We start from the raw sequence: 72,089 nt of genomic DNA, 5'->3' as shown, positions 1-72,089 counted from the left end.
GACCGACTAGCTAAACAGCAGTTCTGCAGAAAAGGACCTGGGGATTACAGTGGATGAGAAGCTGGATATGAGTCAACAGTGTGCCCTTGTTGCCAAGAAGGCCAACGGCATATTGGGCTGTATTAGCAGGAGCATTGTCAGCAGATTGAGGGAAGTGATTAGTCCCCTCTATTCAGCACTGGGAGGACACACCTGGTGTATTGCATCCAGTATTGGTCCCCCCACTACTGAAGGGATGTGCACAAATTGGAGAGAGTCTAGTGGAGGGCAAAGAAAATGATTAGAGGGATGGGGCACATGACTTACGAGGAGAGGCTGAGGGAACTGGGGTTATTTACTCTGCAGAGGAGAAGAGTGAGGGGGGATTTGGTAGCAGCCTTCAACTACCTGAAGGAGGGTTCCAAAGAGGATGGAGCTAGTCTGTTCTCAGTGGTGGCAGATGACACAACAAGAAGCAATGGTCTCAAGTTGCAGTGGGTGATGTCTAGGTTGGATATTAGGAAACACTATTTCACAAGGAGGGTGGTGAAGCACTGGAATGGATTAGTTATGGAGGTGGTGGAATCTACATCCTTATTGCTTTTTAAGGCCCTGCTTGACAAAGCCTTGGCTTGGATGATTTTGTGGGTGTTGGTCCTGCTTTGAGCAGGGGATTGGACTAGATGACCTCCTGAGGTCTCTTCCAACCCTAATATTCTATGATTCTATGATATGCAATGTATGAATGACCGAGTTCTTAACCAACCAACACTCTTTGCCTCAGTGGCTTCCAATGCCTAATGATTCAACAGGTTGACTATAAGGTCCACGGGAAAGTAGCCTAACAGCTCTGGTGATGGAGGTATGGCTCAAGGAAATTGACAAATATGCAGCTGACATGCCTCTTTGATCATTCAGGTTTTTACCTTGGATGCTCAAGAGTGCATATAAATCCCACGGAGACAAGGAAAAGAACGACATTACTTGACATGCTTAGTGTAGTCCACACCACTGCAATCTAGAACTGGCCTCTGCATACCACTCCTGGGATGTGGCATAGGTGTTAGAAGAAGATGTCAAGGCATTCTAAAAATTAATACTGGCCACTCCATGCTTATATTAATCTCCCAAGGTTACAACGTCTCTCTGATCTTGGATGGGTACATGCTGCCCACACCCAAATGCAAAAAAACCCACTCTTTAGAACCCAGGAAGGCACACTTGGGAATTCCTCCCTATGGGGTACCCTCAAGCCCTTTCACTCCTCCCTCCAGAGAAGAGCTGAGAAAAAAAACATAGGAAATCAACTTTGGCACCAGATACTTAAATAGCATATGCACAAACCTCTTAGGACACAAAACCCCAATCCTGTTATTTAAAAAGGAATATTCTATTAAAAAAGAAAAAATATATAATGGGCTGCCTGAGTGTCCATCAAGGGGAGCTTCCCCGCCCTTCATTTATCAGATTCCCCCCAAATCACAGATCGTGCTGGCCAGCCTGGTTCAGGTCAGGTCCACTGGCCTGGGATTTCTTCCTGGAAGTTTAGGAAACAGAGTTAATAAGATACATGAATCTCTAACTTTACTAATAATTACATGAAGAGCTAAACAGTATTTTTCACTTTTCAAGGACTATAATGACTTAGAATGCACGGACATTTTTACCTGGCTGATTCTGGGAGACCTTCCCGGGAGAGTGCATCAGCCACTTTCTTGGAGGCTCCTGAAATATGTAGTATTTTAAAATCAAAGTCTTGGAGAGCTAAACTCCACCGAAGAACTTTTTTGTCAGTGTCTTTGACTGTGTGAAGCCACTGCAGTGCAGCATGGTGAGTCTGCGGGTGGAAACGCCGTCCCCAAATGTATGAGCGTAGCTTCTTCAGAGCATACACAACGGCATAACATTCTTTTTCTGAGGCTGACCAGTGACTTTCCCTCTCAGAAAGTTTTTTGCTGAGAAACACGACAGGATGGAACTGTTGATCTGGTCCTTCCTGAATTAAAACTGCTCCTACACCACGCTTGGACGCATCTGTGGTTACGATGAACGGCTAGTGGAAGTCTGGGGCCCTTAGTACAGGGTCAGTCGTAAGGGCCGCCTTAAGCTGGTTAAAGGCTTTCTGACAGTTCTCAGTCCACTGAACTGCATTTGGCTATTTTTTCTTGGTTAGGTCTGTTAGTGGGGTGGCAATTTGGCTATTGTATGGTGCAAATCGTCGGTAATACCCGGCCAAACCCAAGAAGGATTTTCTTGGTTTCTTGGGTTTCTTCTGTTTCTTTGACTTAGGGACAGGCCAATTTTGGATAGCATTTACATTATCCTGTTAGGGGGTTGATCGTTTCTTGACCCACCTGGTGTCCAAGATACATTACCCTGTTTGAAATTACATTAGGCCTATTTGAAATTTTTTGGCCTTAACGGTTAATCCTGGCTGCCTTATGCGCTGGAAGACAGCTTGGAGGTATTCCAGGTGTTCTGCCCATGAATCTGAGAATATGGTCACATCATCAAGGTAGGCTACTGCAAATTCCCCAGATCCAGCCAGCAGGTTATCTACCATGCTCTCTGGTATGTTTATCATACCAGGCTTTTCGCTCTTTTGCTCTTTTTGAGCATCCTTTAGATTTTCTTTAGCAAGGGCTAAAGAGCTTCGGAGAGTGTTTTGTAGTTTGGTTACAAAGTCCAAAATGTTAGTTCCCGGAGAAGATGTAACCCCCTCCCATTGCTACTTCACCAACTGCAACTTCACCTTAACTTGGTGGCCATAAACGAGTTCAAAGGGTGAAAAACCCAAACTGGGATGTGGTACAGCCCTGTAGGCAAGAGCAACTGCTGCAACACTAGGTCCCAATTGTTGAAGTGCTCATTCATGAATTTACGTATCATGGCCCCCCCAAAGTCCCATTAAACTTCTCCAGTAGGCCATTCGTTTGATGGTGGTAAGGGGTGGCAACCAAGTGGTTAACCCTCTGAGCTTTCCAAAGACATTTCATGGTCCCTGCCAGGAAGTTAGTTCCCAAATCCAAAAGGATATCGGGGCGGCAATCTACCCTGGCAAAAATGTCTGCCAATTCCTAGATCACGCTTTTAGCCCTGCTGTTGCTTAGAGCTACTGCTTCCGGACATCGGGTGGCAAAATCCATGAAGGTCAGTATGTATAGCTTTCCTCTGGGTATCTTCTTAGGGAAAGGACCCGGAATATCCACGCTGAACTCTAACTGAGGATGAAAGGAATTTCTTCTTAGAGATGAAATGTTTAGAAGTGGAGACTCATCAACACCAGCCCTTGCTTGGAAACAGTTTTAGTTTCACCACCTTGCCATTTTTCAATGCCACCCATTTTGTTGGAAAATGCCCACTTGGCTTTAGTTCCAAGGCACCATTTTGCCCTCTGGCTTTTCAGAGTAGCACTGCACTTTAAGGGCACATCCCTCTCCAAATGTAATGCTCTGACCTTACATCGAGGATACCAAAGAAGCCATCTTATCTCCCAGTCTCTACGGAAAGTAAAGTCATGTCACTGGACCCCTTGGCAGGCAGTAGAGGGAGATACGCCCAGAAACCCTGCCTCTCTGAGACCTCAGCTGCAGCAACAGCCAGAGCAGCTCTCTTTGGAATGTAAGGTACCAGCAGCAATGGTGAGGTTTAGGACTAACAGGAAGCCCAGATATACTGTACACCTGGGAGGCTGCCCCTTCCCAACCTACTTGCTGCCTGTGGTGACTTGTTTCAAGAACCAACTTGTCCCTGTTATACAGGCCACAAGCAAACCATGTTCCTACAGACTCCTCAAGCATGTCTTTGCTCTGCCACCCCCCAACTGGAGACCCAAGCAACCTCCTGGAGGGGAGGAGGGAATCCTTGAGAAACAAAGCCCTCAAAGGGACCCTGGGAAAGCTGGTCAAGGCAGAGTCAGACAGGAATGACTGGTATGTGGCAGCCCTTCAACACATTCCTCCCACTCTTAACTCTTCGCTGGCAGGAGGCACAGGAGTGCAGGCCAACTGGCTGCTGCTGCACAGCAACAGACCTGCACTGCTGCTGCTGTGTCTGTGGGAGGCCTGGGAAAGTGACTGCCTTGCTTGGCACTGATAGCACTCGCTGGACAGGTGTTAATAACTGGATTGGTAGAGGGAGATGCACTGCAGCCAGGAACAGCAGCAAACGTCCTCCATGCAGCTCCAAACAGGCCCTGCTATGCCCTGCTACAGACAGTCCTGGCAATGTCCCCCTCCCCACCCCCCACTGATTCCTGATTCCCCTCCCCAACCCTGTGATGCCCCTCAGTCCCAACCAGCAGTCTGACCTCCAGTCCTGGCCAATCATATGCAGCTCTGCCAGTGCCCCTCAGCCCAGCTACCATCTCCCCTTGCTAGTCCACTTCAGGGAGCCTTGTACCCCATAGAGCCGTGCAAACTTACTTAGCTCAGTCCTAAGCAAGCCCACCCCCTGCTCTTCAGCTCCCCTGGGTTCTGTATTCTAGCCTCCCCATGTCCCGTCACTGGGATCAGCAGTCTGGCTGCATTGCTATGCATTTGTGCGGTGCCAGCTGCAATGGGACTCCCCAGAATTCCCACTTGGGGAGGGGCATATTAACCCTCTGAAGTGCTTGTGTGCTCATCTCCCAAGGGCTGCGACCAGCTCCTGGGCTACTGTGGGAGTCCACAGCCCCAGTCGAGGAGGAGAGATGACAACGAGACTGTAACTAACTCTTGTACTCCTCGCAGAGGACTGATCGATCCCTCCTGCCTTTTGCCCCACCCAATGGAGTTATTTGTGAAAACATCCTGGTTCGTCTTCACATCACATAAGCACCCGGCCTGGGAGGTGCTGGCAGGGGAGTAGAGGCATTTGGCTGGGCTCCCAGACAATGCACCTCTCCTCCCAGTCTGAGTCATGGGTTTTAAGACCAGCAAGGCCCATTGCAATCATCTCATCCACCCTCCTGCAGCGCCAGCCAGACAACCTCGCCCAGTGACTCCTGCAGCCAGCCCAGAACAGCTGTTTGACCTGCCTGCTTCCTTCCCATGCAAACCATCCATTGTAATCCATGTCCCCCGACCCCAACGATCACCCACTTAGAGTCACCCAGTTTTTCCTCCCAGCCCCTTTTTATTTCTGACCCTCTTACCCCTTTTCCACTGCCCTGTGGTGCTGTTGCCCCCCCGCCCCCTTGGTGGCTGAGACTGGAAAGAGAACACCACTGTCTGCCCAACCCTCGGGGAGGAGGTGGCTGTGTCGCCTCCAGGTTCAGGTGTAGTAGCCAGCAGGATTGGGGCTACTCTTGAAAAAGGCTTCAGCAATGGTCATTACTTCTCCTTAATGGGCCAGAAAGGTCTGTGCATAGGGACATAAAACCCCTTCTCCCCTCAACAGCGCTGAATACTCAGCGAATGCTCTGGCAGGAGGCAGTGCAGAATAGTGGCTAGGGCATCCGGCTGAGATCCAGGTACCTCTGCTGAGGGACCATGGGCAAGTCACTTCATCTCCCCTTTGTCTGTCCCGGCTATGCAGATTGTAAGCGCCGGAGGACAGGGACTGCACCTAGCCCAGTGAGATGCTAATTGTAGTTGCAGTCTCTAATATAAATTCCACAGTCCTCTTCAGAGCTAGCGCCGGGCAGGCCAGCCAATCTTAACCTCTAGCAAGGTAGTGACAGCAAAGCAATCATTATGACCCCTGTTTTTGGAACTCAGGTGGACTGCTGGGCCATGCAGCACCTGCCCATGTGAAGCAGAAAAAGCAAGGCCAGTGGGAGTTAGTCTAAGGGGAAAGCAGAACAAACAGTGATGTGTCATTTCCATAACGCAAGGCAGCCCAGAATCTCCAAGCTGGCCAGCCAGCTTTGCTCTCCTCGCGACAGTCTGAGAGAACATCTCTCTCGTGATCTCAGCCAGCAGATGCTGACACAGCCGCCAGCTCTAGCTTTCAGTTGAAAATGCCAAGTGAAGTCTTCAGGATCAAAAGAAAAGAAAGAAAGAAAGAAAGAAAGAAAGAAAGAAAGAAAGAAAGAAAGAAAGAAAGAAAGAAAGAAAGAAAGAAAGGGGAAAGGTTTGAGCGGCACACCAACCCCACAGCAAAGGAAAAGGCTGTCTTGCTAAGCTCTGGTGGGTGGAAAGCAAGCTGGATAGGGAGAGCTGCACATGCAATAGGAGTGCTCCAAGCCTGGAGGTTACTAATTTAACCCTTGAAAAGCTGGCCCTCTGCCAGCAGGCTGACACTGCAGCCGGAGAGTATTTTCTCACCACAGCCAGTCCATGAGTGCCTAGATGGCTCAGCCAAGAACGGCTAGGTCCTGCATAGCCACAGAGTGAGAAAACAGTCCTTCCACTAGCCTGGTGGCTAAAAAGCAGGCGAACCATGGAGGTGAAACTGTTGCCCAAGCAACCGCAAGAGCGAGGCAGCACAGCTGCGAATAGATGTCAGGGTTGCTGAGTCCCAGGGCAAGGCCCTAGCCACTAGACTATTCAGCCTATTCAGGTTTTGTAGTCAGGCCATACAATGATGCTAGTGAGGGCTAGCCATTCCTGTGGTTTGGGGAAAGGCCCCTTGCAGCACCTCTTCCTGCTGCCACAAACCCAGACAGCCAGTTTTTCTGGCCCCATCAAGAGGGAAGCAAGCCAGCTGCGAGCCCCCAGCTGCTGGGACAGGATGTGTGGAGGTGTGTGGGTACAGGCAGCGTCAGGGCTGGGCCTTGGTGGAGGAGGACTTGGTGGTCGGCTGGGGATTAGGGAGGGGCAAGGTCTGAGGAATTGTTGATAAAGGGTCACATTTCTGAGGATTGTTTGATTTATCCCTCCTCCCCTCCAGCAAATGGGGCAGTTGGAAAGAAAAGGCAATTGTGAGCAGAGATCCCTCATCCACGTGTCAACCCTACTGAGGAACTTTTATAGGCACGTGGTAAATCTCAGTGAGGGTAGGGCTCTGGAAGGATACTGCACCTGACCATTAACTGTGGCAGAATGAATTAATGCTGCTCCTGAAGCAAAGTTAGCGTGGAATTTGGAACCCACACAGGCAGGAACCCAGCTCACCATGCAGGGAGGAAGGCGGGGTTGGGACTAATGCTAAAAAACTGGCACCGAGCCCTGACTCTGCCTGTACCCACACACCTCCACACATCCTGTCCCAGCAGCCGGGGGCGTTCCATTGCCAGCTGTGCCCCACGCTCCCAGCCACATTCTGAGGGGCAGCACTTCACCTTGCTGGGCTGAAAGTTTTCCATGCCATTAAATGGGGATAACAAATGAGCTATGTGAGAACAATGTGTCAGAGTCCCTAGACTCATCTGATCTATAGCCAGTGCCGCGCAGCGCTCCTACTGACCTCAGCCATCCCCTCCCACTTCAGGCTGAAGAGCCCACAGCACTTGCCTGCCATTAATCCTCCTGGCCTCCCAAAAGATAGGGAAATATTAATTTATCTACTTTAGACAGAGGGAAACTGATGTAATTGAGCTGGTCCAAAGACACCCAGCAATCACCAAGAGTGAACAAAGGGAGTTCCCGTTCCCCGCTGTCTGTTCTCACTCTTCGACTGCATTCAACTCACTGTGACATTCTATACCTTGAGGGAGTGTACTGTAATCCCCATATTACTTATTTTCATATAATTTATCATTTCTTTATCCATAGATGTGTATCATTGAGGCATATGAAGTTATGAGATTTATGTAGTATGGCGGTCAGTAAAACATGCTGTAAGTTGGGGGAATCAGCCAGATATTAGCTCCCCAGAGGCAACAGCAAGCAAAGTAACCAACACCCGGGGGGGGTGTCAAACAACCCATCAACAGCCATTGTCCAGCAAGGGAGCTACAATGCAATGACTCACCTGCGTGAGGCCACACCAGGGGAATTGCTCCAACTTGCTTGGAGAGACTCAGCAATGCCTCCCAGAATGCCTGGACTTGTGCTCCCAAAGCACATGGACTGAGGGTATAAAACATACAGAGTGGACACATACTGGGCCCTTCTCCTGCCCCCACCTTCGCTGCAATCAACTAAGACCCTGAGAAGAAGACAAGACTCCAACAGAGGAGATTGGCCCAGGTTTAAGGACCAACCTGTATATTAAAAACTGCAATATCGAGTGGGGTGACAAAAACTGCTTAATCTAGATGTTGCCCAGTCTAATAGGGTTGAGTGTTTAGACTGCATGCTTATGTTTATTTTATTTTATTTTGGTAATTAACTGATTTTTTGCCTATCACTTAATACCACTTAAAATATATCTTTTATAGTTAATAAATTTGTTTGTTTATTCTACCTGAAGCAGTGTGTTTGGTTTGAAGCGTGTCAGACACTCCCCTTGGGATAACAAGCCTGGTACAGATCAATTTCTTTGTTAAATTGACAAACTCATACAAGCATGCAGCGTCCAGCAGGCATAACTGGACACTGCAGGATGGAGGTTCCTAGGGTTGTGTCTGGGACTGGAGGTATTGGCTAGTGTCATTCAGTTGCACAATCCAAGGAGCAGCTTACATGCCAGAGGCTGTGCATGAACAGCCCAGGTTTGGGGATTCTTACAGCAGAGCAGGGTAAGGTTGGCTCCCAGAGTCGAGGATTGGAGTCACGTAGCAGATCACCGTTCCAGATAACACAGACGGGAACGTCACACCCACTTCATGTTGCTTTCTCTCTTACAGCAGACAGAATTCCCTGCTGCCAGAGTGACCTTCAGCAAGTCACTGAACTGCTGTGTGCCCCACCTGTACAAAGGGGAGAGCAGCATTCCTTGCCAATTTAGTCACAATCATTTACCCCTCCCCTTTTCACATCATCAGTCCATTTGGGCAACAATATGGCAAATGAAATTTAATGTGGATAAATGTAAAGTTAACCCCAACTATACATACACAATGATGGGGGCTAATTTACCTACAACTAATCAGGAGAAACATCTTGGAGTCATCGTGGATTGTTCTCTGAAGATGTCCATGCAGTGTGCAGTGGCAGTCAAAAAAGCAAATGGGATGTTAGGACATCAAGGTGCAGAGAATCCTCCAGCAAGTGACCCATTCCCCATGCTACAGAGGAAGGCAAAAAAAACCCCTTGGCCTCTACCAATCTGCCCTGGAGGAAAATTCCTTCCCGACCCCAACTATGGCAATCAGATGAACCCTGAGAATGTGGGCAAGATTCACCAACCAGATACCCAGGAAAGAATTCTCTGTAGTAACTCAGATCCCACCCCATCCATCATCCCATCACAGGCCATTTGGCCTATTTTCCCTGAATAGTTAAAGGTCAATTAATTGCCAGAATCATGTTATCCCATCAAACCACCGCCTCCATAAACTTATTGAGTCTAATCTTAAAGCCAGATAGGTCTTTTGCCCTCACTGCTTCCCTTGGAAGGCTGTTCCAAAACTCCCTCCCTCAGTCTTCTTTTGATTAGGCTAACCATGACAAGCTCCTTGAGTCTACTCTCGTAAGACAGGTTTTCCATTCTTCGGATCATCCTAATAGCCCTTCTCTGTACCTGTTCCAGTTTGAATTCATTCTTCTTAAACATGGGAGACCAGAACTGCACACAGTATTCCAGGTGAGGTCTCACCAGTGCCTTGTATAACTGTACTAAAACCGCCTTATCTTTACTGGAAATACCTCGCCTGATGCATCCCAAGACTGCATTAGCTTTTTTCATGGCTATATCACATTGGAGGCTCATAATCATCCTGTGGCCAACCAATACTCCAAGGTCCTTCTCCTCCTCTGTTACTGCTAATTGATGCGTACCCAGCTTATAACTAAAATTCTTGTTATTAATCCCTAAATGTATGACCTTACACTTCTCACTATTAAATTTCATCCTATTACTATTACTCCAGTTTACAAGGTCATCCAGATCCTCCTGTATGATATCCCACTCTTTCTCTAAATTGGCAATACCTCCCAGCTTTGTATCATCTGCAAACTTTATTAGCACACTCCCACTTTTTGTGCCAAGATCAGTAATAAAAAGATTGGTCCCAAAACTGATCCCTGATGAACTCCACTGGTAACCTCCCTCCAGTCTGACAGTTCACCTTTCGGTGTGACCTGCTGTTGTCTCCCTTTTAACCAAGTCCTTATCCACTTTTCAGTTTTCATATTGATCCTCATCTTTTCCAATTTAACTAATAATTCTCCATGTGGCACTGTATCAAAGGCCTTACTGAAATCAAGGTAAATTAGATCCACTGCGTTTCCTTTGTCTAAAAAATCTGTTACTTTCTCAAAGAAGGAGATCAGGTTGGTTTGGCACGATCTACCTTTTATAAAACCATGTTGTATTTTGTCCCTTTTACCATTGACCTCAATGTCCTTAACTACTTTCTCCTTCAAATTTTTTTCCAAGAGTTTACATATTAGAGATGTCAAACTAACAGGCCTGTAGTTACCTGGATCACTTTTTTTCTCCTTTCTTAAAAATAGGAACCAATCTCAACAGAGATATATTGTCATTAGAAAAGGGCAACTAAAATTATTAGGGATTTGGAATGGGTCCCATATGAGGAGAGATTAAAGAGGCTAGGATTTTTCAGAAGATCCTAAGGGGAGGAATATGATAGTGGTATATAATATCATGAGTGGTGTGGAAAAAGTGAATAAGGAAAAGTTATTTACTTGTTCCCATAATATAAGAAGTAGGGGCCACCAAATGAAATGAATGGGTAGCAGGCTTAAAACAAATAAAAGGACGTTCTTCTTCACAGAGCGCATGGTCAGCCTGTGGAATTCCTTGCCTGAGGAGGTTGTGAAGGCTAGGACTATAACAGGGTTTAAAAGAGAACTGGATAAATTTATGGAGGTTAAGTCCATTAATGGCTATTAGCCAGGATGGGTAAGGAATGGTGTCCCTAGGTTCTGATTGTCAGAGGGTGGAGACGTATGGCACGAGAGAGATCACTTGATCATTACCTGTTAGGTTCACTCCCTCTGGAGCACCTGTCATTGGCCTCTGTCAGTAGACAGGATACTGGGCTTAATAGACCTTTCGTCTGACCCAGTATGGCCCTTCTCATGTTCATTTGCTGCTGGGTCAGGCTCAGAGGTACACTGGAATGCGTTACCTAGGGAAGTGATAGAATCTCCTTCCTTAGAAGTTTTTTAAGTTCAGTCTTGACATCCTGGCTGGGATGATTTAATTGGGGATTGGTCCTGCTTTGAGCAGGGAGTTGGACAAGATTACCTCCTGAGGTCCCTTCCATCCCTGATATTCTATGATTCTATGAAATGGATGATATTCCCATGGGGAAGGGCCAGATGAGAGAAGCTAACGGCTATTCAAGAAGAGGTCTTTTAAAGTTGTCTCTTTCTCTATTTTGACTTTCCAACTTCTTGCATCTCCTCAGCATTAGTGGCACTAGTGCACATGTCCTTATACAGCAGGAGAACACATCAAAGGCAGTCTGAGTGATCGCACCTCACAAGTGGACCCACAGCCTGAAAGAGATAATAAAGACCAGGCCGTGTCTCAGTATAGAGTGATGAGGGGGCAGTAGGAGAGTGAATGTAGTTTGGCCTATTATCTAATCAAGGTCATGCTAGGGTTGACTTTTTCAGCAAAGTGCTTTTGTTCCATGACCTCCAGCCTCTAACCCTCTTTCTCCACAAGGTGGCAGTGGAGGACAGGATTCCCCTGCTCACACTTACTTTCTGCAGCTTAGGGAAAACAGTTTTAGCACCTTCCAGTTTGCAACTGCCCCAGCCTTAAGCAATTCTAGTGGTTACACACTGGCACTTCAGAGAGCTTGCTGGGGTGGGAAGGAAGAAGCTGTCTGTTTCAGATCACTTCCTTCCACTACTTAGGGTGGATCACAAGTGGAGACAACAGTGTGATGCAGTTGAAAAAAAGGGGGGTTGGGGCAACCAGAGGGGTGTCATAGCTAAGATACAAGAAGTGTCTCACTCTGCTCAGCTTTGATAATGCCTCAGCTGGAGTACTGCAGCCAGCTCTGGAAAGATGTATACAAGTTAGAGAGTTCAGAGGTATGAAAGGGTTAAAAAACCTGGCCACTGAGGAAAGGTTAGAGAGTTACACATGTTCAGTCTTGAGAAAAAGAAGACCAAGTGGGCACCTGATAAGTCTTCAGATCTGTTACAGACTGTTATAAAAATGACAGGGATCAATTGTTCTTGTCCTACATTCTATGGATGTAGAGAAGTAATGGGCTTAATGTGCAACAAGGGAGATTTAGGTTATTTATTAGGAAAGACTTTGTAGCATTAAGGGGAGTTAAGCTCTGGAACAGACTTCCAAGAGGCTGTAGAATTCCCATTGCTGGAGGAACAGCTTGGACAAACTTCTGTCAGAGATGGTCTCGGTTTACTTCTGTCTCAGGATTTGGGGGGAGGAGGAGGAGAAAGGAAAAGAGACGAATGACTGTGTTTGTTGTTACATGGATGTGCAGAAGGGATGGACGTGGGGCAGTTGATGTAGTTTGTTCTCGTTAGTATGAAGATAGCCCCGGTTGGCAATGCTTGGGATAAATAACATGTATTTATGGTAGGCCAAGTTTCAGAGCCACCGCAGAGAATATGTACCCAGTTCCCATCTCATTCAGTGAAAGTTGGACAGCCAGATAGCTATCAGATAAAAAAGAAAAAAGTTATAGTGTTAGAGTCATTGGCAGCTCTCCCTATCCTGATGGCCAGGCATTATGCATCTCCATTACCTGTTAACACCACTTTTCCCTGTCTGGGGTAGCTTCATCAGAAGAGAAGCTACCAGAGTCCAATCCAGAGCAGAAGCTACCAGAGTCCCCACCAGAGCAGAAGCTACCAGAGTCCCCACCAGAGTCCAATCCACAGCAGAGCTCATTCTCCTCCCACCAACAGAGCAACCAGTAGGAATTCAGCATTAGCACAGGATCCCATTGTTATGTTTTATTAGAGAAGTCACAAGAGTAAAGCCAAGGAAGCAAACAGTCACCTTTTTTTGCCAAGGAGAACAATTAAGACAAGAGAGGCTAGAGCTAGTCACAGCCAGGGAAACCAGGCCAGAGCTATGGCTGCTGCCATGGAAACTAGGCCCAAGTTTGTGCCCTGCTCCTCTGCAGCACCTGTGGAGAGACAATAAGGCCATTAGAACTGAAACAATGGGCATTTCAGCCATGTCACAGCTTGCAGATGCCTTACCCTGTGGTGCTTCCACCTGGTGTTCTAAGGGACCTTTAGAGCTTTGATTAAGGATGAACAATGGTCCAACCACAACATCAGCCTGATATTCTCTCCCCCAGGAGCTACCTGGATGGAGAATGGAAGAGAAAATCACCAGTAACACCTTAGACACTGGATTTGGGATGGAGCCCCATTGGAAGAGCCAGAGCTGAACATCTCAGTTTGAAGTATATACACATTAGAGACCTTACCATGCCTGGGAGGCACATCTCTCTGGAAGCGCCTCCCTGACCATCTGTCCAGAGGGTTCACTCTCCTGGACTGTCCTCCAACCAGCCCACACTTCCCAGTCTCACAGCAGCTGCAGATCTGTCTGGTGCCTTCCACTGGAGACCAGCTGGAATAGAAGGAGTTCAATTACCTATAGTTAGACCTGTTTATTTTTCCGCAGAGCGACAGGCCAAGTAACTGATCTACCATGGCCTCCTGAATTAAGTTAATACAGAAAAACTGGCACTGAAGGGAGCTTAGGGTGAAGGTTTTCAATGCAAATCCTGCATAGAGGGGGCCCCTTCTGCAGCCACCCCACAAAAATAAGCATGATCCTGGGATCATACCCAGTTCCTCAGAGCATGTTGTGTGTGTCAGATGTGTAATTCCAGTGACTGATGTCACACCTGACCTACATCAGAGTCATATCCTTAGTGAACAAGCAGCATCCTTCACCCCAGGGGCCGCAACACAACAGTCCCTGGACCAAACAATATCCTATATTCAGAGAATAAGCATGAGAACTGCCTCTAGATCAAAGCCATGCAGCCGGTCAGATCTCCACTGTCTCATCACATGCTCATGTTTTGTGCTCCAGCTACTGACATGTTGTCTGCTTTCTTGAAGGAACAAGCTTTGTTCAAGGCATCTGGGGCTTGCTCAGCTGCAGTGACTTTCAGATGACAGGTGATATAGATCTGGAGGTGAAGGGGAATAGCAGGGTTAGTAGCACACAAAGGGACACCAACATCTGTTTAGTCTGAGTTTAGAGGGAGGAAGAATCTCACCAAGTTGCTGGCATCTCCTGCAAACCTGAACACATCCAGCATGAACTGTAGTGTGTCCTGCCTAGGCCTGGGGGATACAAAGGCTGAGGTGGTGTCATCTGATCTCCCATCCACCAGACAGCTAGACACAAGAGTCATAGTCAGGTACTAATAAGGTGCTAACTATGTATAGATCCTCTCCAGCTACAGCAGTAAATATCCTCTAGAAGAAGGCCCCAGCGCTTACCCATTGAAGTCAATGACAGTATAGTGGGGAGAAGAGTCCCTATCTGGGCCCAGGGTGGCCACACAGCTGTCCACAAAGAGCCTCAAAGCCACATGGTTCCCAGTGCTGACATCAGCTTGGATATGCATGACCTCCCCGAGCTGGAATCCATTGGAGGGTCTCTCAGCGCTCCAGTCATCTGCAAGGCAAGTTCACCATGAGCACCACAGGCAGATGGTATGGTTCCCTATAGACCCCTAGCTCCTGGGCTGGCATGGAGAGGAGTCACTGCCTTTGGAGGAGGAGATGAAGAGTTCCTAGATGGAAGACAGGGAGATAAGAGCTGCAGGTGGGAATGCAAGCTAGTGGGATATCCCCGCAGGGACAAGAGGAGCTGGCTGGGAAACGCTGCATGGTCTGTGGATTATTCTGGCTCTGCCATCCAAGTCTCCTTCCTGCAGTATGGGGTCAGTGGCTAGTGCCGAGAGCTGCCCAGCTTTGTACTGAGTCCTAGTGCTCCAGGAAAGCTCCCAACGCCTTTGAAGCCAGAGAGTGGGTCCAATGTAACAGATATTGGCATGTCTGACGAGAGGGTGACAGGACCTCCCACCTACCATTCATCAGGCGCAGGGAGAAATCCAACCTCTCCTCTGCAGACAGGGTAGAGCTGAAGGGGACCCACGTTGGCTTGATGGCTCTGCTGCTCACATTGTCCTTCCTGGGAGAGATAGGCCCAGTGGTTAAGACAGATCCCAGACTGGCCAAAAGTGCAAGGACAGGATTAGAGTCTTATCTCACCTGGGATAGTGACACTCAACAGGAATCACAGCCGGACTGGTTCTCTGGATCACTGGGTTGCTGGCAGGGGTGGGGTTGTAGAACAGGTTTGTGCTGTAGACTAGAGAGTTTGGGGTCATCTGGGAAGAGGCAGATGTAGAAAGACTCACAGTAAGATTGATATTTCCCCTCTGCCTTAGAGAAGTTTAATGAAGAGTGTTCACAATATCCCCATGTTTCCAACCTGCTCAGATACATGTTTAATATTTTGCACATGAGGCAGGTATTAGGAAGTGAAGGGTCAAGTCGAGAGGCAACTGAAGGGAAATTTAGAAGGCATCAAAGCTGCTAGACTTCACACTGTGGGGGCTTCTTGGACATTGATGCTAGTTAGACTCTGTCACATTGGAGAGACAGAAAGGAAGATAAGGTAAAGGGCAGGTTTGAATCCGACAGCAAGTTCTGACCCCCCCCCTTTAGAAGCCTTAGTGATTGCTGCCCCAGACATTTGAGTCTCTTTGTGCTGCTGAGACTTGAGAGGACAGTAAATTTTAAGCTTCGTTATTTGTTAGAGGTGAACTGAGCCAGTGCAAGGTCCATGCACTAGATACACCCTATTTTGAGGGCTTTAGTCATGCATGGGGATGAATTTTGCCCCAGCAGTAAGTCGTCAGTAACGATAGTATATTAAGGCTCTCAATGAGAGAGCAGAAAAAAAAATCATAGCTGATGTATCTAACCAATGGCTCAAATTGCAAATGGTCCCAAGCAGAGCTATGCGAGAACTAGAATTTGCATCCCACCAGAGATTATGCATTTCTGAAGGAGGGTTTTATTCCTAACTGGAACATTCACAACCTCTTACCTATATCTTCTCATCAGAGATCTCAAAGCAACTTACAAAGGAAGTAACTTAGCCCCAATATACAAGTAGGGAAACTGAGGCACTGAGCAGTGACTTGCCCAACATCACCCAGTAGGCCAGAATCCCACTCCAGCACCACTCTGCCTTCCAGATTGGGAATGGTTAATGAATTTTCATGTTATCTTTGTGTGAGGCCCTTGCTGGCAACAAGGAGACCAGAAAGCAGACCAATGAGCGATTTGGTACCAACCAATCGCTGCAAACCATTCCAGCCGTGGGGACGAGGGGAACTCCAGAGAGAGTCAAAGGATGGGAAGGGCGCAGTAGCTATACTCAGACTGGAATGAGTTTAGCTCTAGACTTCAGCCTTTCAAGCCAGGTAAGCTCCTGGGACACAGGGACCTCAGGTGTAACCCAGGGGGCTCTCAGCCCAGGAGTCACAATCAGCCCAGGAGTCACAACCCCCTTCTAACAGGGTCATAAACAGCTCCCAGAATGTCACATCCACTCTGCCCTTCCGTACTGCTAACAAATGGTCCATCCCCACCCCCGCCCCCAGCGTGGCAGAACCAAGAGCCACTGGTTGAACCCATAGCCTGAAGACAGGCTTGGATGTTTCTCCAGCCATTACTTACACAGTCAAAACTGAGGGCTTTTGTCATCTTCTCTCTAGAAGGATTCCCTCCCCTCAGCCTTTCCTCCCATATTTTGGAGAGCACAAAAGAACAGTTTACCATGCTTCTGTACAAACTATGTTCCCATATGTTCTCAGACAGGACTTATGTTCTTATGTTAGCTATGTTCTATAGCCAGGCCCCGAGACACTCACAGCTGCACACCACCCACAGCCATCAGGTCACAAGCACAGAGCCATCAGTTCTTTCAGGCACTGCACCAGAACACTTCACATATGTCTAGAACACTGGATGTAGAATTATACATACAAAGCAGAGGACTGGACGCTCTTGACACCTCCCCCACTACAACATGGCAAGAGCGGGTTTCCAGCTTCTGAGGGATGCTTACCTGCAAGATGCTGCCACATTCATGGAGCCCAGCTGCAAAGGTCACCGTGTTCTCTGCAGCATTAAGGGACATGTATTGACAGGCAGCCGAGCCAAGGCTCAGGTCAGCAGCTTTGATCAGTTGCCCTGTCCCAAACAGATCCCTGTGCACAGTGATCACCATCTGAGCCTCTTCACACTGCACCGTGACAGGCTGCAGTGGGGACACAGCCCTGAGCTGGGAAGCATCAACCCAAGACCAAGGGTAGACCTGGTCAAGAGAGGGCACATGGGCTTGTCTGTGAGGGGGCTCAGCCCTCAGGGTGGGTCTCCAGATGGCTGAGTCACTCCTAGAGAAATTCCAGGGATTGAAACAGATCACCCCACTGACTGCCCAGCACAGGAGGGCAAAGCCCAGGCTGTATCCCATTCTGCCTGCCTGCAGCACACCCAGCCTGGAGGGAAACTGCTACTCTGGGGCCCTTTATAACCTGAACTAAAGCCAGCTCCCAGCTGCCCAGATAATTAACACCCTCCCCTAGACTTTAGGCCACCAGGGCCCAATCACAGCCACTGCCCTGACCCTGGGGCAGGGAAACAGTGAGAATCAGACCCACCTCGCCATCAGAGGCCTGTTCTCTAAATTGTCCAAGGTAACAAAAATCCCACGCTGCCTGTTACACACAATTGTTTATAGATGGCATTGGAAGTTGGAGACAATAGGCTGGTGCACACTGAACTGTTTGGGTGAAAAGAACAGTGATAAGGAATGTTCAAGGTTCCTGGTGAAGTCATGGCCTGATATGACAAACTGAAGGGTTCCAGCAGTGGGAGCCGGGTGCACCCTGGGAGCAGGATGGAATGGAAGGAGTGAGCTTCACCACCATGGCAGCCCCCACCCCCATATCCTGGGAACCACCACCACACCCCTTGGCCTTCCTGATCCTGAGAGGCATCCTGCATAGATTTCAAGGCTGTGTTAGTCTGTATCAGCAAAAATAATAAGGAGTCCTTGTGGCACCTTAGAGACTAACAAATATATTTGGGCATAAACTTTTGTGGACTATAACCCATTTCATCAGACGCATGGAGGGGAAATTACAGTATGCAGGTATAAATACACAGCACATGAAAAGATGGGAGTTGCCTTACTGAGTGGGGGGGTCAGTGCTAAGGAGGTCAATTCAGTTAGGGTGCAGGTGGCCCATGTCCAACAGTTGACAAATTATTTTTTGTAGTGACCCAGCCTGTCACTGACGGCCCAAGAGAGGGATCTCCTGGCAATCACCACCAACACCTGAACTATGAGACTTGGGTTCCTGATGTCACCCCATCCTTCATGCCCTTTTCCTTCCCCACCTTTTTGCTTCTTTCCTCTATTTAACCAGAATCTGGTTTATGTGGCTGAGGCAACTCCACTTTTGCAACTCACTGCTAGAGCAACTGTGGAATAAATGCTAGGGAGAGTTGTAGGTGTTATTGTATTCTTTGTTGGCCTGTACTGCCTGAAGTCCAGGAGAGAGATGTCTTCAAGGGGCATTCAGCAAGCACTGCATCCAAAGAATAGTGATACAAGACCAGCTGTTATCTCTACCCTCCCAGTCTGTTGGGCTGAGACTTGGCAAGCCACTGTCCCCACTATTCAGGATCCATTTATGAAGGACCCAGAGCACCTGAGTATTACAAAATAGAGAGAGTCTTAAGAGGTAAGAGGAGCTTGACCCCTGACTGGAGTAGATGAAAGGGGCTGTAACATACATGCCTGCCCCATAAAAAGACAGCAGGGCATATGCTTATAGGGGATGGAAGTTTGCTGTACTCCCTTCCCAAGCAAATCAAGAGGGGTGGGAGCGAGAGAAGAGCATCTAGGCCTCCATTTGGGCAGAAAGAGACAGACTGAGGTGCATTGCCTGCCTCCACCCCCCCTCCCCCATGAAGGTTTCACAGACTGTTTGCCAGTAGCAACCAGGCGCTTGACCGTTGTGCTGCCCCCAGGCAGGAAAAACCCTCCCCAGCCTCAGTCATCTCATTTGCCTCTAACTTCTGTGTACCAAGTGTATGGTTAGCAGGCAGGGACTGAAGCTGGGACAGTCTGGCACGGTTTCCTGGAGACTGAGGCACAGTAGCACATGAGCTAGGCCATGAGCATTGCAAGAGTGTCAACATTAGAAGGAGGCTGTTGAAGGTCTCTCCCTCACTCCTCCTAATGACAGGCACTGGAACTGTCTCTCCCCATCCCCCCAGAGCAAGGAATGTTGCACTGAGTGATAAGTCAGCTTTCAGGACCCTTTTGATCCTTCTCCAGCTCCTATTAAGTCACAAACATTTTCCTCCTTCCAATTTTGGCCTAGAGAATCCAGCCACAGACCCCAGTTAAGCTGGCTTTACTCTTTATTGTACAGATTAGCACATCATACACAGACCAGACAGTGGAGTTCTTCTACTTCCTGCATATGGTCAAGGTTAGCAGGGAAACAAGGGACAGAACTACAGCCAGAGCCACAACAGCCCATCACAGTGTAATTGCAGACTCTTCTCATGTACCTGAGGGTGGAGACCATGGGTGGATAGTTAGAACTAGAACTATCAGCTTCCCACCCTGTAGTGTCATCTTTGGGGTCTCTGTTTGAAACCTTGAGCCTTCAGCTGCTTTAAGGATGAATAAGCATCCAACAGAAACATCAGCCTCTGCTTCTGTCAGAGAATTATCTGTATTGCAAGGGGCTGAAAACCCCCCGCCACACACGCCCCACAACCCATTAGTAACAATTTACATGCACCAGTTCCAAAGTGGGATGATGATCCAAGGATCAGAACTGACGCAACTGTGCTGGAATAGGGGTGTCCATCCCATGCACTAAAGAATACAATGCAGGCATTGCACAGAGAACCTACCATGTCTGGGGGGGGGCACATCTGTCCAGAAGGTTCACTCTACCAGACTGTCCTCCAGCCAGCCGACACGGTTCCCAGTCTCACAGCAGCTGCAGATGTCTCTGGTGCCTTCCACTGGAAGCCAGCTGTAACAAAGAAAAGATAGTTATTTACTATAGCAAGTTACTGTTCAGTTCTTCAATGCTTTATTAGCTTTTTCCTACTAGTCTTCTCCACATGAATACATGTTTTAAGTTGTCACTATCAGAATCTATATTGTCTAGAGCATTGCCCATTTGTCTGGTCAGTTTTAAACCCTCCCATATCCAATACTTCTCAGCCAATTTCTAAGATAAAGAGCGTACAAGAGAATTGAATTTTGCAACATCTGGAAGGGGAACAGATTAAGACCAGCCAAAGGTTCAACTCCAGCGACTCACATGTTGCCTGCTTTGTTGAAGGAACAAGTCTTGTTCCAGGGATCTGGGGCTTGCTCAGCTGCAGTGACTTTCAGCTGACAGGTAATATATGTTAGGGTATAGCCATTCAGGCCTGCCTGTAAAGGCCTATAATTTAGGTATATGTTTATCATTTAGCTAGTAATAGAGGTACACAAGAAAGAATCTGTGTAAGGACCTTCTCTCACTGTGATGGTATGAGGCCCTGTTCTTAGGCCAATGCCTTTGGCTAAGCAGCAGAGGCAGCCATAAACTGGGAAGCGAACGCTCAGTACCTCACATGCCAAACTAGTCAATATGGAGCTGTTAGGAAGGTGATCCAATCTATCACCTCCAGAGAAAGGGAAGAGCCTAGAAAATGTAAAAGGAAATTTAGTTGATAGTTTTCTGTCTGGTAAGAAGTCAATTATCCATAGAAACAGCTGGGAAACCCTTATGTCTTTATAGATGTAGTTGTGAAATCCTCACTTCTGTGAGGTTTTTGTCATTATAGTTCCCACTTTGCTATTGTTTATTTGCATGGTCTCTGTCTGGTTCTGTGATTGTTTCTGTCTGCTGTATAATTAATTTTGCTGGGTGTAAACTAATTAAGGTGGTGGGATAAAATTGGTTACATAATCATGTTACAATATGTTAGGATTGGTTTGGTAAATTTCAGTAGAATGATTAGTTAAGGTATAGCTAAGAATATTACTATATAAATTAGGGGCTAACAGAAAGTAAATTGGGATTTGAAAATAAGGAAAAAGGAACTCGGATTTAAGCTTGCTGGAAATTCACCCCTATAAACATTGAATGGCTTGCACCTTTGGACTTCGGATATTGTTGCTCTCTATTCATGCGAGAAGGACCAGGGAAGTGGGAGAGTGAAGGAATAAGCTCTCTAACAATATAGATCTGGAGGGGAAGTAGGAATAGAGTCATTCCAGGAGACAGTCTTAACAGCCCTATTAGGTGTTGACATAGAGTGGGAGAAGGCATCTCACCAAATGGCTTGCATCGCCTGCAAAACTCAACACATCCACCATGAACTGCAGTGTGTCCTGTCTGGACCTGGGGGATACGAAGGCTGAGGGATGTCAGCTGATCTCCTAACCACCAGGCAGCTAGACAAAAGAGTCAAGGGTCACTAACATGCCTAGCAAGACGCCCAGCAAAAGTAGTTCCTTACCAGTGACATCAGTAAATATCCTTTAGAAGAATATCCTCAGCTCTTTCCCATTGAAGTCAATGACTGCATATCTGGGAGAGAAGTCCGTGTCTGGGTTCAGGGTGGCCACACAGCTGTCCACAAAAAGCCTCAAAGCCACATGGTTCCCAGTGCTGACATTGGCTTACATATGCTTCACCTCCCCCGGCTAGAATCCTTTGGATCGTGTCTCAGTGCGCCAGTCATCGGCAAGGCAAGCTCTCCATGAGCACCACAGGCAGCATATGTAGCCCCTCTGGAGTCCTTATGCTCCCTTCTCTCATTTAGTTATCAGGATTATGTGTTGGGTAGGTGGAAGCTTAGCGCCTCTTGCAGCGTACAGCCCAGCACCCACATGGATCTGTGGAGAGGAGCTGGTTGACACAGGATGGAATTACTGCCCTGACACAAAAGGGGAACCTTGCTGAGTGCCTCAGCTGCCTGAGGCGCTACACTGCAGTCAGTCTACCCAAACGTGTACACCACTCTCCACTGACAGCCCCGAAGGGGAAGGAGAGGGCTGTGTAACAGACACTCCCCCACAGGCACAAGGCTCACTTGACAATCATTGGTGCAGCCAAAGCATGACTCCAGGAAGCGGGGGGAGGCTAGAATGGAAACAGGGAATGGGGGTGGGGAAATTGGAATCATGTTTGGCTAAGGGCAGGAATGGGAACAGGGACACAGCTGTAAGGCTCTGTGGTGTCAGAGCTGGGAAGGAGGATATTAAGGAAGGAAACTGGAATCATGCTTGCTGGAAGTTCACCCCAATAAACATTGAATTGTTTGCACTTTTCGACTTCGAGTATTGTTGCTTTCTGTTCATGCGAGAAAGACCAGGGAAGTAAGTGGGTGAAGGCATAAGCCCCCTAACAACCTGGAATAATCCCTGGGTTGCTGGCAGGGGTGGGGTTGTAGGGCAGGCTTGTGCTGTAGATCAGGGAGTCTGGGGTCTGGAGAGAGGCAGACACTGGCGTTATTACATGAAAAAAAGACTGCCAAGGTTTAATGGGCTGATTTATATTAAATTAGAAGTTCAAGGCTTTGGACAGTGCTAAGATTCCAACGATTCTTTAGTGAGAGCCAAGGGGGACATACGAGGAAGAGCTTGTATCACAGGGTGATTATTTAGGATAGACGAGTGACCAATACACAGGTAGCCTGACACTCAGTGAGACCAGCCTGCAGAAAGAGATAGAGAGTGGGGAGGAAAAGAGAACCTCTACAGACAAGCTTGTTTCCATATTGCTCCTGAGCACTGGTTCTTCTGTGCAAGCCATCAGTGCTGTTGCTGTAGGCTGGGTGGGATTGAGAGGTGACTGTAGAAGTAGCCAGGGGCCGGGGCTGGGGGGAAGGGGTGTTCACATTTCTGGTCAGAAAATTTCTAGGAAGTATCATTAACAAAACATACACAGTTTCAAAGCCTATGCATTTTGCAGAGGCACAGTGATTTTGAGAAGAAAGATATCAGAGGTCCGAGAGGGGCTTGACAAATTAATCTCTTCCACAAGAAAAGCATAGACAGCCAAGGCTGCAAAGTCAACCCCACAGATACAGGGACACCAGATTGTTAATGGAGGCACCATAAGGCCAATACAGTGTTAGTCAAACCCATTGAGGGGCCAGTATTGGTGTCAGATAGGACAAGGTCCCTCATCTGACTCACTGTGATCTCATAGCTTGTATGAAACAGCCTTACCTGCAAGGTGCTGCCACATTCATGGATCCAGCTGCAAAGGTCACCATTTTCTCTGCAGCATTAAGAGACATGTACCAGCAGGCGGCCAGTCCAAGTCTCAAGTTAGCAGCTTTGATCAGTCGCCCCATCCCAAACAGATCCCTGCATACAGTGATCACCATCTGAGCCTCCTCATACTGCACCATGACAAACTGCAGCAGGGACACAGCCCTGAGGTGGAACGCATCAACCCGAGCCCAGGTGTAGGTCTGGTCAAGAGAGGGCACATGGGCTTCTCTGCGAGGGGGCTTAGGGGTGGTTCTCCAGACGGCTGAGTCATTCTTAGAGAAATCCTAGAAATTGTAACAGGCTACCCCACCCGACTGCCAAGCACAAGAGAGGAAGCCCAGACTGTGCCCGATCGATCCATCCATCCTGCAGCAAACCCAGCCTGGAGGGAAACTCCTGCTCTGGAGCCCTTTAGCCCCTAACCTAAGGCCAGCTCCCCACTGCCCAGGTAATAAATAGCCTTCCCTAGACTGCAGTTAGCCGGGGCCCAATCACAACCACTGCCCTGAATCTGGGGCAGGAAAATAATTAATGGGATTTTTGCCACCTGGCAGTCCGTGCCTTCCAGCCTTTGGGAAGTTCCTGGAAGGTTGCAGGCATTCAGTGGTGCAAAATCTCTAATTTGGATGATATATATCAATTCCAGTTTCGCCAACTCCAGACATTCAAAATTCATGACTCATGCCTCCAAAAAGCTAGTTATTGGCTAAAATCATGAGATTTAGAAAAAGGAATAATGGCAGCATTTTTCTTCTTTGGCATCTCATTTATGTGACTTTAGGATCCACATTTCCATGTATTTCTGTGCAGCCAAGAGGGCTAAAAGCTTACTTTCTAAAAATAAAACAGATTGTTTAGCAAAAATAGGATTCCAATGTTTGGGGCATTAAGAAAATCCTTAAAATTGTTTCAGAGTAGCAGCCACGTTCGTCTGTATCCACAAAAAAGAAGGAGGACTTGTGGTACCTTAGAGACTAACAAATTTATTTGAACATAAGCTTTTATGAGCTACAGCTCACTTCATTGGATGCATTCAGTGGAAAATACAGTGGGGAGATTTATATACACAGAGAACATGAAACACTGAAACATGAAACACTGAGTGTTACCATACACACTGGAACGAAAGTGATCAGGAGAGCGGGGTCGGAGGAGACCTTTTGTAGTGATAAACAAGGTGGGCCATTTCCAGCAGTTGATAAGAATGTCTGAGGAACAGTGGGGGTCTGGGGAGGTCACGGGGAAATAGTTTTACTTTGTGGAATGACCCATCCACTCCCAGTCTTTATTCAAGCCTAAGTTAATTGTATCCAGTTTGCAAATTAATTCCAATTCAGCAGTCTCTCGTTGGAGTCTGTTTTTGAAGTTTTTTGTTGAAGAATTGTAATGTAATGGCGTGACTGTAATGTAATGGAGTGACCAAAGAGATTGTTCTCCGACTGGTTTTTGAATGTTATAATTCTTGATGATTGATTGTGTCCATTTATTCCTTTACGTGGAGAGTGTCCAGTTTGACCAATGTACATGGCAGAGGGGCATTGCTGGCACATGATGGCATATATCACATTGGACGATGTGCAGGTGAACGAGACTCTGATAGTGTGGCTTATGTGATGTGATGGTGTCTCCTGAATATCTATGTGGACACAGTTGGCAATGGGCTTTGTTGCAAGGATGTTCCTGGGTTAGCGGTTCTGTTGTGTGGTGTGTGGTTGCTGGAGAGTATTTGCTTCAGGTTGGGGGGGGCTGTCTGTAAGCAAGGACTGTCCTGTCTTCCAAGACCTCTGAGAGTGATCGGTCGTCCTTCAGGATAGGTTGTAGATCCTTGATGATGTGTTGGAGAGGTTTTAGTTGGGGGGCTGAAGGTGACGGCTTGTGGTGTTCTGTTATTTTCTTTGTTGGGCCTGTCCTGTAGTAGGTAACTTCTGGATACTCTTCTGGCTCTGTCAATCTGTTTCTTCACTTCAGCATGTGGGTATTGTAGTTGTAAGAACGCTTGATAGAGATCTTGAAGGTGTTTGTCTCTGTTTGAGGGGGTTGGAACAAATGCGGTTGTACTGTAGAGCTTGACTGTAGACAATGAATCGTGTGGTGTGGAATGGATGAAAGCAGTGGATGGCATTGTGTTCTCCACGGCTGAGGTTATGGGGCAAGTGACGCTGCTTTTCCACAATTTCAGCCAGTGCACTTCGGCGGAAGCACTCTATGTAGAAGTCCAGTCTGTTGTTTGGACCTTCAGGAGAAGGCCAACCAGAATCCTTCTTCTTGTAGTCTTGTAGGAAGCTCTCTGTGGGTTTGTTGTTGTTCAGAGGTGTGTTGGAAATATTCCTTAAGTCAGAGACGTCGAAAATAGCATTCTAGGTCACCACAGAACTGTATCATGTTCGTGGGGGTGGAGGTACAGAAGGAGAGGCCCCGAGATAGGCCAGATTCTTCTGCTGTGCTAAGAGTATAGTTGGATAGATTAACAATATTGCTGGGTGGGTTAAGGGAACTGTTAAGCTATTGTGGCCGCTTGTGGCATGTGGTAGGTTAGAAAGTTTAGTGTCCTTTTTCTTTTGTGGAGAAGCAAAGTGTGTGTTATAAATGGATTGTCTAGTTTTTGTAAAGTCCAGCCACAAGGAAATTTGTGTGGAAGGTTGGTTTTTTATGAGAGTATCCAGTTTTGAGAGCTCATTCTTAATCTTTCCTTGTTTGCTATAGAGGCTGTACATCAGGTCTTTCCGCAATTTCTTTGAGAGCAGGTGGCACAAACTGTCAGCATAGTCTATGTGGTCTGTAGAGTGTAATGGATTTTTTACGTTCAGTCCTTTTGGTATAATGTCCATCTGTTTGCATTTGGAAAGGAAGATGATGTCTGTCTATATCTGTACGAGTTTTTTCATGAAGTTGATAGATTTCCACTCCATACGGCTAAATTCAGTGCCTTGCATAATGACAGGTTTCAGAGTAGCAGCCGTGTTAGTCTGTATGCGCAAAAACAAAAGGAGGACTTGTGGCACCATAGAAAATAACAAATTTATCTGACCTTAAGCTTTCATGAGCTACAGCTCACTAAATTGGATACATTCATTGAAAATACAGTGGGGACATTTATATACATAGAGAACATGAAATAATGGATGTTACCATTCACACTGTAATGAGAGTGATCAGGTAAGGTGAACAGTGGGGGGGAATAAACATGGGGAAATAGTTTTATTTTTTGTAATGACCCATCCACTCCCAGTATTTATTCAAGCCAAAGTTAATTGTATCCAGTTTGAAAATTGTGAGATTCACAGTAAAATAATCAGAGTTGGAAACACTGCTTTTCTCTAGAATCATTATTCTCTTATGTTAGGAACTGATGAAGAGATGTGCAGAGAGGAAGACAATTGCAGTGCACAGCAGCCAGTGTTATTGGTACTATAAACCGAGGAATAAAATGGGCAGTTTTTACAGTGGAAAGCGGTAAACAACAGCTCCCCCAAGGATCTGTACTGGGACCTGTGGTATTCAAGATACTCATAAATGATCTGGAAACAGAGATAAACAGTGAGATGACAAAGATTGCAGACAGAATTAGTTAAGATCGTTAAGTCCAAAGCAGACTGTGAAGAGCTACAAAGCGATCTCACTAAACTGGGTGACTGGGCAAAAAAAGGCAAATGAAATTCAATGTTGCTAAATGTAAAGTAATATACATTGCAAAACATAACCCCAACTATACATATAAAATAGTGGGATCTAAATTATCTATTACTTCTCAAGAAAGAGATCTTGGCGACATCATGGATAGTTCTTTGAAAACAGCAACTCAATGTGTAGCAGCAATCAAAAAAGCTATTTGGAAGTGGAGCCTGCCTGGTCTTCCTGCCCTCCTGTTCTTCTGCAAAGGGACCCAGCCACACAGCCATTGAGCCTGCTGGATTAATAGTTGGGGAATGTCTGAGTGCACCAGAGGGTACTAGAGGCTGTCATCAGCCAAGGACAGCCACAGGAATCAGGAATCAGTATTTGAGGGCTGCAGCTGAAGTAGGAACTGCTAAAACCACCATGTTTTCCCTGGGAAAGGGGTTTTGATTTCCTCCCTTAATGTCACTGAGTGAAAGAAAGCAAAGGCCCAGGTTTATTTTCCTCCTCCCCCTGTGTTGCCAGGCATCTGTTTTTTGACTGGAATGCCCAGTTGAAAAGGGACCCTGGTGGCTCCAGTCAGCACTGGTGACCGGGCCACTAAAAGTCCGGTCGACAACACAATCTCCCTGACTGCCCTGGCTCCGTGCAGCTCCCAGAAGCAGCCAATATGTCCGGCTCCTAGAAACAGGAGTGGCCACTGAGATTGTACGCTATCCCTGTTCCAAGTGCCCGCTCCGCAGCTCCAATTGTCTGGGAACCATGGCCAATGGGCACTGTGGGGGGTGACACTTGCAGACAGAGGCTTACAGAGCAGTGGGGCCCCTCTGCCTGCACCCCTCCCAGATTTCCCAGTAAGGCCTAGGAGCCGGACATACTGGCAGCTTCTGGAATCTGCCTGAGGTAAGCACTGCCCTTTCAGAGCCCACACACCCTCCTACACCCCAACCCCCCCAGGCCAGAGCCCTCACGCCATCCCACCAAGCCAGCCCTGTGAAAGTGAGTGAGGGTTGGGGAGAATAAGCAGGGGGTGGGGCCTCAGAGAACCGGCGTGCAGGGGCATTTCATTTTGTGCTATTAGGAAGTTGGCAACCCTATCCCTCCCCCTTCTAGAGTCCAGCTGGGGAAGAGTTAGAGGGTCAGCATAGAATCAAATCACTAGCTCAAATTTTCCACATGTGGAAGAGTTAAAAGGAAGTGGATAGTGTCTACTGTTTGTAAAGAGCAGTTCTACCTGGATCAAAGAAGGATGAATATGCCTGTTTTCCACAGCCATACAAAGGAAAAACTGGCCAACTGTTGAAGACCCCCACAAGGGAGGGCATAATCGCTGTTTTGGGTCTTGGCGATATGCTAACTAAGCAGTGCTTCTCAGTCTAAGTCCCTCAGGGCTGCAGCTGTTCATGTTTAGCTCATGCTCCATTCTGACACCTTTATGAAGACACTGCTGGAAGAGAGGCTGGAGCCACCAGCTGGACTGCCTCACCTTAGGTGGCACGCAGAGGGTCTCTGATTCTTATGTTCAGTGGTGGATTGGTAAGAAGAGTGGGTACAATGTGAACTCTAGCTCCCAATAAGCAGTGGAAGAAACTCATTTTATCCTCAGTTACACTACTGCTTACATTGCACTCCGAATGCCACTGGTAGGTGGGTAGGGTGGAAATTGGGCCACTGGAGCAGTTTGGAATTTCCTAGACAAGTCGCTGTTGGGCACTTTGAAGATATTGTCCAAAGCCCAGCTAATGAGCCCAAAATGAGGCAGGAACCACCTCTCTTGTCCCCAGTCCCCACCCCACTGGAAAAGGGTTAAAGATCACCATCAGTGAGTTCAGACTCTTCATCCAGAGCCCAGGAAAAAGGGCTATTAAATGGCAATGGTATTTTCTCCCCTCCCCCATCTCTTTTATTCTACAAATCCAGATAGACCATTCATCTTGATTTCACTCTTTATTGTGCAATTACACAACCCAGACAGCAGAGTGTCTGTCCTTTCTGCATATGATCATGGTTACCAGGGCAGCAAGGAACAGAACTACAGCAAATAACCCCAGGATCATCACGGGCTCTTCTGGACCTGGGGAGGAGAAAGTGGATTAGAACTTGAAGCAGGAGCTGATCACGCCGTTCCCAGTCAACAGTCTCCTTACCCTCCAACGTCATCTTCACTTCCTCCATTTGAAACCTTAAGCTTTCAGCTGCATAAAGGATGAACAAAGGTCCAACAGCAACATCACTCTCTGCTTCCCCCTCCGAGTCACCTATGTTGGAAGGGGAGGAAATAAATGCCCCCAATTAAATAGTGATTGAAACTTACCAGTTATGAAACTGGGATGATGCCACAAGTAACAGAATGGACCCAACTCAGCTGGAATTGGTGTGTCCACCCCATGAACTAAAGAATTCAATGCAGGCATTATACAGAGAACCTACCATACTTGGGGGGGGCACATCTCTCTGGAAGCGCCTCCTCGGCCATCTATTCACTCTCCCACACTGTCCTCCAAGCAACCCACATTTCCCAGTCTCAGAGCAGCTGCAGAGAGATGTGCCCCCTCTGGTGCCTTCCACTGAAGAGCAGCTGGAACAGAGGAACTGTCATGTACTGCAGAGAGCAAATTGTGCAGCTCTAGTTCAACCCTTAGATTTTCCTAGAAATCTATTTCTGCGTGCCATGCTATAGGAAGTTACTGTCTGAGCACATGAGATAACAGTCAAGCAGACTGCCCATTCTGATCCAGCAATCACCACACTCCCGAGATACTGACGATGTGGAAAAGCCAAATCTTCTCTAGTGTGTCTGGAAGGGTCACAAGTTCAGATTTTGGCTAGCCAACGGCTTTACGCCAGCTACTCATATGTTGCCTGCTTTGTTGAGAGAACAAGCCTTGTTCAAGGGTTCTGAGGCTTGCTCAGCTGCAGTGACTTTCTGATGGCAAGTAATATAGATCTGGTGGGGAAGTGGGACTAGAGGAATCAACGCATGACAGAGCCAATCTTAAATGTGGATTAGGGGAGGAGGAAGGCATCTCATAAGAACATAAGAACGGCCGTACTGGGTCAGACCAATGATCCATCTTGCCCAGAATCCTGCCTTCCAATAGTGACCAATGCCACATGCTTAAGAGGAAAAAGAACATGGCAATCCTTGAGTGATCCATCCTGTCATCCAGTCCCAGCTTCTGGCAGGCAGAGATTTAGGGATACCTGGAGTAAGGGGTTGATCTTTGCTAGTAGCCATTGATGGATCCATGCTCCATGAGCTGGTCTAATTTTTTTGAAGGCAGGTGTACTTTTGGCCTTCATAACATCCCCTGACAATGGAGTTTCACAGGCTGCCTCTGTATTGTGACAAAACACTTTACATTTATGTTAAGCCTGTTGCCTATTATCTTCATAGGGTGACCCCTGGTTCTTACGTTGTGGATAGGGAAGTGTTCACCCCTTAACATTTTCTAGACACCAATCATCATTTTACCAACTTCTATCATATCCCCGCCCTTTCTCATCTTTTCTAAGGTGACTAATCTCAGCCTTTTTAATCTCTCCTCAGATGGAAGCTGTTCCATACCTCTTATCATTGTTGTCATTCTGTGTACCTTTTCCCAATTCTTTGATATGGGGCAACCAGAACTTGCATGCAGGTGGCAGCATACCATAGATTTATATACTAGCATTATGATATTTTCTATTCCTTTCTTAATGGTTCCTAATATTGTTAGATCCTTTGACTGCTGCTGCACATCGAGCAAATGTTTTCATAGAACTATCCACAAAGACCCCAAGATCTCTTTTTTGAGTAGCAAGAACTAATTTAGACTCCATATGTCAAAGTTCCTTCCCCACTCTGAACTCTAGGGTACAGATGTGGAGATCTGCATGAAAAAACCCCTAAGCTTATTTTTACCATCTTAGATTAAAACTTCCCCAATGTACAAACTATTTTACCTTTTGTCCTTGGACGTTATGGTGCCATCACCAAAGTGTTACACAAAGAAAAGGGTAAGAGCCCACTTGAAAACGTCTTTCCCCCAAAAATATCCCCCACAAGCCCTACACCCCCTTTTCTGTGGAAGGCTTGATAAAAATCCCCACCAATTTGTATGGGTGAACACAGACCCAAACCCTTGGCTCTTAAGAACAAAGAAAAAGCAATCAGGTTCTTTACAGAAGAATTTTAATTAAAGAAAATGTAAAAGAATCACCTCTGTAATCAGGATGGTGAGTACCTTACAGGGTAATTAGATTCAAAACATAGAGATTCCCTCTAGGCAAAACCTTAAGTTACAAAAAGAAACAAAAACAGGAATATACATTCCATTCAGCACAGCTTATTTTACCAGCCATTTAAGCAAAAGAAAATCTAATGCATTTCTAGCTAGATTGTTTACCAACTTTTTACAGAAGTTCTGAAGAGCATTCCTGATCTGATCTCGGCAAAAGCATCACACAGATAGACAGACCCTTTGTTTCCCCCCACCTCCAGATTTTAAAGTATCTTGTTTCTTCATTGGTCATTTTGGTCAGGTGCCAGTGAGGTTATCTTAGCTTCTTAACCCTTTATAAATAAAAGGACTTTGCCTCTGGCCAGGAGGGATTTTATAGCACTGTATACAGAAAGGTGGTTACCCTTCCTTTTATATTTGTGACACTATATTTATGCATAGTTGATTGGAAAACAATGTATATTATTTTGCATTTGTCAACAATGACTTTAATCTCTCCTTTTATTGCCCACTCACCTAATTTAGTGAGATTCCCTGTGTAAATCTTCGCAGCCTGCCTTTGCTTTAGCTATCTGCAGACTTTGCTACCTCATTGGAAAAATGGCTAAACAAATCACTGATGAACGTGTTGAACATCACAGGTCCAGTAGAGATTATGGGGCAACTTGCTATTTACCTCTCTCCACTGTGAAAACTGGCCAACCCTTTGTTTCCTATCTATTAACCAGTCCATAAAAGGACCTTCCCTCTTATTCCATGAATCCTTATCAAATTTCTAGCATCACCTGCAAACCTGAACACATCCACCATGAACTGCAGTATGTCCTGCCCAGTGTCAGATTAACTTTTTGTGGGCCTGATGCCAAACGTATTTGTCCCCCCCCCCAGGGAATGAAGGGGCCAGGGGCAAGCAGGGTAGATTTGATTTAAATCATGATTATAAATCACTAGTCAGAAAGACTCAATTTAATCATAGTTTTCTACATAAAATTGCATTCTTTTTGGGAGTTATAACCTTAATACACATTTTTCACAACTCCGAGATGGATGTAGGTTTCATTTTTAGAAGGTACACACTATACATTTTTAAACAGGGTGGCCACACAGCTGTCCACAAAGAGCTTCAAAGCCACATGGTTCCCAGTGCTGACATCAGCTTGGATATGCACAACCTCCCCGAGCTGGAATCCGTTGAAGGATCTATCAGCGCTCCAGTCATCTGCAACGCAAGTTCTTCAAGAGCACTGCAAGAGGAGACTTGATAGATCCCTATCGCTCCCATGCACCTTGCTATTTAACAGCAATCAGGACTAGCTCTTGGGTGGGTGGGAAGCAGTTGCTGCCAGCATGGTATTAGAGGAGCTGGAAACAGCAAGGATGCTGGACATGGAGAGGCAGCTAGTAGACAAGCAGGAATTACTCCAGCCCCAAAGCCATAAGGGAGAACTTGTTGAGCGCCACAGCAGCCTCCCAAACTATCCTGCAGTCAGTTCAAATTACCCAAGAGTGGCCCACAATCTACTGACAGTGTGCAAGCTCCTAGGTGGGGAAAAAGCAGAGTGCAGAAAGATTTGTTACAAGGAAAAGCCTCGTGACCCCTTTGCAGTCATTAGGGGAATCCAAACCACTGCATAGTCTGGCTCCAAGAGGCTGCTACCATTCATCAGGTGCAGGGAGAAACCCATCCTATCCTATGCAGACAGGGTAGTCCTGAAGGGAACCCATGTCAGCTTGATGGCTCTACTGCTCACATTGTAGCTCATGGGAGAGGAGGAAACTTCAGGTACTGAACCTGCTTCCAGAAGAGGGACTAGGCTTGAACAATAGGGACAGAGCATCTCAGGCTCTGGGAGAGTCACCTGAGATAGTGACTCTCAACAGGAGCACAGATGGACTGGTTCTCAGGATCCCTGTGTTGCTGGCAGTGTTGGGGTTGTAGGACAGGCTTGTGCTGTAGACCAGGGAGTTTGGGGTCATCTGGAAAGAGGCAGACACTGGTGTTAATAACAGAACGCCACTAGCCGTCACCTTCAGCCCCCAACTGAAACCTCTCCAGCTCATCATCAAGGATCTTCAACCTAGCTTGAAGGACAACCCATCACTCTCACAGATCTTGGGAGACAGGCCAGTCCTTGCTTACAAATAACCCCCCAACCTGAAGCAAATACTCACCAGCAACAACACACCACACAACAGAACCACTAACCCAGGAACCTAATCTTGCAAAAAACCCCGTTGCCAACTGTGTCCACATATCTATTCAGGAGACACCATCATAAGGTAACATCAGCCACACTATCAGAGGCTCGTTCACCTGCACATCCACCAATGTGATATATGCCATCATGTGCTAGCAATGCCCCTCTGCCATGTACATTGGCCAAACAGCACAGTCTCTACGTAATAGGATAAACGGACACAAATCAGACGTCAAGAATTATAACATTCAAAAACCAGACTTCAATATCTCTGGTCATTCGATTACAGACCTAAAAGTAGCAAGGATGTTTCTACCTATCTCCGGTCTTGTGAGGTGTGCCAAAGAGTGGGAAAACCCCAGGACCAGGTCAGAGTCCCTCTTCAGCCACTCCCCATCATTGAGGTTCCATTTCAGCGAGTAGCTGTGGATATTCTGGCTCCTTTTCTGAAAAAGAAACCCAGAGGTGTCTTTTGCCACCCGATGGCTGGAGGCAGTAGCTCTAAGCAACAGTAGGGCTAAAAGTGTGTGCCAGGCACTAACAGACATTTTTGCCAGGATAGGTTGGCCCTCCGACATCCTCACAGATGCAGGGACTAATTTCCAGGCAGGAAGTATGGAAATCCTTTGGGACGCTCATGGGGTAAATCTCTTGGTTGCCACTCCTTACCACCATCAAACAAATGGCATGGAGGAGACATTTAATGGAACTTTGGGGGCTATGATACGTATATTCGTAAATGAAGACTAAAATTATTGGAACCTAGTGTTGCAGCAGTTGCTCTTTGCCTACAGAGCTGTACCACATCCCAGTTTAGGGTTTTCACCATTTGAATTTGTATATGCCCATGAGATTAAGGGGCCATTACAGTTAGTGAAGCAGCAATAGGAGGGGTTTACACCTTCTCCAGGAACTAACATTCTGGACTTCGTAGCCAACCTACAAAACACTCTCCGAACCTCTTTAGCCCTTGCTAAAGAAAACTTAAAGGATGCTCAAAAAGAGCAAAAAGTCTGGAATGATAAACATGCCAGAAAGCGTTCCTTCAAAGTAGGGGACTAGGTCATGATCTTAAAGGCACTCCAGGCCCATAAAATGGAAACGGCGTGGGACGGGACATTAACAGTCCAAGAGCAACTGGGAGCTATTAATTATCTCATAATTCCCCACCTCAAACTGAAAGCTTAAGGTGTACCATATTAATTCTCTAAAGCCCTTTTATTCCAGAGAATTAAAGGTGTATCAGTTTACAGTCCTGGGAGATGACTCTGAGTGGCCTGAAGGTGTCTACTTTGCAGGGAAAAGTGATGGTGGTGTGGAAGAGGTGGCTGGGCTCCATGAATGTGGCAGCACCTTGCGGATAAGACTATTTCATACAAACTATAAGAGCACAGTGGGTCAGATGAGGGGCCTTGTCCTATCTGCCGCAATACTGCCCCCCCAATGTGTTTGATTAGCATTTGCATTAGCTTTTATTTTGCCTCCATTAACCAGCTGGAGTTTGAGGGGAAGAGCTGTTTGTAATCTTACCTTATTGCATCTAATTGTAGGACAACAGTAGACGTGGGAGACTTTGAACAATAACAAGTTTCCCACTGTTTTCTTTAGTGAGAGCCATGAGGGATAGAGTCACGGGAGTAACTGGAGTATCAGAGTGGTGATTTAGCAGGGTGTAGTTATCACCATATTAGCCTGACCCTTGGAATACTACCAGCAGAAGTGCAGGGTGTGTGGGGGTGGAGGGCAAAAATGAGACTAGATGCCATGAGCTGCCTCTCTCTTATTATAAGAAATTCATTTAGATTATGTATCCATTTTCCATGCAAGTGGTTAGTGTAGCTGTGCAGAGTAGGGTGAGGTTGATGGGCAGATGGAGAGAGAGGAAGGCCAGAATGCAAGATCCACACATTATCCCTTTGATGGGATTGGAGCGGAGCTGGTTGAAACTTTAATGAACGTGCTGTTTCGGAGCCTAAACATTTCACAGAAGTGTATTGATTGCAACAATTATCAGGCAGCTTGAGGGTGAGAGAGAGAATTCTGATTACTTCTTAACAGAAACACCCAAATAAAATGGTACTTTTTCAGTGTGCATGTGAACAATTCAATTTCACAGGAGTGTTTGTAAGGGGTTCTCTCATTTCAATGAGAAATAAAAATCGTGTCTAACCCATCCTCTGTCTAGGATGGTTCCTTCACCACCCACATGCAGACCATTATTCATTCTAGTTCCCCTCTGAAGTTTCTTACTGGGCACAGGCCAACACATCTCACTTCCTTCCTGTTGTATGCTGGTGATGCAGTATATTCCCCATCAAACTGACAGAAAATCCAGAGGCTAGACTTCTAGAGGGGAGAGGAGACAAACACACCCTGTCTGTGCCCAAGCAGTGGTGCGGTTCTCAAGATCGATAAGATTTCATCAGAACACTGGAGCCCTTGGCAGTCCAGAATCTATCTGCCTAAAGGATGGCCTTTAGGGCCCTAACCATATAGCCACATCCTTAGAGAGAGTTACTCTAGCCTACTGGAGGTAAGTAGCTCTATAATACACCAAAAAAAGTGAGAGACTCATAAAAAGAAAGTGAGCATGTGTTAGTGAACAGTTCCCTATAGGAAACAATCCAGCAATAGCAGGGGACTGGACTAGATGACCTAATAGAAAAGACCTCTCTCTAATTTAGACAGAGTAAGTCTGATTTACCTAAAGGGAATAATTAGCATAACCATTTACAGTTGCCACCTCTCACTAGTTATAGGATTAATGGTTTTACTTTTTACATTCTGGGCAGACGGGGATGATCTAGACACCATTCCATTACAACGCAGAGAATTACTGATTTCTCCTGACTCTTGCAGCTTTTTTGTAATCTACTAAATTGCAAATTATAAATACATCATGAGACAGCGACATTCCTAAGACTGAATACCTGAGCATTTTGCCATTTATTATGCTCTAAGCCTCGTTATTTCCTTAAGCATCATGTGATCATAGGTTGACTACAAAGCCTACTTATAAGGCTAAAATCCAAACAAACCTTGAATCCAACACAACTATCAAGTAATTAGATGGATTGTGGTATTCAACATTCTGAAAGGCACACTATAAACTGATCAGTTTATCTGTCTTCCTAACTTAATAAGAGCAAGTGAAAACTCACAGTAGTAAGTTAAAAGGAAATTAAAGAAAAACATTCTAACAGTGTAGAAACAGCCCATAAAATTGACTGCCCTTGAAGAAGCCATCAACACAAATAATGTAGACTTTTAAGAGCTGGAAAGTTTTATTACTCTGATAGCATTCATAGCAAAGCAACCTAAAATTATAATGAAATATACTTCAGCATGCATTTTATTGCCTGAGGGTCAGGAAAGAATGTTCTCTGCTCCATATACAGAGCACGCTGTTGGAGAGATTTAATCTGATTTTAATTTGTTTGTTTGTTTTCTGTACACCCTTGTCTTGCTTTGAAAATTAGGACTGGTCCAAAAAGATTGCAAAGTTTTTCCTTATGTTTTCCACAAAAGATTGTTGCTGGTTTTTGGACTCGCTTTTTTATAGAATGACCAAACTTTGTCAAGTTCCAGATTTTTGAAAGTATTGTGCAGTTTTAACTCAGTTATGGTGAAGAGCCAGCAGTTGACCAGTGCTAGAAGCAGATTATAAACAAGAAGTGGCCAACAGGTCCCATGAGCCAGTCTTTTGATGTTAAAAATATATAAGATCAAAATATTGCTTTCAATTACATATGTGCAACTCCACTTTCCATACTAGGGCCCTATCTGCAAACTCTTACACACTCCGCTCTAGCACCATGAGTAGTTACACTGAAATCAATATAAAGTTAAGCATGTGTGTAAATGCTTGTAGGACAATGACCAAGATAGTACTCATGTAAAGGATAGCAGAATATCCCTTTGAACACAAAGAGATATTTGTGCAACACAAAGGGAATAAGAGGCCTGTTGTAGTGAAGTGAACACATATTTTTGGTACATTACCAGCATGAAACTAGACACTTTTAAAAAAGTATTGAAAGTCTCTTTCTTTTAAAAAAGTGTTTGTATAATGAAAATTAAAAACTTTTCTTTATTTAAATTGTGAGTATTTTTAGCTGTTTGATATTAACCTTTCATTGACTGTATAATATAAATAATAAAAGGGTTTTGTTTTGTTTTTTGTTTTTCCTCCCCCGCCCCGATGGTAATAGCTCACCTTACCTGATCAGTCTCGTTACAGTGTTTTTCGTAACACCCATTGTTTATGTTCTCTGTGTATATAAAAATCTCCCTACTGTATTTTCCACTGCATGTATCGAATGAAATGAGTGTTACACATGAAAGCTTATGCTCAAATAAATTTGTTTGTCTCTAATGTGCCACAAGTGCGCCTTTTCTTTTTGCGGATACAGACTAACACGGCAGCTACTCTGAAAACTTATAGAGAGGTATGAACAGCTGTTTGCCCCCTCCCAGATATTAATATATACTCTGGATTAATTAATAAGTAAAAAGTGATTTTATTAAATACAGAAGTAGGATTTAAGTGCTTCCAAGAAGTAACAGACAAAACAAAGTGAATTACCAAGCAAAATAGAATAGAACACACAAGTCTATGCCTAATAAAGTACGAAAACTGAATACAGATAAAACCTCAACCTCAGAGGTATTCCACTAAGTTTCCGTTTACAGACTAGTCTCCTTCTAGTCTGGGTCCAGCAATCACTCACACCCCTGTAGTTACTGTCCTTTGTTCCAGTTTCTTTCAGGTATCCTTTGGGGGTGGAGATGTTATCTTTTGAGCCAGATGAAGACAAAAATGGAGGGATCTCCCATGGGTTTAAATAGACTTTATCTTGTGGGTGGAGACCCCCCCTACTCTCGCCTATGCAAAGTCCAGCTCCAAGATGCAACTCGCATGTCCACGCATGACTCAGTTTTTACTGGCAGCAGCCATTGCCCACATGCTATCTTGAATGTCTCCAGGAAGTCTTCTTATGTGGATTGGAGCCTTCCAAGATCTATTGTTCATTAAGTGTTTCTTGATTGGGCACTTCATTTGCACTTTGCTTTCTCAAGAAGCTGACCAAATACTTTACTAACGCTACTTAAAAATCAAGCAAGAACACAGCCAATAGTCATAACTTCGAATACAAAAATAATACATGCATACAAATAGGATGAATAGATTCAGTAGATCATAACCTTTACAGAGATATGTTATATGGCATATGTAGCATAAAACATATTCCAGTTATGTCATATATACATTCATAAGCATAGTTCCATAAAGCCTTATGGGGTGCACTGTCACAGGTGTGGCCTTACCTGTGTGTGTATTAGGGAAGGCTTGAGGGCCTGGCACAGCAAAGACAGGGTCACGAAGCTCACAGGCAGGTGGAACGGACGGGCTCAGTGGGACCCCAGCACATCAGGTGGCACCCTGGAGGGGGGATCCAACCCATCATAGTGACAGTAAAAGCCACTTTCCCATTCTGAATTTTGCTCTAGCCAACTCCACAATACCCTCATCTCTGCACCCTCCCATCCTCTGCTTACCTAGGGTGAGCCGCTGCCCTTTCCCATATCCTCAACACTGTTGGTGAGAAAGTCTTCTCCTCTGCAGCTGCCTTCATGTAGCACAACTTTCTCATGTCTTTCCATCTCACTGACTCTCCATCGTTCTTCAAATCCCAACTGAAGAGTTTCCTTTCTCCCTGACATTTCTTCTCACCTTCCGCTAGCATTTATTATTTGCTTCGCAGCCTTTATTACTTAGGTCTCTGTAGCGTCATATATTCCAAGGCCAGAAAGGACCACTGTGATCATCTATTCTGACCTCCATAGAACACAGGCCATAGACCTGCTGTAGATCTTTGGACAAAGCTTATGTCCAAGAAACTATACAAGACAAAGACGTATAGGGCCAGACGCACCCTTACAGGGCAGAAGATACAATTTACATAGCCCGGTATGTACATAGCCCAGCAGACACTCCAGCCTAGGAAGGGGAGTAGCGTACTGTCAGCAGCCGCCTCTGGCGACTGTGATGGGAAAGCCATCTTCGAAATCCATCCAGAGACTCTAAGGTGCCACAAGTACTCCTTTTCTTCTTACTGTGAACCAGTGTCCCAGTTGACTGGCCTGATCCCAACTCCTTCTCAGCTAACCCTGGCAACTTTCTTACTTCAGGCCTTCTTAGGGCGGCAGACAGCTTACCCTACGACACCCTCCTGCCCTTCCAATCCCAAGAGGAGTTTTTAGCTGCTGGGAGCCTGCGGTTACAGGGACCTAGGGTTTTGTTGATGAGCAGTGATGCAGCCCTGGTGTATCCTCTCAGCCTGAGTCAGACTCCGTGAGGCAGGTCCCATACTTCCCCTGGTGTTCAGCCATAGCACTGCTGTACTGCGTTTAGCTGACCCCGAGACACCTGCCACTGAGACGGTCTAGTGCAAATGCCACTTGCCAGTTCTGTCAGAGCTCTAGAGGGAATTAATTAAAAGTTCACAAGCCCATTGAAATGAATGGGGAGTCTTTCCATTGACTTCAGTGGGCTTTGGCTCACATACCTCTCCGCTCTGACTAGACAGGGAAGGAGCTAAATGCTGACTGGGGATCCCCTGAGGAACGCTAATGGGATGTTCCATTATCCCAGTAAACAGTGTCACTCCCACCCAGAAATCGAGACCAAAGTCTCCCATCTTGTAGTGAAACGAAACACAACAGCCGGAGGTAAAACAAAACAGGGATGTGTCTCTGCTTGCCCATCTGAGTCACCCCCCCCCATGGATTGCACCAGTCCACCTGCCTGGGGCCTGGGCCCCATGGTGACTCTCTCATACATGTTCAGAGACAATTCAGCATAGTTTGGAGGGACTTGGAGGGGGGGCAAGGCAGGGAGACACAGGGTTACCATTATTCAGCCTAAGCCAAGTCCAAACAATATAGACCAAATCCTCTGGCTCCTTCATCCTGCCAGCCTAATCACAAAGCTGCCAATGGCTGGGAATGCCGTGGGCCTGGTGAAATCCCTAGCTGGCACAGAGCTGGCTTGGCTAGTCCTTTGCTACCCTCAAGCTAAGGAAGCAAGCAAAGAAGCAAGGATAATGCAGCCCAAGACGTGCTCTCTTGATCTGACAAGCATGGTTTTGAGTCGGTTATTTATGATCTTAAGGAAAATGCTTTGCAGGAAATTTTGTAAAAATACCAGTCTTTCTTTGCAACAAGTGTCCTTGCTGTAATGTTAGCCTTTGGAGTGCTCTCCACTCTTTGCCAGTCTCCCTTCCCCTCGTGAGTGCAGCACAGTGGCTTCTGTTCTCCTTCCCACCTGCCTTTGCCAACAAAGCCCTTTTTAGTGCACTCTTGGATCACTGCTGCTGAAATGAAAAGACAGGAACGGCTGGTGCTGTGGATGTCTCGGGAGCCTCCTCAGCTTTTGGTCTCCTTATCCCACTGCTAGACACAGCAGTGGCATGGCTGGTTACTGGTTCCCTGGTTTATTCCGGTAGCAAGGCCCTCTTCAGTGCACACCTTCAGGCTTTTCGGGTGGAGGGCGCTTCTGAATCTGACTGATTGCTCACAGCTGAAATGAGAAGAAGCTGTGTTCATAAAGCACCTGGCACAGCAATTCTTGGGTCCATGCAACGAGTGCCGAGGTGCTACTGAACTATAAATACTGTAAAAAGTAATTACTATCACAGAGAAGATTGCAGAATCCCATCAATTCTCTGTGTAACTGATTAAACTGGGCGTGAGAAGCGTCACCTATCTGTTACACATAAAGCACTGTCTGTCCAATGTCACGTATTCTACCAGAATTCAGAGACATTTCAGGCTAGTGCTTGCTATACAATAGTCTGCCACCTGCTGGATAAGCAGGTGACTGTGGCTCTCTAGCTTTCCAGACTGCTCAAGAGGGGAGGGACACTGAAGATTTGGAGAGAGCTTGGCAACTGCTTTTCTATGTTGATGATCCATGAAGAAGGAGAGTCAGCTGTTTCAGAGCAAGCCCCATCTTTGTGTCTACATTCTGTGAAACAGGAGAGTGCCCCTATGGTGGTGGTGTAACCAGGAGACCCAGTTCAGAGAAAAGCACATCAATTGCAAGACCAAATAAAATAAAATAAAATAAAGGAAAGGAAAGGAAATCAGTGCTCTAATTATGATATAGAAGGGCTTTAGGCCCTAATCAGACCAAGCACTTATCCACAAGCTTAATTTTATGCACACAAGTAGTACTTATGAATTGGGACTACACATATGCTTAAAGTTAAGGACATGCTTAAGTACGTTGCTAGATCAGGGCCTAAAAGCAAGTAAAAATCTACAGAAGGGAAAGAAATGTAAAGACGGAACTTTTTCAGACTCCGGATAGAGGCATACCATTAAGACAGAAGCTGGAATTAAGAAATGACACAAGTAGATTAGATATCAGAAAGAATATTTCCTCCTCGAGCCATTAGAGAAAGGAATATTCATATGAAAGAATCAGAAAAGACCCATACCAAATTTAAGGCAAAAAGAGACCATCTTTTAGAATTCAATATTCTACCTTGTTTCCGTGTTCTTTAATCTCACAAAGCCCTTCTTCAAATTCATCAATATTTTCAAAAAAAGTACTAGATGTCCCTAAAAATGTGAACGCATGAGGCTCTCTCTCCCCTTTCTTTTTGCTGTAACAAAAGGAGCTAACGAAAAAGAAATCAACCTTAATGCTGAGCCTGGCACCAATAGCTTGGGAGAAGCTATCACCTCTCCAAAATGCTCACCAAAAGCCTCAGTCTGTCTGCAGTGTTTCCAAGCATCCCCGGCAAAGCCAGGGGGATTCATGGGTTCAATGATGAACAGAGACAATGGGTCCCTTTAACTCTACATTCCTCACACAGGACTGAAGCCCTCACAGAGGATGTCACCAAAACGCTCACATCTTCTGATCACAGGACTAAAATCCTCTGCTTGGGTGAAATTCACTCCTTTGCACAAGGTCAGCACAACACCAGTGCATCAGCTAATTTCCAGGTAAAATAGGCCTTACATGAGACTTAAGAGGTCCTCACATTAGTGAATTTCAGTTTAAGTGCAGCACTTATGGATTCTGATGAGGTTCAACAAGGACAAATGCAGAGTCCTGCATTTAGGATGGAAGAATCCCTTGCACCGCTACAGACTAGGGACCGAATGGCTAGGCAGCAGTTCTGGAGAAAAAGCCCTACGGGTTACAGTGGACGAGAAGCTGCATATGAGTCAACAGTGAGCCCTTGTTGCCAAGAAGGTTAACGGCATTTTGGACTGTATAAGTAGGGGCATTGCCAGCAGAACGAGGGATGTGATCTTCCCCTCTATTCGACAGCAGAACGAGGGATGTGATCTTCCCCTCTATTCGACATTGGTGAGGCCTCATCTGGAGTACCGTGTCCAGTTTTGGGCCCCACACTACAAGAAGGATGTGAAAAAATTGGAAAGCATCCAGCGGAGGGCAATAAAAATGATTAGGGGACTGGAACACATAACTTACGAGGAGAGGCTGAGGGAACTGGGATTGTTTAGTCTGCGGAAGAGAAGAATGAGGGGGGATTTGATAGCTGCTTTCAACTACCTGAAAGGGGGTTCCAAAGAGGATGGATCTAGACTGTTCTCAGTGGTAGCAGATGACAGAACAAGGAGTAATGGTCTCAAGTCGCGGGGGGGAAGGGTTTAGGTTGGATATTAGGAAAAACTTTTTTACTAGGAGGGTGGTGAAACACTGGAATGCGTTACCTAGGGAAGTGGTGGAATCCCCTTCCTTAGAAGCTTTTAAGGTCAGGCTTGACAAAGCCCTGGCTGGGATGATTTAGTAGGGATTGGTCCTGCTCTGGGTAGGGGGTTGGACTAGATGACCTCCAGAGCTCCCTTCCAACTCTGATATTCTATGATTCTATAATTTCTTGTAGAAAAATATCCAATCTTGATTTAAAAATTGTCAGTGACAGAGAATCCACCACACCCTTCAGTAAATTGTTCCAAAAGTTAATTACTCACACCATGAAAAATTTATACTTTATATCCAGTCAGAATTTATCTACCTTCAATTTCTACCCTTTGGATTGTGTTATATCTTTCTCTGCTACACTGAATTTCCTCTCATCCTGAAACACATTGCATAAAGTGAACTTTCTGCTGGAAATGTGGATGTTACAGTTAGAAATTAGTTCTTTCAGCTATCACTAGCCTTATTCTAATCTGATTTTATATATATATATATATATATATATATATATATATATATATAGACATGCTACATTAACAGCAGCAGAAGAAATAGACCACAAATGTCTCATCAGAATTCCCTCCCTGAATATTTTAGAACCATGCATTCATTTTAGCTCCTTTAGTGTCTCTGAAGCAAGGGGACATGGCCTTCTTCCGAGACTGGTGGGAAGGAAACCACCGGTGGGCTGGGCCAGGCAAGCCACGCCTGCCCTGCCAGAAGCAGAGGGGCAGGACAGTAAGTATAAAAGGTGGGCCCTGCAACTCAGTTGCATAGGTGCCGATTCCACAGGTGCTTTGGGGCTGGGCTAATTTTCCATGGGGAAAAATTAGCGGTGGAGATGAAGCGCTCAGAAGATTCAGACAGATATTTCTAGCAGTCTAATGAGTTTACAGATATTTCTAGCAGTCTAATGAGTTTCCTGCGATTTCATAGGGATTAAACCACCCAAGAAGGAATCCAAACCTCTTCCAAACAGGAAACAGAACCATATAATGAATTAATAACACTTCACTTCATATTCTACTGATAGTTTATCATTTGTATTTTTCTATAGACTGAGTTACTCTAAGTTTCCCCTCTATCCTAGAACTCATTTGAATAGGAGCATTATATATTGAGATTGTGACGTTGCACTCTATATGTTTTATGGAAATATGTAACTGGAATATGCTTTATGCAAAAGGTCTCTTGTAAGGTATCATAACAAAGGTTATAACCTACTGAATCTATTCCTCCTATTTGTTTGCACGTATCATTCTTGTATCTGAAGCTAGAAATATGAAGTATAACTCTGAGGTCCTATTGTAATTATGCAAAATATGGGCCATTAATGGTGGTTTAATATCTTGATGGCTCCCATTGACTAGGACAATTTGTTGTAAATGTTTTATTTACCTGCAAACCTTCCTGTGTACGTGTGGGCCAACCCAGAAAGAATGTAGACTAGGGGTTTTACAGTGACATGTAGATACTGGAATCCATCTTAATCCTTGTACTTTTCCATTGATGGGGTGGGGGTGGGGACAAACACACACAAAAGATTCCCACCTTGTGCCAAAGTAGCAGGACAAAGGGGGCTGCTAGTCATGAGAAAACACCTGCTTACCACCGGAACTAACAAGGACTGTACCAGGAGAAAGGATTAGGCCCAGACTCGGAAGGAGTCTAGTCTATGAAAGAAGCTTATTGGAACATCTTTGAGGATGAGATAGTAGCTGTAATCAGTTTCTTAATGTATTAGGTTTAGACTTGTGTGTTTTGTTTTATTTTGCTTGGTGACTTACTTTGTTCTGTTCTGTTATTACTTGAAACCACTTAAATTCTACTTTTTATACTTAATAAAATTACTTTTGTTGATTAATAAACCCAGAGTAAGTGATTAATACCCGCGGGAGCAAACAGCTGTGCATATCTCTCTATCATTTATATAGAGGGCGAACAATTTATGAATTTACCCTGTATAAGCTTTATACACAGTAAAACAGATTTATTTGGGGTTTGGATCCCATTGGGAGCTGGGTGTCTGGGTGCTGGGGACATGTAGCCTGCTGAACTGTTTTTAGTTAAAGACTGCAGCTTTGGGGGTTGGCCCAGAACCTGGACCTTTGTTGCAGCAGGCTAGTGTGTCAAGGAGTCCCAAGGAGTTCTGGCGTCCCAAGCTGGCAGGGAAAATGGGCTCAGAGGTAATTTAAGCACATCAGGTGACAGTCCCAAGGGGATCTCTGTGACCGAACCAATCACAGACATCTTTGGCTTCATTGTTTTAATGGTGAAGAACAAAACACAGTAAAAAAAAAATGAGTGTCAGTATATTCTGCATGCTTGGGGATGTTGGCATGAATGAGAGAAGAAGCTTTGTTTGACTGCTACAGGACATGGTATTTGCCAACCCTGATCAGGCCGCTGGTCTACCCAGTCCAGTAGCCCATCACCAACAGTGACCTATGGGGTAATGTGGCCCCCCCAGGGAAAGTGTCCTCCTAGCTGCCAATGGCTAGAGGCTGATATAGAAGCACAAAGAGGTGAAGTTACTTGGCTGCATTTGATCTCAGGTGGTGCTTCGAGGTGCTACTGTAATACAAATAGCCCATAATAATAATAACATGGGCAGAGTTATTGCTGAGCAGGGCGTTCCTTGAAATCCAGCACGAGTACAGTTTAATGCCATAATAATCCATGTGTAAGGAACCGTTTTGTTGGCTCTGTGCAGTTTAGCTGGGCTCTGTGTAGGTGGGGGTGTGTGTGAGAAAACCTGGATTTGTGCTGGAAATGGCCCACCTTGATTATCATACACATTGTAAAGAGAGTGGTCACTTTGGATGGGCTATTACCAGCAGGAGAGTGAGTCTGGGGGGGGGGGGGCGGAGGGTGAGAAAACCTGGATTTGTGCTGGAAATGGTCCATCTTGATTATCATACACATTGTAAGGAGAGTGATCACTTTAGATAAGCTATTACCAGCAGGAGAGTGGGGTGGGAGGAGGTATTGTTTCATGGTCTCTGTGCATATAATGTCTTCTGCAGTTTCCACAGTATGCATCCGATGAAGTGAACTGTAGCTCACAAAAGTTTATGCTCAAATAAATTGATTAGTCTCTAAGGTGCCACAAGTACTCCTTTTCTTTTTGTTAACAGCAAGATTTACCCTGAAAGAGTGTAGTTACTGTTTTATAAAATTTGTCTTTTTAAATACTGCTGTCCCTTTTTTTTTCTCCACCAGCTGCATGTGTTTCAATGATCACAGGAGCTTCTCCTTCCCAGAGTGACGATTAGAAAGGAAAAAAAATGCACTCGAGATGAAATGTTCTCCGAGCTCATACTATCCTCCCGCACTGACAGAGCACAGGCGAATGCGTGGAGGCAAATAATGTCAGAGTGCAGGAAAGCACAAAATGACCAGGAGGCTGAAGCGAATAAGTGGTGGGCTGAAGCTCAAATGTGGTGGCAGCGTGATGAGAGGAGGCAGGATTCAATGCTGAGGCTGCTGGAGGACCAAACCAGTATGCTCCACTGTATGGTTGAGCTGCAGCAAAGGCAGCTGGAGCACAGACTGCCACTACAGCCCCTGTGTAACCAACCGCCCTCCTCCCCAAGTTCCATAGCCTCCACACCCAGACGCCCAAGAACGCGGTGGGGGGGCCTCCGGCCAACCAGCCACTCCCCCTCAGAGGATTGCCCCCCAAAAAGAAGGCTGGCATTCAATAAATTTTAAGGTTGTAAACTTTTAAAGTGCTGTGTGGCATTTTCCTTCCCTCCTCCACCACCCCTCCTGGGCTACCTTGGTAGTCATCCCCTTATTTGTGTGATGAATGAATAAAGAATGCATGAATGTGAAGCAACAATGACTTTATTGCCTCTGCAAGCGGTGATCTAAGGGAGGAGGAGAGGGTGGTTAGCTTACAGGGAAGTAGAGTGAACCAAGGGGCGGGGGGTTTCATCAAGGAGAAACAAACAGAACTTTCACACCGTAGCCTGGCCAGTCATGAAACTGGTTTTCAAAGCTTCTCTGATGCGTACCGCGCCCTCCTGTGCTCTTCTAACCACCCTGGTGTCTGGCTGCGCGTAACCAGCAGCCAGGCGATTTGCCTCAACCTCCCACCCCGCCATAAACGTCTCCTCCTTACTCTCACAGATATTGTGGAGCACACAGCAAGCTGTAATAACAGTGGGAATATTGGTTTCGCTGAGGTCTAAGCGAGTCAGTAAAGTGCGCCAGCGCACCTTTAAACGTCCAAATGCACATTCTACCACCATTCTGCACTTGCTCAGCCTGTAGTTGAACAGCTCCTGACTACTGTCCAGGCTGCCTGTGTACGGCTTCATGAGCCATGGCGTTAAGGGGTAGGCTGGGTCCCCAAGGATACATATAGGCATTTCAACATCCCCAACAGTTATTTTCCAGCCTGGGAATGAAGTCCCTTCCTGCAGCTTTTGAAACAGACCAGAGTTCCTGAAGATGCGAGCGTCATGTACCTTTCCCGGCCATCGCACGTTGATGCTGGTGAAACGTCCCTTGTGATCCACCAGAGCTTGCAGCACTATTGAAAAGTACCCCTTGCGGTTTATGTACTCGGCGGCTTGGTGCTCCGGTGCCAAGCTAGGGATATGGGTTCCGTCTATGGCCCCACCACAGTTAGGGAATCCCATTGCAGCAAAGCCATCCACTATGACCTGCACATTTCCCAGGGTCACTACCCTTGATATCAGCAGATCTTTGATTGTGTGGGATACTTGCATCACAGCAGCCCCAACAGTAGATTTACCCACTCCAAATTGATTCCCAACTGACCGGTACCTGTCTGGCGTTGCAAGCTTCCACAGGGCTCTCGCCACTCACTTCTCAACTGTGAGGGCTGCTCTCATCCTGGTATTCATGCGCTTCAGGGCAGGGGAAAGCAAGTCACAAAGTTCCATGAAAGTGCCCTTACGCATGCGAAAGTTTCGCAGCCACTGGGAATCGTCCCAGACCTGCAACACTATGCGGTCCCACCAGTCTGTGCTTGTTTCCCGAGCCCAGAACCGGCGTTCCACAGCATGAGCCTGCCCCATTAGCACCATGATGCATGCATTGGCAGGGCCCATGCTTTCAGAGAAAAATGTGTCCATGTCCTGATCACTCACGTGACCGCGCTGACGTCGCCTCCTCGCTCGGTATCGCTTTGCCAGGTTCTGGTGCTGCATATACTGCTGGATAATGCGTGTGGTGTTGAATGTGCTCCTAATTGCCAAAGTGAGCTGAGCGGCCTCCATGCTTGCCTTGGTATGGCGTCCGCACAGAAAAAAGGCGCGGAACGATTGTCTGCCGTTGCTCTGAAGGAGGGAGGGGCGATTGACGACACGGCTTACAGGGTTGGCTTCAGGGAGCTAAAATCAACAAAGGGGGTGGCTTTACATCAAGGAGTATTTCAGGCAGGACTTCACGGAGGGTTCCAATAAGAAATGGTGCACCTAAGTTATTGTTCTTATTGGAACAAGGAGGTTAGTCTGGCCTCTGATTGATACACGGCTAGATTTACCTCGCTGCACCTTCCCTGTGAGTGACTGCAGTGTGACTTAGAGGAATGAGTCCCCTAGATGGGGGAGGAGGCAAATGAGTACAAAACAAATCTGGCCTATTTCTTGTTTTGATCCACTCCATCTATCTTTTACATCTTTGGCTAGCAGCAGACAGTGCAGAAGGACTGCATGCCATCCACTTCTCATGGCTGCTCAGCAGAAGACGGTGCAATAGGACTGCTCGCAATCCGTATCACCTGCCTGCTCACCATAAGACGGTTCAATAGGACTGACTGCAGAGCTAAAGAGAATGACCTGGTCAAGTCACTCCAAATTTAGTCCCTGCGCCCATGTCTGCCCAGACGCTCCCAGCCGATGTGGCCAGGAGCACCTCGGACACGACGATGACGGCTACCAGTCATATTACACCATCTGCTGCCACAAGGCAAGGGGTTGCTGCTACTGTGTAGCAATGCCGTACCACGTCTGCCAGCACCCAGGAGACATACGGTGACGGTTACCTGAGCGGGCTCCATGCTTGCCATGGTATAGCGTCTGCACAGGTAACGCAGGAAAAAAGGCGCCCCCCCCCCCATGGATTGGACCAGTCCAGCTGCCTGGGGCCTGGGCCCCATGGTGACTCTCTCATACATGTTCAGAGACAATTCAGCATAGTTTGGAGGGACTTGGAGGGGGGGCAAGGCAGGGAGACACAGGGTTACCATTAATCAGCCTAAGCCAAGTCCAAACAATATAGACCAAATCCTCTGGCTCCTTCATCCTGCCAGCCTAATCACAAAGCTGCCAATGGCTGGGAATGCCGTGGGCCTGGTGAAATCCCCAGCTGGCACAGAGCTGGCTTGGCTAGTCCTTTGCTACCCTCAAGCTAAGGAAGCAAGCAAAGAAGCAAGGATAATGCAGCCCAAGACGTGCTCTCTTGATCTGACAAGCATGGTTTTGAGTCGGTTATTTATGATCTTAAGGAAAATGCTTTGCAGGAAATTTTGTAAAAATACCAGTCTTTCTTTGCAACAAGTGTCCTTGCTGTAATGTTAGCCTTTGGAGTGCTCTCCACTCTTTGCCAGTCTCCCTTCCCCTCGTGAGTGCAGCACAGTGGCTTCTGTTCTCCTTCCCACCTGCCTTTGACAACAAAGCCCTTTTTAGTGCACTCTTGGATCACTGCTGCTGAAATGAAAAGACAGGAACGGCTGGTGCTGTGGATGTCTCGGGAGCCTCCTCAGCTTTTGGTCTCCTTATCCCACTGCTAGACACAGCAGTGGCATGGCTGGTTACTGGTTCCCTGGTTTATTCCGGTAGCAAGGCCCTCTTCAGTGCACACCTTCAGGCTTTTCGGGTGGAGGGCGCTTCTGAATCTGACTGATTGCTCACAGCTGAAATGAGAAGAAGCTGTGTTCATAAAGCACCTGGCACAGCAATTCTTGGGTCCATGCAACGGGTGCCGAGGTGCTACTGAACTATAAATACTGTAAAAAGTAAGTACTATCACAGAGAAGATTGCAGAATGCCATCAATTCTCTGTGTAACTGATTAAACTGGGCGTGAGAAGCGTCACCTATCTGTTACACATAAAGCACTGTCTGTCCAATGTCACGTATTCTACCAGAATTCAGAGACATTTCAGGCTAGTGCTTGCTATACAATAGTCTGCCACCTGCTGGATAAGCAGGTGACTGTGGCTCTCTAGCTTTCCAGACTGCTCAAGAGGGGAGGGACACTGAAGATTTGGAGAGAGCTTGGCAACTGCTTTTCTATGTTGATGATCCATGAAGAAGGAGAGTCAGCTGTTTCAGAGCAAGCCCCATCTTTGTGTCTACATTCTGTGAAACAGGAGAGTGCCCCTATGGGGGTGGTGTAACCAGGAGACCCAGTTCAGAGAAAAGCACATCAATTGCAAGACCAAATAAAATAAAATAAAATAAAGGAAAGGAAATCAGTGCTCTAATTATGATATAGAAGGGCTTTAGGCCCTAATCAGACCAAGCACTTATCCACAAGCTTAATTTTAAGCACATAAGTAGTCCCTATGAATTGGGACTACACATATGTTTAAAGTTAAGAACATGCTTAAGTACGTTGCTAGATCAGGGCCTAAAAGCAAGTAAAAATCTACAGAAGGGAAAGAAATGTAAAGACGGAACTTTTTCAGACTCCGGATAGAGGCATACCATTAAGACAGAAGCTGGAATTAAGAAATGACACAAGTAGATTAGATATCAGAAAGAATATTTCCTCCTCGAGCCATTAGAGAAAGGAATATTCATATGAAAGAATCAGAGAAGACCCATACCAAATTTAAGGCAAAAAGAGACCATCTTTTAGAATTCAATATTCTACCTTGTTTCCGTGTTCTTTAATCTCACAAAGCCCTTCTTCAAATTCATCAATATTTTCAAAAAAAGTACTAGATGTCCTTAAAAATGTGAACGCATGAGGCTCTCTCTCCCCTTTCTTTTTGCTGTAACAAAAGGAGCTAACGAAAAAGAAATCAACCTTAATGCTGAGCCTGGCACCAATAGCTTGGGAGAAGCTATCACCTCTCCAAAATGCTCACCAAAAGCCTCAGTCTGTCTGCAGTGTTTCCAAGCATCCCCGGCAAAGACAGTCTCAGTCGGTCTGCAGTGACAGTCCTCAGTCTGTCAGTCCTCAGTCTGTCTGCAGTGTTTCCAAGCATCCCCGGCAAAGCCAGGGGGATTCATGGGTTCAATGATGAACAGAGACAATGGGTCCCTTTAACTCTACATTCCTCACACAGGACTGAAGCCCTCACAGAGGATGTCACCAAAACGCTCACATCTTCTGATCACAGGACTAAAATCCTCTGCTTGGGTGAAATTCACTCCTTTGCACAAGGTCAGCACAACACCAGTGCATCAGCTAAGTTCCAGGTAAAATAGGCCTTACATGAGACTTAAGAGGTCCTCACATTAGTGAATTTCAGTTTAAGTGCAGCACTTATGGATTCTGATGAGGTTCAACAAGGACAAATGCAGAGTCCTGCATTTAGGATGGAAGAATCCCTTGCACCGCTACAGACTAGGGACCGAATGGCTAGGCAGCAGTTCTGGAGAAAAAGCCCTACGGGTTACAGTGGACGAGAAGCTGCATATGAGTCAACAGTGAGCCCTTGTTGCCAAGAAGGTTAACGGCATTTTGGACTGTATAAGTAGGGGCATTGCCAGCAGAACGAGGGATGTGATCTTCCCCTCTATTCGACAGCAGAACGAGGGATGTGATCTTCCCCTCTATTCGACATTGGTGAGGCCTCATCTGGAGTACCGTGTCCAGTTTTGGGCCCCACACTACAAGAAGGATGTGAAAAAATTGGAAAGCATCCAGCGGAGGGCAATAAAAATGATTAGGGGACTGGAACACATAACTTACGAGGAGAGGCTGAGGGAACTGGGATTGTTTAGTCTGCGGAAGAGAAGAATGAGGGGGGATTTGATAGCTGCTTTCAACTACCTGAAAGGGGGTTCCAAAGAGGATGGATCTAGACTGTTCTCAGTGGTAGCAGATGACAGAACAAGGAGTAATGGTCTCAAGTCGCGGGGGGGAAGGGTTTAGGTTGGATATTAGGAAAAACTTTTTTACTAGGAGGGTGGTGAAACACTGGAATGCGTTACCTAGGGAAGTGGTGGAATCCCCTTCCTTAGACGCTTTTAAGGTCAGGCTTGACAAAGCCCTGGCTGGGATGATTTAGTAGGGATTGGTCCTGCTCTGGGTAGGGGGTTGGACTAGATGACCTCCAGAGCTCCCTTCCAACTCTGATATTCTATGATTCTATAATTTCTTGTAGAAAAATATCCAATCTTGATTTAAAAATTGTCAGTGACAGAGAATCCACCACACCCTTCAGTAAATTGTTCCAAAAGTTAATTACTCACACCATGAAAAATTTATACTTTATATCCAGTCAGAATTTATCTACCTTCAATTTCTACCCTTTGGATTGTGTTATATCTTTCTCTGCTACACTGAATTTCCTCTCATCCTGAAACACATTGCATAAAGTGAACTTTCTGCTGGAAATGTGGATGTTACAGTTAGAAATTAGTTCTTTCAGCTATCACTAGCCTTATTCTAATCTGATTTTATATATATATATATATATATATATATATATAGACATGCTACATTAACAGCAGCAGAAGAAATAGACCACAAATGTCTCATCAGAATTCCCTCCCTGAATATTTTAGAACCATGCATTCATTTTAGCTCCTTTAGTGTCTCTGAAGCAAGGGGACATGGCCTTCTTCCGAGACTGGTGGGAAGGAAACCACCGGTGGGCTGGGCCAGGCAAGCCACGCCTGCCCTGCCAGAAGCAGAGGGGCAGGACAGTAAGTATAAAAGGTGGGCCCTGCAACTCAGTTGCATAGGTGCCGATTCCACAGGTGCTTTGGGGCTGGGCTAATTTTCCATGGGGAAAAATTAGCGGTGGAGATGAAGCGCTCAGAAGATTCAGACAGATATTTCTAGCAGTCTAATGAGTTTACAGATATTTCTAGCAGTCTAATGAGTTTCCTGCGATTTCATAGGGATTAAACCACCCAAGAAGGAATCCAAACCTCTTCCAAACAGGAAACAGAACCATATAATGAATTAATAACACTTCACTTCATATTCTACTGATAGTTTATCATTTGTATTTTTCTATAGACTGAGTTACTCTAAGTTTCCCCTCTATCCTAGAACTCATTTGAATAGGAGCATTATATATTGAGATTGTGACGTTGCACTCTATATGTTTTATGGAAATATGTAACTGGAATATGCTTTATGCAAAAGGTCTCTTGTAAGGTATCATAACAAAGGTTATAACCTACTGAATCTATTCCTCCTATTTGTTTGCACGTATCATTCTTGTATCTGAAGCTAGAAATATGAAGTATAACTCTGAGGTCCTATTGTAATTATGCAAAATATGGGCCATTAATGGTGGTTTAATATCTTGATGGCTCCCATTGACTAGGACAATTTGTTGTAAATGTTTTATTTACCTGCAAACCTTCCTGTGTACGTGTGGGCCAACCCAGAAAGAATGTAGACTAGGGGTTTTACAGTGACATGTAGATACTGGAATCCATCTTAATCCTTGTACTTTTCCATTGATGGGGTGGGGGTGGGGACAAACACACACAAAAGATTCCCACCTTGTGCCAAAGTCATAAAAGGGGGAGTAGCAGGACAAAGGGGGCTGCTAGTCATGAGAAAACACCTGCTTACCACCGGAACTAACAAGGACTGTACCAGGAGAAAGGATTAGGCCCAGACTCGGAAGGAGTCTAGTCTATGAAAGAAGCTTATTGGAACATCTTTGAGGATGAGATAGTAGCTGTAATCAGTTTCTTAATGTATTAGGTTTAGACTTGTGTGTTTTGTTTTATTTTGCTTGGTGACTTACTTTGTTCTGTTCTGTTATTACTTGAAACCACTTAAATTCTACTTTTTATACTTAATAAAATTACTTTTGTTGATTAATAAACCCAGAGTAAGTGATTAATACCCGCGGGAGCAAACAGCTGTGCATATCTCTCTATCATTTATATAGAGGGCGAACAATTTATGAATTTACCCTGTATAAGCTTTATACACAGTAAAACAGATTTATTTGGGGTTTGGATCCCATTGGGAGCTGGGTGTCTGGGTGCTGGGGACATGTAGCCTGCTGAACTGTTTTTAGTTAAAGACTGCAGCTTTGGGGGTTGGCCCAGAACCTGGACCTTTGTTGCAGCAGGCTAGTGTGTCAAGGAGTCCCAAGGAGTTCTGGCGTCCCAAGCTGGCAGGGAAAATGGGCTCAGAGGTAATTTAAGCACATCAGGTGACAGTCCCAAGGGGATCTCTGTGACCGAACCAATCACAGACATCTTTGGCTTCATTGTTTTAATGGTGAAGAACAAAACACAGTAAAAAAAAAATGAGTGTCAGTATATTCTGCATGCTTGGGGATGTTGGCATGAATGAGAGAAGAAGCTTTGTTTGACTGCTACAGGACATGGTATTTGCCAACCCTGATCAGGCCGCTGGTCTACCCAGTCCAGTAGCCCATCACCAACAGTGACCTATGGGGTAATGTGGCCCCCCCAGGGAAAGTGTCCTCCTAGCTGCCAATGGCTAGAGGCTGATATAGAAGCACAAAGAGGTGAAGTTACTTGGCTGCATTTGATCTCAGGTGGTGCTTCGAGGTGCTACTGTAATACAAATAGCCCATAATAATAATAACATGGGCAGAGTTATTGCTGAGCAGGGCGTTCCTTGAAATCCAGCACGAGTACAGTTTAATGCCATAATAATCCATGTGTAAGGAACCGTTTTGTTGGCTCTGTGCAGTTTAGCTGGGCTCTGTGTAGGTGGGGGTGTGTGTGAGAAAACCTGGATTTGTGCTGGAAATGGCCCACCTTGATTATCATACACATTGTAAAGAGAGTGGTCACTTTGGATGGGCTATTACCAGCAGGAGAGTGAGTCTGGGGGGGGGGGGGGCGGAGGGTGAGAAAACCTGGATTTGTGCTGGAAATGGTCCATCTTGATTATCATACACATTGTAAGGAGAGTGATCACTTTAGATAAGCTATTACCAGCAGGAGAGTGGGGTGGGAGGAGGTATTGTTTCATGGTCTCTGTGCATATAATGTCTTCTGCAGTTTCCACAGTATGCATCCGATGAAGTGAACTGTAGCTCACAAAAGTTTATGCTCAAATAAATTGATTAGTCTCTAAGGTGCCACAAGTACTCCTTTTCTTTTTGTTAACAGCAAGATTTACCCTGAAAGAGTGTAGTTACTGTTTTATAAAATTTGTCTTTTTAAATACTGCTGTCCCTTTTTTTTTCTCCACCAGCTGCATGTGTTTCAATGATCACAGGAGCTTCTCCTTCCCAGAGTGACGATTAGAAAGGAAAAAAAATGCACTCGAGATGAAATGTTCTCCGAGCTCATACTATCCTCCCGCACTGACAGAGCACAGGCGAATGCGTGGAGGCAAATAATGTCAGAGTGCAGGAAAGCACAAAATGACCAGGAGGCTGAAGCGAATAAGTGGTGGGCTGAAGCTCAAATGTGGTGGCAGCGTGATGAGAGGAGGCAGGATTCAATGCTGAGGCTGCTGGAGGACCAAACCAGTATGCTCCACTGTATGGTTGAGCTGCAGCAAAGGCAGCTGGAGCACAGACTGCCACTACAGCCCCTGTGTAACCAACCGCCCTCCTCCCCAAGTTCCATAGCCTCCACACCCAGACGCCCAAGAACGCGGTGGGGGGGCCTCCGGCCAACCAGCCACTCCCCCTCAGAGGATTGCCCCCCAAAAAGAAGGCTGGCATTCAATAAATTTTAAAGTTGTAAACTTTTAAAGTGCTGTGTGGCATTTTCCTTCCCTCCTCCACCACCCCTCCTGGGCTACCTTGGTAGTCATCCCCTTATTTGTGTGATGAATGAATAAAGAATGCATGAATGTGAAGCAACAATGACTTTATTGCCTCTGCAAGCGGTGATCTAAGGGAGGAGGGGAGGGTGGTTAGCTTACAGGGAAGTAGAGTGAACCAAGGGGCGGGGGGTTTCATCAAGGAGAAACAAACAGAACTTTCACACCGTAGCCTGGCCAGTCATGAAACTGGTTTTCAAAGCTTCTCTGATGCGTACCGCGCCCTCCTGTGCTCTTCTAACCACCCTGGTGTCTGGCTGCGCGTAACCAGCAGCCAGGCGATTTGCCTCAACCTCCCACCCCGCCATAAACGTCTCCTCCTTACTCTCACAGATATTGTGGAGCACACAGCAAGCTGTAATAACAGTGGGAATATTGGTTTCGCTGAGGTCTAAGCGAGTCAGTAAAGTGCGCCAGCGCGCCTTTAAACGTCCAAATGCGCATTCTACCACCATTCTGCACTTGCTCAGCCTGTAGTTGAACAGCTCCTGACTACTGCCCAGGGTGCCTGTGTACGGCTTCATGAGCCATGGCGTTAAGGGGTAGGCTGGGTCCCCAAGGATACATATAGGCATTTCAACATCCCCAACAGTTATTTTCCAGCCTGGGAATGAAGTCCCTTCCTGCAGCTTTTGAAACAGACCAGAGTTCCTGAAGATGCGAGCGTCATGTACCTTTCCCGGCCATCGCACGTTGATGCTGGTGAAACGTCCCTTGTGATCCACCAGAGCTTGCAGCACTATTGAAAAGTACCCCTTGCGGTTTATGTACTCGGCGGCTTGGTGCTCCGGTGCCAAGCTAGGGATATGGGTTCCGTCTATGGCCCCACCACAGTTAGGGAATCCCATTGCAGCAAAGCCATCCACTATGACCTGCACATTTCCCAGGGTCACTACCCTTGATATCAGCAGATCTTTGATTGTGTGGGATACTTGCATCACAGCAGCCCCAACAGTAGATTTGCCCACTCCAAATTGATTCCCAACTGACCGGTACCTGTCTGGCGTTGCAAGCTTCCACAGGGCTCTCGCCACTCACTTCTCAACTGTGAGGGCTGCTCTCATCCTGGTATTCATGCGCTTCAGGGCAGGGGAAAGCAAGTCACAAAGTTCCATGAAAGTGCCCTTACGCATGCGAAAGTTTCGCAGCCACTGGGAATCGTCCCAGACCTGCAACACTATGCGGTCCCACCAGTCTGTGCTTGTTTCCCGAGCCCAGAATCGGCGTTCCACAGCATGAGCCTGCCCCATTAGCACCATGATGCATGCATTGGCAGGGCCCATGCTTTCAGAGAAAAATGTGTCCATGTCCTGATCACTCACGTGACCACGCTGACGTCGCCTCCTCGCTCGGTATCGCTTTGCCAGGTTCTGGTGCTGCATATACTGCTGGATAATGCGTGTGGTGTTGAATGTGCTCCTAATTGCCAAAGTGAGCTGAGCGGCCTCCATGCTTGCCTTGGTATGGCGTCCGCACAGAAAAAAGGCGCGGAACGATTGTCTGCCGTTGCTCTGAAGGAGGGAGGGGCGATTGACGACACGGCTTACAGGGTTGGCTTCAGGGAGCTAAAATCAACAAAGGGGGTGGCTTTACATCAAGGAGTATTTCAGGCAGGACTTCACGGAGGGTTCCAATAAGAAATGGTGCACCTAAGTTATTGTTCTTATTGGAACAAGGAGGTTAGTCTGGCCTCTGATTGATACACGGCTAGATTTACCTCGCTGCACCTTCCCTGTGAGTGACTGCAGTGTGACCTAGAGGAATGAGTCCCCTAGATGGGGGAGGAGGCAAATGAGTACAAAACAAATCTGGTCTATTTCTTGTATTGATCCACTCCATCTATCTTTTACATCTTTGGCTAGCAGCAGACAGTGCAGAAGGACTGCATGCCATCCACTTCTCATGGCTGCTCAGCAGAAGACGGTGCAATAGGACTGCTCGCAATCCGTATCACCTGCCTGCTCACCATAAGACGGTTCAATAGGACTGACTGCAGGGCTAAAGAGAATGACCTGGTCAAGTCACTCCAAATTTAGTCCCTGCGCCCATGTCTGCCCAGACGCTCCCAGCCGATGTGGCCAGGAGCACCTCGGACACGACGATGACGGCTACCAGTCATATTACACCATCTGCTGCCACAAGGCAAGGGGTTGCTGCTACTGTGTAGCAATGCCGTACCATGTCTGCCAGCACCCAGGAGACATACGGTGACGGTTACCTGAGCGGGCTCCATGCTTGCCATGGTATAGCGTCTGCACAGGTAACGCAGGAAAAAAGGCGCCCCCCCCCCATGGATTGGACCAGTCCACCTGCCTGGGGCCTGGGCCCCATGGTGACTCTCTCATACATGTTCAGAGACAATTCAGCATAGTTTGGAGGGACTTGGAGGGGGGGCAAGGCAGGGAGACACAGGGTTACCATTATTCAGCCTAAGCTAAGTCCAAACAATATAGACCAAATCCTCTGGCTCCTTCATCCTGCCAGCCTAATCACAAAGCTGCCAATGGCTGGGAATGCCGTGGGCCTGGTGAAATCCCTAGCTGGCACAGAGCTGGCTTGGCTAGTCCTTTGCTACCCTCAAGCTAAGGAAGCAAGCAAAGAAGCAAGGATAATGCAGCCCAAGACGTGCTCTCTTGATCTGACAAGCATGGTTTTGAGTCGGTTATTTATGATCTTAAGGAAAATGCTTTGCAGGAAATTTTGTAAAAATACCAGTCTTTCTTTGCAACAAGTGTCCTTGCTGTAATGTTAGCCTTTGGAGTGCTCTCCACTCTTTGCCAGTCTCCCTTCCCCTCGTGAGTGCAGCACAGTGGCTTCTGTTCTCCTTCCCACCTGCCTTTGACAACAAAGCCCTTTTTAGTGCACTCTTGGATCACTGCTGCTGAAATGAAAAGACAGGAACGGCTGGTGCTGTGGATGTCTCGGGAGCCTCCTCAGCTTTTGGTCTCCTTATCCCACTGCTAGACACAGCAGTGGCATGGCTGGTTACTGGTTCCCTGGTTTATTCCGGTAGCAAGGCCCTCTTCAGTGCACACCTTCAGGCTTTTCGGGTGGAGGGCGCTTCTGAATCTGACTGATTGCTCACAGCTGAAATGAGAAGAAGCTGTGTTCATAAAGCACCTGGCACAGCAATTCTTGGGTCCATGCAACGGGTGCCGAGGTGCTACTGAACTATAAATACTGTAAAAAGTAATTACTATCACAGAGCAGATTGCAGAATCCCATCAATTCTCTGTGTAACTGATTAAACTGGGCGTGAGAAGCGTCACCTATCTGTTACACATAAAGCACTGTCTGTCCAATGTCACGTATTCTACCAGAATTCAGAGACATTTCAGGCTAGTGCTTGCTATACAATAGTCTGCCACCTGCTGGATAAGCAGGTGACTGTGGCTCTCTAGCTTTCCAGACTGCTCAAGAGGGGAGGGACACTGAAGATTTGGAGAGAGCTTGGCAACTGCTTTTCTATGTTGATGATCCATGAAGAAGGAGAGTCAGCTGTTTCAGAGCAAGCCCCATCTTTGTGTCTACATTCTGTGAAACAGGAGAGTGCCCCTATGGGGGTGGTGTAACCAGGAGACCCAGTTCAGAGAAAAGCACATCAATTGCAAGACCAAATAAAATAAAATAAAATAAAGGAAAGGAAATCAGTGCTCTAATTATGATATAGAAGGGCTTTAGGCCCTAATCAGACCAAGCACTTATCCACAAGCTTAATTTTAAGCACATAAGTAGTCCCTATGAATTGGGACTACACATATGCTTAAAGTTAAGGACATGCTTAAGTACGTTGCTAGATCAGGGCCTAAAAGCAAGTAAAAATCTACAGAAGGGAAAGAAATGTAAAGACGGAACTTTTTCAGACTCCGGATAGAGGCATACCATTAAGACAGAAGCTGGAATTAAGAAATGACACAAGTAGATTAGATATCAGAAAGAATATTTCCTCCTCGAGCCATTAGAGAAAGGAATATTCATATGAAAGAATCAGAGAAGACCCATACCAAATTTAAGGCAAAAAGAGACCATCTTTTAGAATTCAATATTCTACCTTGTTTCCGTGTTCTTTAATCTCACAAAGCCCTTCTTCAAATTCATCAATATTTTCAAAAAAAGTACTAGATGTCCCTAAAAATGTGAACGCATGAGGCTCTCTCTCCCCTTTCTTTTTGCTGTAACAAAAGGAGCTAACGAAAAAGAAATCAACCTTAATGCTGAGCCTGGCACCAATAGCTTGGGAGAAGCTATCACCTCTCCAAAATGCTCACCAAAAGCCTCAGTCTGTCTGCAGTGTTTCCAAGCATCCCCGGCAAAGCCAGGGGGATTCATGGGTTCAATGATGAACAGAGACAATGGGTCCCTTTAACTCTACATTCCTCACACAGGACTGAAGCCCTCACAGAGGATGTCACCAAAACGCTCACATCTTCTGATCACAGGACTAAAATCCTCTGCTTGGGTGAAATTCACTCCTTTGCACAAGGTCAGCACAACACCAGTGCATCAGCTAATTTCCAGGTAAAATAGGCCTTACATGAGACTTAAGAGGTCCTCACATTAGTGAATTTCAGTTTAAGTGCAGCACTTATGGATTCTGATGAGGTTCAACAAGGACAAATGCAGAGTCCTGCATTTAGGATGGAAGAATCCCTTGCACCGCTACAGACTAGGGACCGAATGGCTAGGCAGCAGTTCTGGAGAAAAAGCCCTACGGGTTACAGTGGACGAGAAGCTGCATATGAGTCAACAGTGAGCCCTTGTTGCCAAGAAGGTTAACGGCATTTTGGACTGTATAAGTAGGGGCATTGCCAGCAGAACGAGGGATGTGATCTTCCCCTCTATTCGACAGCAGAACGAGGGATGTGATCTTCCCCTCTATTCGACATTGGTGAGGCCTCATCTGGAGTACCGTGTCCAGTTTTGGGCCCCACACTACAAGAAGGATGTGAAAAAATTGGAAAGCATCCAGCGGAGGGCAATAAAAATGATTAGGGGACTGGAACACATAACTTACGAGGAGAGGCTGAGGGAACTGGGATTGTTTAGTCTGCGGAAGAGAAGAATGAGGGGGGATTTGATAGCTGCTTTCAACTACCTGAAAGGGGGTTCCAAAGAGGATGGATCTAGACTGTTCTCAGTGGTAGCAGATGACAGAACAAGGAGTAATGGTCTCAAGTCGCGGGGGGGAAGGGTTTAGGTTGGATATTAGGAAAAACTTTTTTACTAGGAGGGTGGTGAAACACTGGAATGCGTTACCTAGGGAAGTGGTGGAATCCCCTTCCTTAGACGCTTTTAAGGTCAGGCTTGACAAAGCCCTGGCTGGGATGATTTAGTAGGGATTGGTCCTGCTCTGGGTAGGGGGTTGGACTAGATGACCTCCAGAGCTCCCTTCCAACTCTGATATTCTATGATTCTATAATTTCTTGTAGAAAAATATCCAATCTTGATTTAAAAATTGTCAGTGACAGAGAATCCACCACACCCTTCAGTAAATTGTTCCAAAAGTTAATTACTCACACCATGAAAAATTTATACTTTATATCCAGTCAGAATTTATCTACCTTCAATTTCTACCCTTTGGATTGTGTTATATCTTTCTCTGCTACACTGAATTTCCTCTCATCCTGAAACACATTGCATAAAGTGAACTTTCTGCTGGAAATGTGGATGTTACAGTTAGAAATTAGTTCTTTCAGCTATCACTAGCCTTATTCTAATCTGATTTTATATATATATATATATATATATATATATATATAGACATGCTACATTAACAGCAGCAGAAGAAATAGACCACAAATGTCTCATCAGAATTCCCTCCCTGAATATTTTAGAACCATGCATTCATTTTAGCTCCTTTAGTGTCTCTGAAGCAAGGGGACATGGCCTTCTTCCGAGACTGGTGGGAAGGAAACCACCGGTGGGCTGGGCCAGGCAAGCCACGCCTGCCCTGCCAGAAGCAGAGGGGCAGGACAGTAAGTATAAAAGGTGGGCCCTGCAACTCAGTTGCATAGGTGCCGATTCCACAGGTGCTTTGGGGCTGGGCTAATTTTCCATGGGGAAAAATTAGCGGTGGAGATGAAGCGCTCAGAAGATTCAGACAGATATTTCTAGCAGTCTAATGAGTTTACAGATATTTCTAGCAGTCTAATGAGTTTCCTGCGATTTCATAGGGATTAAACCACCCAAGAAGGAATCCAAACCTCTTCCAAACAGGAAACAGAACCATATAATGAATTAATAACACTTCACTTCATATTCTACTGATAGTTTATCATTTGTATTTTTCTATAGACTGAGTTACTCTAAGTTTCCCCTCTATCCTAGAACTCATTTGAATAGGAGCATTATATATTGAGATTGTGACGTTGCACTCTATATGTTTTATGGAAATATGTAACTGGAATATGCTTTATGCAAAAGGTCTCTTGTAAGGTATCATAACAAAGGTTATAACCTACTGAATCTATTCCTCCTATTTGTTTGCACGTATCATTCTTGTATCTGAAGCTAGAAATATGAAGTATAACTCTGAGGTCCTATTGTAATTATGCAAAATATGGGCCATTAATGGTGGTTTAATATCTTGATGGCTCCCATTGACTAGGACAATTTGTTGTAAATGTTTTATTTACCTGCAAACCTTCCTGTGTACGTGTGGGCCAACCCAGAAAGAATGTAGACTAGGGGTTTTACAGTGACATGTAGATACTGGAATCCATCTTAATCCTTGTACTTTTCCATTGATGGGGTGGGGGTGGGGACAAACACACACAAAAGATTCCCACCTTGTGCCAAAGTCATAAAAGGGGGAGTAGCAGGACAAAGGGGGCTGCTAGTCATGAGAAAACACCTGCTTACCACCGGAACTAACAAGGACTGTACCAGGAGAAAGGATTAGGCCCAGACTCGGAAGGAGTCTAGTCTATGAAAGAAGCTTATTGGAACATCTTTGAGGATGAGATAGTAGCTGTAATCAGTTTCTTAATGTATTAGGTTTAGACTTGTGTGTTTTGTTTTATTTTGCTTGGTGACTTACTTTGTTCTGTTCTGTTATTACTTGAAACCACTTAAATTCTACTTTTTATACTTAATAAAATTACTTTTGTTGATTAATAAACCCAGAGTAAGTGATTAATACCCGCGGGAGCAAACAGCTGTGCATATCTCTCTATCATTTATATAGAGGGCGAACAATTTATGAATTTACCCTGTATAAGCTTTATACACAGTAAAACAGATTTATTTGGGGTTTGGATCCCATTGGGAGCTGGGTGTCTGGGTGCTGGGGACATGTAGCCTGCTGAACTGTTTTTAGTTAAAGACTGCAGCTTTGGGGGTTGGCCCAGAACCTGGACCTTTGTTGCAGCAGGCTAGTGTGTCAAGGAGTCCCAAGGAGTTCTGGCGTCCCAAGCTGGCAGGGAAAATGGGCTCAGAGGTAATTTAAGCACATCAGGTGACAGTCCCAAGGGGATCTCTGTGACCGAACCAATCACAGACATCTTTGGCTTCATTGTTTTAATGGTGAAGAACAAAACACAGTAAAAAAAAAATGAGTGTCAGTATATTCTGCATGCTTGGGGATGTTGGCATGAATGAGAGAAGAAGCTTTGTTTGACTGCTACAGGACATGGTATTTGCCAACCCTGATCAGGCCGCTGGTCTACCCAGTCCAGTAGCCCATCACCAACAGTGACCTATGGGGTAATGTGGCCCCCCCAGGGAAAGTGTCCTCCTAGCTGCCAATGGCTAGAGGCTGATATAGAAGCACAAAGAGGTGAAGTTACTTGGCTGCATTTGATCTCAGGTGGTGCTTCGAGGTGCTACTGTAATACAAATAGCCCATAATAATAATAACATGGGCAGAGTTATTGCTGAGCAGGGCGTTCCTTGAAATCCAGCACGAGTACAGTTTAATGCCATAATAATCCATGTGTAAGGAACCGTTTTGTTGGCTCTGTGCAGTTTAGCTGGGCTCTGTGTAGGTGGGGGTGTGTGTGAGAAAACCTGGATTTGTGCTGGAAATGGCCCACCTTGATTATCATACACATTGTAAAGAGAGTGGTCACTTTGGATGGGCTATTACCAGCAGGAGAGTGAGTCGGGGGGGGGGGGGGGGCGGAGGGTGAGAAAACCTGGATTTGTGCTGGAAATGGTCCATCTTGATTATCATACACATTGTAAGGAGAGTGATCACTTTAGATAAGCTATTACCAGCAGGAGAGTGGGGTGGGAGGAGGTATTGTTTCATGGTCTCTGTGTATATAATGTCTTCTGCAGTTTCCACAGTATGCATCCGATGAAGTGAACTGTAACTCACGAAAGTTTATGCTCAAATAAATTGATTAGTCTCTAAGGTGCCACAAGTACTCCTTTTCTTTTTGTTAACAGCAAGATTTACCCTGAAAGAGTGTAGTTACTGTTTTATAAAATTTGTCTTTTTAAATACTGCTGTCCCTTTTTTTTTCTCCACCAGCTGCATGTGTTTCAATGATCACAGGAGCTTCTCCTTCCCAGAGTGACGATTAGAAAGGAAAAAAAATGCACTCGAGATGAAATGTTCTCCGAGCTCATACTATCCTCCCGCACTGACAGAGCACAGGCGAATGCGTGGAGGCAAATAATGTCAGAGTGCAGGAAAGCACAAAATGACCAGGAGGCTGAAGCGAATAAGTGGTGGGCTGAAGCTCAAATGTGGTGGCAGCGTGATGAGAGGAGGCAGGATTCAATGCTGAGGCTGCTGGAGGACCAAACCAGTATGCTCCACTGTATGGTTGAGCTGCAGCAAAGGCAGCTGGAGCACAGACTGCCACTACAGCCCCTGTGTAACCAACCGCCCTCCTCCCCAAGTTCCATAGCCTCCACACCCAGACGCCCAAGAACGCGGTGGGGGGGCCTCCGGCCAACCAGCCACTCCCCCTCAGAGGATTGCCCCCCAAAAAGAAGGCTGGCATTCAATAAATTTTAAGGTTGTAAACTTTTAAAGTGCTGTGTGGCATTTTCCTTCCCTCCTCCACCACCCCTCCTGGGCTACCTTGGTAGTCATCCCCTTATTTGTGTGATGAATGAATAAAGAATGCATGAATGTGAAGCAACAATGACTTTATTGCCTCTGCAAGCGGTGATCTAAGGGAGGAGGAGAGGGTGGTTAGCTTACAGGGAAGTAGAGTGAACCAAGGGGCGGGGGGTTTCATCAAGGAGAAACAAACAGAACTTTCACACCGTAGCCTGGCCAGTCATGAAACTGGTTTTCAAAGCTTCTCTGATGCGTACCGCGCCCTCCTGTGCTCTTCTAACCACCCTGGTGTCTGGCTGCGCGTAACCAGCAGCCAGGCGATTTGCCTCAACCTCCCACCCCGCCATAAACGTCTCCTCCTTACTCTCACAGATATTGTGGAGCACACAGCAAGCTGTAATAACAGTGGGAATATTGGTTTCGCTGAGGTCTAAGCGAGTCAGTAAAGTGCGCCAGCGCACCTTTAAACGTCCAAATGCACATTCTACCACCATTCTGCACTTGCTCAGCCTGTAGTTGAACAGCTCCTGACTACTGTCCAGGCTGCCTGTGTACGGCTTCATGAGCCATGGCGTTAAGGGGTAGGCTGGGTCCCCAAGGATACATATAGGCATTTCAACATCCCCAACAGTTATTTTCCAGCCTGGGAATGAAGTCCCTTCCTGCAGCTTTTGAAACAGACCAGAGTTCCTGAAGATGCGAGCGTCATGTACCTTTCCCGGCCATCGCACGTTGATGCTGGTGAAACGTCCCTTGTGATCCACCAGAGCTTGCAGCACTATTGAAAAGTACCCCTTGCGGTTTATGTACTCGGCGGCTTGGTGCTCCGGTGCCAAGCTAGGGATATGGGTTCCGTCTATGGCCCCACCACAGTTAGGGAATCCCATTGCAGCAAAGCCATCCACTATGACCTGCACATTTCCCAGGGTCACTACCCTTGATATCAGCAGATCTTTGATTGTGTGGGATACTTGCATCACAGCAGCCCCAACAGTAGATTTACCCACTCCAAATTGATTCCCAACTGACCGGTACCTGTCTGGCGTTGCAAGCTTCCACAGGGCTCTCGCCACTCACTTCTCAACTGTGAGGGCTGCTCTCATCCTGGTATTCATGCGCTTCAGGGCAGGGGAAAGCAAGTCACAAAGTTCCATGAAAGTGCCCTTACGCATGCGAAAGTTTCGCAGCCACTGGGAATCGTCCCAGACCTGCAACACTATGCGGTCCCACCAGTCTGTGCTTGTTTCCCGAGCCCAGAACCGGCGTTCCACAGCATGAGCCTGCCCCATTAGCACCATGATGCATGCATTGGCAGGGCCCATGCTTTCAGAGAAAAATGTGTCCATGTCCTGATCACTCACGTGACCGCGCTGACGTCGCCTCCTCGCTCGGTATCGCTTTGCCAGGTTCTGGTGCTGCATATACTGCTGGATAATGCGTGTGGTGTTGAATGTGCTCCTAATTGCCAAAGTGAGCTGAGCGGCCTCCATGCTTGCCTTGGTATGGCGTCCGCACAGAAAAAAGGCGCGGAACGATTGTCTGCCGTTGCTCTGAAGGAGGGAGGGGCGATTGACGACACGGCTTACAGGGTTGGCTTCAGGGAGCTAAAATCAACAAAGGGGGTGGCTTTACATCAAGGAGTATTTCAGGCAGGACTTCACGGAGGGTTCCAATAAGAAATGGTGCACCTAAGTTATTGTTCTTATTGGAACAAGGAGGTTAGTCTGGCCTCTGATTGATACACGGCTAGATTTACCTCGCTGCACCTTCCCTGTGAGTGACTGCAGTGTGACTTAGAGGAATGAGTCCCCTAGATGGGGGAGGAGGCAAATGAGTACAAAACAAATCTGGCCTATTTCTTGTTTTGATCCACTCCATCTATCTTTTACATCTTTGGCTAGCAGCAGACAGTGCAGAAGGACTGCATGCCATCCACTTCTCATGGCTGCTCAGCAGAAGACGGTGCAATAGGACTGCTCGCAATCCGTATCACCTGCCTGCTCACCATAAGACGGTTCAATAGGACTGACTGCAGAGCTAAAGAGAATGACCTGGTCAAGTCACTCCAAATTTAGTCCCTGCGCCCATGTCTGCCCAGACGCTCCCAGCCGATGTGGCCAGGAGCACCTCGGACACGACGATGACGGCTACCAGTCATATTACACCATCTGCTGCCACAAGGCAAGGGGTTGCTGCTACTGTGTAGCAATGCCGTACCACGTCTGCCAGCACCCAGGAGACATACGGTGACGGTTACCTGAGCGGGCTCCATGCTTGCCATGGTATAGCGTCTGCACAGGTAACGCAGGAAAAAAGGCGCCCCCCCCCCATGGATTGGACCAGTCCAGCTGCCTGGGGCCTGGGCCCCATGGTGACTCTCTCATACATGTTCAGAGACAATTCAGCATAGTTTGGAGGGACTTGGAGGGGGGGCAAGGCAGGGAGACACAGGGTTACCATTAATCAGCCTAAGCCAAGTCCAAACAATATAGACCAAATCCTCTGGCTCCTTCATCCTGCCAGCCTAATCACAAAGCTGCCAATGGCTGGGAATGCCGTGGGCCTGGTGAAATCCCCAGCTGGCACAGAGCTGGCTTGGCTAGTCCTTTGCTACCCTCAAGCTAAGGAAGCAAGCAAAGAAGCAAGGATAATGCAGCCCAAGACGTGCTCTCTTGATCTGACAAGCATGGTTTTGAGTCGGTTATTTATGATCTTAAGGAAAATGCTTTGCAGGAAATTTTGTAAAAATACCAGTCTTTCTTTGCAACAAGTGTCCTTGCTGTAATGTTAGCCTTTGGAGTGCTCTCCACTCTTTGCCAGTCTCCCTTCCCCTCGTGAGTGCAGCACAGTGGCTTCTGTTCTCCTTCCCACCTGCCTTTGACAACAAAGCCCTTTTTAGTGCACTCTTGGATCACTGCTGCTGAAATGAAAAGACAGGAACGGCTGGTGCTGTGGATGTCTCGGGAGCCTCCTCAGCTTTTGGTCTCCTTATCCCACTGCTAGACACAGCAGTGGCATGGCTGGTTACTGGTTCCCTGGTTTATTCCGGTAGCAAGGCCCTCTTCAGTGCACACCTTCAGGCTTTTCGGGTGGAGGGCGCTTCTGAATCTGACTGATTGCTCACAGCTGAAATGAGAAGAAGCTGTGTTCATAAAGCACCTGGCACAGCAATTCTTGGGTCCATGCAACGGGTGCCGAGGTGCTACTGAACTATAAATACTGTAAAAAGTAAGTACTATCACAGAGAAGATTGCAGAATGCCATCAATTCTCTGTGTAACTGATTAAACTGGGCGTGAGAAGCGTCACCTATCTGTTACACATAAAGCACTGTCTGTCCAATGTCACGTATTCTACCAGAATTCAGAGACATTTCAGGCTAGTGCTTGCTATACAATAGTCTGCCACCTGCTGGATAAGCAGGTGACTGTGGCTCTCTAGCTTTCCAGACTGCTCAAGAGGGGAGGGACACTGAAGATTTGGAGAGAGCTTGGCAACTGCTTTTCTATGTTGATGATCCATGAAGGAGAGTCAGCTGTTTCAGAGCAAGCCCCATCTTTGTGTCTACATTCTGTGAAACAGGAGAGTGCCCCTATGGGGGTGGTGTAACCAGGAGACCCAGTTCAGAGAAAAGCACATCAATTGCAAGACCAAATAAAATAAAATAAAATAAAGGAAAGGAAATCAGTGCTCTAATTATGATATAGAAGGGCTTTAGGCCCTAATCAGACCAAGCACTTATCCACAAGCTTAATTTTAAGCACATAAGTAGTCCCTATGAATTGGGACTACACATATGTTTAAAGTTAAGAACATGCTTAAGTACGTTGCTAGATCAGGGCCTAAAAGCAAGTAAAAATCTACAGAAGGGAAAGAAATGTAAAGACGGAACTTTTTCAGACTCCGGATAGAGGCATACCATTAAGACAGAAGCTGGAATTAAGAAATGACACAAGTAGATTAGATATCAGAAAGAATATTTCCTCCTCGAGCCATTAGAGAAAGGAATATTCATATGAAAGAATCAGAGAAGACCCATACCAAATTTAAGGCAAAAAGAGACCATCTTTTAGAATTCAATATTCTACCTTGTTTCCGTGTTCTTTAATCTCACAAAGCCCTTCTTCAAATTCATCAATATTTTCAAAAAAAGTACTAGATGTCCTTAAAAATGTGAACGCATGATGCTCTCTCTCCCCTTTCTTTTTGCTGTAACAAAAGGAGCTAACGAAAAAGAAATCAACCTTAATGCTGAGCCTGGCACCAATAGCTTGGGAGAAGCTATCACCTCTCCAAAATGCTCACCAAAACCCTCAGTCTGTCTGCAGTGTTTCCAAGCATCCCCGGCAAAGACAGTCTCAGTCGGTCTGTAGTGACAGTCCTCAGTCTGTCAGTCCTCAGTCTGTCTGCAGTGTTTCCAAGCATCCCCGGCAAAGCCAGGGGGATTCATGGGTTCAATGATGAACAGAGACAATGGGTCCCTTTAACTCTACATTCCTCACACAGGACTGAAGCCCTCACAGAGGATGTCACCAAAACGCTCACATCTTCTGATCACAGGACTAAAATCCTCTGCTTGGGTGAAATTCACTCCTTTGCACAAGGTCAGCACAACACCAGTGCATCATCTAAGTTCCAGGTAAAATAGGCCTTACATGAGACTTAAGAGGTCCTCACATTAGTGAATTTCAGTTTAAGTGCAGCACTTATGGATTCTGATGAGGTTCAACAAGGACAAATGCAGAGTCCTGCATTTAGGATGGAAGAATCCCTTGCACCGCTACAGACTAGGGACCGAATGGCTAGGCAGCAGTTCTGGAGAAAAAGCCCTACGGGTTACAGTGGACGAGAAGCTGCATATGAGTCAACAGTGAGCCCTTGTTGCCAAGAAGGTTAACGGCATTTTGGACTGTATAAGTAGGGGCATTGCCAGCAGAACGAGGGATGTGATCTTCCCCTCTATTCGACAGCAGAACGAGGGATGTGATCTTCCCCTCTATTCGACATTGGTGAGGCCTCATCTGGAGTACCGTGTCCAGTTTTGGGCCCCACACTACAAGAAGGATGTGAAAAAATTGGAAAGCATCCAGCGGAGGGCAATAAAAATGATTAGGGGACTGGAACACATAACTTACGAGGAGAGGCTGAGGGAACTGGGATTGTTTAGTCTGCGGAAGAGAAGAATGAGGGGGGATTTGATAGCTGCTTTCAACTACCTGAAAGGGGGTTCCAAAGAGGATGGATCTAGACTGTTCTCAGTGGTAGCAGATGACAGAACAAGGAGTAATGGTCTCAAGTCGCGGGGGGGAAGGGTTTAGGTTGGATATTAGGAAAAACTTTTTTACTAGGAGGGTGGTGAAACACTGGAATGCGTTACCTAGGGAAGTGGTGGAATCCCCTTCCTTAGAAGCTTTTAAGGTCAGGCTTGACAAAGCCCTGGCTGGGATGATTTAGTAGGGATTGGTCCTGCTCTGGGTAGGGGGTTGGACTAGATGACCTCCAGAGCTCCCTTCCAACTCTGATATTCTATGATTCTATAATTTCTTGTAGAAAAATATCCAATCTTGATTTAAAAATTGTCAGTGACAGAGAATCCACCACACCCTTCAGTAAATTGTTCCAAAAGTTAATTACTCACACCATGAAAAATTTATACTTTATATCCAGTCAGAATTTATCTACCTTCAATTTCTACCCTTTGGATTGTGTTATATCTTTCTCTGCTACACTGAATTTCCTCTCATCCTGAAACACATTGCATAAAGTGAACTTTCTGCTGGAAATGTGGATGTTACAGTTAGAAATTAGTTCTTTCAGCTATCACTAGCCTTATTCTAATCTGATTTTATATATATATATATATATATATATATATAGACATGCTACATTAACAGCAGCAGAAGAAATAGACCACAAATGTCTCATCAGAATTCCCTCCCTGAATATTTTAGAACCATGCATTCATTTTAGCTCCTTTAGTGTCTCTGAAGCAAGGGGACATGGCCTTCTTCCGAGACTGGTGGGAAGGAAACCACCGGTGGGCTGGGCCAGGCAAGCCACGCCTGCCCTGCCAGAAGCAGAGGGGCAGGACAGTAAGTATAAAAGGTGGGCCCTGCAACTCAGTTGCATAGGTGCCGATTCCACAGGTGCTTTGGGGCTGGGCTAATTTTCCATGGGGAAAAATTAGCGGTGGAGATGAAGCGCTCAGAAGATTCAGACAGATATTTCTAGCAGTCTAATGAGTTTACAGATATTTCTAGCAGTCTAATGAGTTTCCTGCGATTTCATAGGGATTAAACCACCCAAGAAGGAATCCAAACCTCTTCCAAACAGGAAACAGAACCATATAATGAATTAATAACACTTCACTTCATATTCTACTGATAGTTTATCATTTGTATTTTTCTATAGACTGAGTTACTCTAAGTTTCCCCTCTATCCTAGAACTCATTTGAATAGGAGCATTATATATTGAGATTGTGACGTTGCACTCTATATGTTTTATGGAAATATGTAACTGGAATATGCTTTATGCAAAAGGTCTCTTGTAAGGTATCATAACAAAGGTTATAACCTACTGAATCTATTCCTCCTATTTGTTTGCACGTATCATTCTTGTATCTGAAGCTAGAAATATGAAGTATAACTCTGAGGTCCTATTGTAATTATGCAAAATATGGGCCATTAATGGTGGTTTAATATCTTGATGGCTCCCATTGACTAGGACAATTTGTTGTAAATGTTTTATTTACCTGCAAACCTTCCTGTGTACGTGTGGGCCAACCCAGAAAGAATGTAGACTAGGGGTTTTACAGTGACATGTAGATACTGGAATCCATCTTAATCCTTGTACTTTTCCATTGATGGGGTGGGGGTGGGGACAAACACACACAAAAGATTCCCACCTTGTGCCAAAGTCATAAAAGGGGGAGTAGCAGGACAAAGGGGGCTGCTAGTCATGAGAAAACACCTGCTTACCACCGGAACTAACAAGGACTGTACCAGGAGAAAGGATTAGGCCCAGACTCGGAAGGAGTCTAGTCTATGAAAGAAGCTTATTGGAACATCTTTGAGGATGAGATAGTAG

The 72,089-nt window shown here is 46.1% G+C and overlaps 1 protein-coding gene and 1 pseudogene across 1 annotated transcript; both read right to left on the bottom strand.

Moving 5' to 3' along the window:
* Positions 1–12,950: 12,950 nt before the first annotated feature.
* LOC125643771 (zona pellucida sperm-binding protein 3-like) lies at positions 12,951–17,430 on the bottom strand. The gene is made up of 9 exons (XM_048866923.2): positions 17,023–17,430; positions 15,153–15,271; positions 14,969–15,072; positions 14,376–14,553; positions 14,150–14,270; positions 13,968–14,059; positions 13,343–13,488; positions 13,110–13,217; positions 12,951–13,033 (listed from the first exon to the last, which is right to left on the bottom strand). Exons 1-9 carry the CDS (start codon positions 17,428–17,430, stop codon positions 12,951–12,953), a joined length of 1,359 nt encoding a protein of 452 aa, XP_048722880.2.
* A 2,545-nt stretch (positions 17,431–19,975) lies between these two features.
* LOC125644037 (zona pellucida sperm-binding protein 3-like) lies at positions 19,976–33,083 on the bottom strand (annotated as a pseudogene).
* Positions 33,084–72,089: the final 39,006 nt, after the last annotated feature.

This window comes from Caretta caretta, chromosome 10 (genome assembly GCF_965140235.1).
Source record: "Caretta caretta isolate rCarCar2 chromosome 10, rCarCar1.hap1, whole genome shotgun sequence".
NCBI classification, from domain to species: domain Eukaryota; kingdom Metazoa; phylum Chordata; order Testudines; family Cheloniidae; genus Caretta; species Caretta caretta.
The sequence above is the reverse complement of the archived record's forward strand: the minus strand, read 5'-3'. Positions and strand labels throughout refer to the sequence as shown.

Bases quoted from the DNA above. Each gene is read 5' to 3' on its own strand.
- LOC125643771 (XM_048866923.2), bottom strand. From the start codon at position 17,430: ATGGGATACAGCCTGGGCTTTGCCCTCCTGTGCTGGGCAGTCAGTGGG. The intron at 13,218-13,342 runs GTAAGGTCTCTA...TTCTCCATCCAG, and splicing joins AGATGTGCCTCCCAGGCATG to GTAGCTCCTGGGGGAGAGAA. The intron at 13,034-13,109 runs GTAAGGCATCTG...GTCTCTCCACAG, and splicing joins CCAGGTGGAAGCACCACAGG to GTGCTGCAGAGGAGCAGGGC.